Raw genomic sequence first — 72,089 nt, forward strand, 5'->3', positions numbered from 1 at the left:
GAGATGCTGCTAAAAACCCTATAATGTACAGGAAAGCCCCCAACAACTCATCATCTAGCATACAGCATCCACAGTGCTGAGGCTGAGAAACCCCAAAGTAAAGTATCAGTCCTAGCGGGCAGGGTCCTAAGTTGATCTTGGTTGCTGCTCTATCCTCAGACCCAGAATAAATGGCTGACAAGAAATCACTAAATTTATCTGTTTTTAAGAGCCTAGAACGCAGCCTGGCACATAGCTGGTAGGCAACAAACATTTATGAAGGTAACTGAATTAACGGTGGTGCCCTCAAAGAGGGCCAAATGGATGTAACAACAGGACATAATAAATTGAAGTGATTTTAGTGCTCCATAATTCCACTTCTGGCGGATTTAATTTTCTCCCAGTGACTTTAAGTAAAACCAGTTCTGCCAAAACAAGTCTCTTAGTTAAGTGGGGTTTCTCAGAGAACATTTTTTTCTTTAGATAACATGGAACCTTTTAATATATGGAACTCTGTGAGTGAAATATGTAAGGAATAAGACATTTTTCTTTTTAAAATGAAAGCTTTTAAATGTCCCATTCAAATATCAAGTATTTACGGGATTAGCAGACATCCCTAAATTAGATGGTATCACTAGTTAATTGCTAATATGCTCAGTGGCTGGAAAATATTTTGATAAAGTTTGAGTTAAGATTCATTTACAGATTTCAAAAAAGAACTGAATTACAGCACATCTAAGACAAACACTCATTATATAAAAAGAAAGTAGTATTTGAGTCCACTTCATTGAAAGATTTTTATGACCACAAGTACAACTGTGCCCTATTGTTTTAAAAATAATCTAAGTGTAACACCTGCCAAAGTATTTTCAATTCTTCCTCCTATACCTCAAACAGCTACTGAACACTGCCCAGAAGGCATATGTTCATAAGTAATATTGCTTGATTTACAAAATTCTTTCCAAAGGAAAAATTCAAAAGATGGTTATGTGGATATTCAAACAATACTAAGAACAATATCTGACTTCTTTCTCTCATCATTTCTGTAATTAATGAGCCTGCCCAAATGTTAAATTATGAAACCACGCTATGCAAAATGCACCCATTCCATTTAAAAAGAAGTTAAACCCATATTTATTTACTAGCACTGTTAAACATTACACAAAACACATTCAAGTGGTAAGTAATTATAATGCAAGCCCTTGCATGGCAATCCAAATTTATTGAACTACTGATGCTAAGTTATACAAAATTGCACCACTTTAATTAAGGCTTTTAGTTTACATTTGGCCACCTCAAAAGTAGTTGTAACATTAGGTTGGTCAATTTAAATACTGTGGCTCCCTGTTGGATAGACACACAATCTTTACACCCAAACGTTAATGCATACAAAGCAACAAGGCATTGTTAAATAAAACAGCAATAGTTACTGCAACTTAGGCCTTGTGACCAATTACACATGATTAAAATTACTTCCCACATTCACATCCACAGTACTCGTCCACCATTTAACATCTCAACCAAAACGTTACACATGTGAAACAATCACTAACAGGCAAAAATACTAAACCTGTATATTTGGTATTGCAAATACACTTATGCATGAGCAAGCAGGGGATTCACAGTGAGAATCTACAGCTGCAGAAGCCTGAAAATGATTTACAAAAATTGTTAAATCATTAAAAAATTGTTTGAAAATATACACTTCTTGTTGTAGACCCCCACTGTACACACAACTATAAACATTGTTCCCTATGTAAACAAAAAAGGAAACATATAATAAAAGATTTGAAGTCTGGACATTTCCTTCCCAACAGATATTAAAGGCAACGTCTTTAATCTAAGACATACTGAAAGGACTATCATATTTTAAAGACAAGATCACTGTCTCCACAGGTTTTTAAAAATTAAAAAAACTATATAGCTGTGTTAATCAAAGCGCTTATTTGTACAATACAATGATAATGACCTTGAATTTCTTAAAAAAAATTACAATAAGCTACAAGTATCAAAGAAGCGAAGTTATCTGGAGTAGTCTATATAGGAGCTCTTTGGACTTTCTTTTATTATGCTAAAATAGTGGTGCTTTTAGGATTTACATTATTGTACTCTCCAATACAAAGTATAGGGCGTGTTAAAGTATACAGTACACCATTTTCATACATGTACAACATTGGTGGATGAAAAATGTCTCTTAGCAGTAATACTGGATTGTAGCCTCTGGTTTTACCAGCTGCATACTCTAGGACTATTATATAAGTAAAAATCTCTCTTGTGATACTGGAAAGTGATTAGAATGTGCAAACTGATGTAGTAGCTTTCATCCGCCTCTTAAAGGGTACCACCACAGAAAGTCCATTTAAGATGTTGGTAGGTTTAACAAAGTTGGAATGCTGGCACTGTTGAATTGGGCAACAGTTCTTCAGACCTGTCAAAATGAGAAAATTAAATTAATTGAAAACATGGGGTGTAAACAGCACACTAAAGATCCAAAGGACATATTAAGACAACAGTGCTGAAGTGTCAGAAATAAATATAATACAGGTTCTTATCCTCGTCATTACATTATGACCAGGTACCACGATTCATGGCAAAGCATGGGTAGACATTTTCATCTTTTTTGGAATGACTTCATCTATTCTGCTGCCTTCTTGAAAGTCAGTCAAATGTAAGTTGAGTGTACCTTAATGCAAATTTCTTTGTATTACCTTCCAAAGATTAAAAGCAAGGAAAAAAAAAAAAACACCACATTAAAATTTTACATTAGGTCACCTTTACTAGAATTAGGATTATAAAACAGACATCAATATTAACAAAATGGCTGATCTGTAAGTGTTTACAACCCTAGAATTACATGAGGAATACAGAATGCACATCTAACCAGACTTTCTAGTATTAGAAAATCAGGACTTTTCTTCCCTACTCTTCCAATAAAAGTGGCTAAAAAGCTGGTGCAGAGAAGTGAACAAGATAGAATTTATTTCACGAAGGCTCTCTACAGTTGACAGCTATATACTTTTTAATTCTACATAAACAGATTCTACCAACTCTAAGATGGATGTCAGAAAAGGCTGTTATTACACTAAAATCATACCAAATTAAACTTAAAAAAATTTGAGTGATGTAAAGAAGGTAAAATCAGAACCCACGGGTCTGTCATTTATTTATTTAACTTTGGATGATTTTCTGCACACATGCCTGGGCTAAAAAGATGTTTCTTTTTTTTTTTTTTAACTGGTTTTCTGGGAATCAGATTTGTTGCAAGCTTCAGAAACGTTGTTAATATAGATGCAGCTGATGAAATAATTTCCACAAATGCTTTGAACTTTAAGCCCTCGTTTGGAGTCTGAATGAGTTTTCTAAGTTTCCTAAATCTTAGCAGGTTGAATGTAGCAAATTGGAAAGGACAGATGGGAGTGTGTGAGCTCAGGCACATGCGTGCTGCTAAGAATGGGCACGTGGTTGGAAATGAGAGGATATAGAAAGTGAGAGGTTGTATCTCTAAACAGAAAGCCTTAAACGGAGAGTAGGAACAAAAACTCTAGAGAGATACAGAATCAGAGTTCTATGGTAGTATAGGGCCATTTAACACAGGAAGCAGCAGAGCTACAAACATTCAAAGTTCCTAAGGATAAGAGTACAGTAAGATATGGTTTAACAATACCTGGCAAACAGCAGCTAATAGGTAAGGGTTTACCGTGTGCCAGGCACTGAACTAACTGCTTTGCAAGTATTAACTCATTTAATATGACTGTTTTCAAAAACTATGTTACAGTGTTGTATGCTCAGTTTTCCTTTGCTGTCTCATCTCAGGGTTGTATTTGTGGTTCTCTCTTCCTGGGAACTCTTCATCCCCTACACAATTTCTACTTATCCATCAGATTTCGACTTACATGTATCTCACTCTGACAGACTTTCCCTGAATCCACAGTTCACATCTGACTGGCCTGGTGCCCCAGTTAAATGCTCCAATAGCACCCATAATAGTGACTAATTATGGACTTGGGAGCCAGACCACAGTTCAAATTCTGTGCGATGTACTCAAATCACTAGATTCAATTCTGACTAGGCTATTCACTAATTGCAGGGCTTGAACAAGTAACAATCTTTCTGTGCCTCAGTTCACTCATCTGTAATATGGGAATTATAATAATTCTGCCTCACAGGATTGTTGTGAGGGTGCAATTAACATATATAGGCAGTACTTAAGAGTGCCTGGCACATAATATATAAGGGGTTTTTTATTATCAGTACCATGCTGGACTTATTCTGCAATAGCATTTATCATATTTTGCAATTGTTTGTCTAATTCTCCAACTAGACCTTAGTTAGCTTAAGGCAACAAAGAAGAAAGCAGAGAAGACTGGTTTTCATCACCACTGTATTGTCAACACAAACCAGTGACCCACTGAGGCATGAGTATATACTGGATAAACTCATCTAGAATTCTCACTTATGTGGAATACCTTACTTCTGATGATGATATATAAATGAAATAATTATTTTAATTACTAGGATATCATATTAACTCATATCTTAAAAAGGAAGTAACCATTTCTCTTTTAGAAAAGAAAATCCTATGTTTACTTTCTTAACCCTTAATAAAGTTGAGGTTAAAAATTAGAGGAAACAAACAAACAAAACAGAGGAAAAGATAAATCAACATACCTGGCTCAGAGCTACAATGCATTTAGTATATTAAAGCAGCTGACATGACGACTTTTTGCGGGCCTTCCCAGGCACTGGAGTTTTTCTGTTAATTTGCCGCACTAGGTCATAAAAGATCTGCAAACACATTAAATTAAAAAAAAAATTTACAAGGGAAAAAAGCCCCCAAAGAACTAAAAGTGAAAGAGTAAAATGAAAAAACTGAACTTTCCATGAACTTTTCCCCAGAAAGCAAATATTCTGTTCAGTTAAGGAATGAGAGTAAAGCCAGGTATTCTTATAATCGCCAAGTTCTTTTCTGTTTATTTTTTGGGAGGGCTAAAAATCGTTCTCCTTAAAATAAATATGGAGTTGAAGGAGCTGCAGGGATCTTAGTTCAGACAGAACATTTACTACCATCCAAAGAGAACAATTATGTACTCTTCTTCAACTCTATGTATCCTTAGTCTACAACATTATTTTAAGTCCCTTCAAGGCAACAACCGTTCATGCCTTTTTGAATTTGTCTTTGCCTTTTACATAACATCCTTCGTATATCTGAAGACTTAATCTGTCTTCCCCACCCCTATTATTTTCTGTCCAGTTTTCCTTCATTTTATGGTAAATTCCACTGTACCAGTATTTAATAAAGAGGCTCAAAGAGCATTATTGCTTATTAACATGCATTTACTTAACACAAGACTTCTGCCTATATGATCAACAAAGCACCCTGAGTACAAATTAACCTGGGGTTGTGTTAATATAGACTCATTATTTTCCATTAATTTTGAATGCTAAATTCCAAATCATGAGTTCTATTTCACCATACCTCATTAACATTTATTTTTGATTTTGCAGAGGATTCTAAGAATGCACAGTTGTTCCATTGTCTTGCTAAATTTTGACCTTGTTCCTTTCCTACAACTCTTTCATCTTCCAAGTCACACTTATTACCAACCAGAATCATTGGAACCTAAAAAGGGTAAAAACAAGTAAACAAATATGCAATATAAATTCAAATCAAAATTCAAATTAAAATATTTCTCAGGATTACTTTTTATACTATGCCAGAAAAAATGCTAAGTTAATAACGTGTAATAAAATTTACAGTTAAATATGAAAGCCTTGACAATGTTAATTTAAGAACTTCTCACATGAAGTTTTTTTAGAAAACAAGCTATGATCTACTTATAAAAGAGGGTGAAAAACCCTTAAAATTATAACACAATGGACTTTTATTTTATTTCGGCCATACCGCATAGCATGCGGGATCTTAGTTCCCCAACCAGGGATTGAACCTGTGCCCCCTGCAGTGGAAGCTCAGAGTCTTAACTGATGGACCGCCAGGGAAGTCCCTCACAGTGGACTTTTAACTAATTATAGTAAGCAAAACACAAAACCTTTTTAAAAGGAAGTGCAAAAGGGTATACCATAAAAAGCCAATATATTCCAAAATTTTAAAATGTTTCTCCAAGGGACATAAATCAATTTAAAATTTTCTGGTTTTCTAACATGTATTTATTAAATACTCATTCCCAATTTCATAACACAAAAAGGAGAAATCTGGAAAGCCCCCAAAGCAGAACTTTTAGCTTCTCATACAGTGTATATTAAAAAGCCAAAAAGTAAAATCATCTTAATTTACTAAAAATCTAGACCTTATTAATCACGTGTTTGGATACATGTGATGTTTGTAATTTTAGAAGGACACTACAGGGAAAAATAATACTTATGCTGCAAAACTCCTATTAATCATTTAGAGATTTTGTCTTTCTAAAGAAGTTTTGGAAAAAATCCAAACTAGAAAATCAAGAATTTTGGCTTTTTAAGGAGCAGATATATAGTATTATATTAATAAATACCTGTTTAATGCAACTGACAGAAAACCATAGTAGTTACTAGAGACACTGGTAAACAAACAGCTTTACCGAGGTTGCTGTAAGTATGTCAGGGTCCCCCTAAGTTCTCCTGCTTTAGAAGTCCAGGAAATGGCAGCATTTCCCATAGGTGCCCTCAAGCTCTCGAAATATTTGCTATAATTAAACTATACATAGTACAGTGGTTCTTAAAAGTGAAGTGCCCAGGGGCTTCCCTGGTGGTGCAGTGGTTGAGAGTCTGCCTGCCGATGCAGGGGACGTGGGTTCGTGCCCTGGTCTGGGAGGATCCCACATGCCGCGGAGCGGCTGGGCCCATGAGCCATGGCCTCTGAGCCTGTGCTTCCGGAGACTGTGCTCTGCAATTGGAGAGGCCACAACAGTGAGAGGCCCGTGTACCGCATAAATAAATAAATAAAATTTAAAAAAAAAAAAAAAAAAAAAAAAAAAAAGTGAAGTGCCCAGACCAGCAGCATCAACACCATTTGGAAATCTGTTAGAAATACAAATTCTTAAGCCCTATCCCAGACCTACTGAATCAGAAACTCTGAGAGTGGGGCCTGGCAATCTAACCAGCTTTACAGGTGATTCTGATGCAAGATCAATTCGATGCAAGATGAATTTATATATAGTGTGATGAGGAATTAAAATAATCCATTTATAGTTTCCTAAAGGGATTAAACTCCATTATGGTATACTCTGAAGAGGCATGTAAATTTACATTAGAATCGAATATATCTGTTGCCTTTCTTTAAAAATTATTATTATCATTATACTCCTTCTGTCATAGTTGCTTGAGATCTGTTCATATGTTGTTTTGATTCTTGTTAAAAAGGCTCTTAAATCTGCCAGAAATGTGGCCAGAACATCATATGCTCTATTAGTAATATTTGCCACCAACACCTCTCCTTCTTCACCAAATGCATGATTTTAAAACAGGAAGGGTATAAAATTTATTTTACACAGGGGAGAGGAGGGTATTTCTCACTTTTTACATTATATATAGTGTTAAAGATATGTTTTTCCCCATCAAGGAAAAAGCTTTTGAAAAACAAACAAAGCCCCCCAAAATACATTAACTTTAAACTGGATTTAAATTCAAACCTTTAAGTTGGATATCACTATAATAAGGGTTTGAAACAAAAAATATTTATTTATTACGAAGCCAGCTTACATCATCAGTGTCTTTAACTCGAAGAATCTGTTCTCTCAGATCTTGTAAATCGTTAAATGTGGACTGTGCTGTGATGGAATAAACTAATGCAAAGCCTTGTCCGTTTTTCATGTACAAATCCCTCATTGCTGTAAATTGTTCCTACAGTAGAAAGAAAGAATCATTAAAAAGCAATAATGTTAAAAAAATGTTTTGACAGATAATTTGACAATTTTCGAAGTCTATAATTAGAGCTCAAAGAAGAATGCAGTAGTGTTACGTAACATCTCTTAAAATTACAGCCTGTGGCTATTTGAAAAAATCAGTATTTCAAGAAATATGTGTTTTACTTAAAAATTTTCGAAGTCTATAATTAGAGCTCAAAGAAGAATGCAGTAGTGTTACGTAACATCTCTTAAAATTACAGCCTGTGGCTATTTGAAAAAATCAGTATTTCAAGAAATATGTGTTTTACTTAAAAATAATACACCAGAGCAGATTTATGTGCAGTAAATATACTCAAGTGGAACAGAAATGTCCTGTGTCCAAATGCTACTTAAAGGCAGCTTTTTAATGTATCATAATGTGTAAGGCACCCAAATCAAATCACCACGTTACCCACAGCTAGCTCACAATGCTCTAGTTCTGTGGGGGCCACCAGCACGTTACCTGTATCTTGCCATTTTCCCACACTTTTCCTCCTTCACTAAACTGTAAGACTTTGAGTGTAAGAATACAATACACAGCACGTATCAGGTACTCAAACATTAGTTGAATGAATACCACATATCCAGAATAAATTTTCCCTTCACCTTCAGATACCAACAAATCTAGTTGGTCTGTAAATATATTGAAGGAGGAAAGATAATATTCAAAATACTTCATACAGCCACTGAGGAATAAATGTATACTCTAATATTATTTTCCACATTATTTAATAAATGGTAATACAGTTTAACTTGTTTTACAAGTACTAGTGGGACTATGAAAACTTTCATACAAAATTTCTACTTATTTCTTCAATAAATGACCCACTGCAATGGCAAAGCACACACACAAGAAAAGAATTCAAGAGGATAAGGAAAACAGCTTTAAGATTTAATGCAAGCAGTACTTTTAAATAAGCTTAACTAATGTTTGTCTACAGAATACTAGCATCTAAAGGTCAATACTGCACAAGCTGTGCATATACTTTGGTACTCTGTTTTACATACCGTTCCTGCAGTATCCAAGATTTCAAGCATACACTGTTGTGCATCTACTTCAACTTGCTTGGGGAAAAATTAAAATAGATGTTCATTTTTTTAAACGTATACAAGACTACTTTAATATACCCAACAGCTAATATGATATTTAAAACAGAGACACAGATTATAGCAACTTCACAACTAATTTCAAGCAATACTCACTTTAACAAAACAGGAGAAAAAAAATAGCTAGAAAACAGGTCTACTGACCCCCAAACTGCATTAGGTGCAAAAACCATGTGTTCTGAATTTAACACGAGGATATCTATTGATACAAGATACACAAGATCCAACCTCAATATGAATCACTCAGCACTTAAATCTGGAGAGGAAATGATTTCAAAATAGCTCAAAAAATTATTTTAAAACCAGTAATAGTTCCAATAATACCAGAAGTAACTATCTCAATTCTCCCATACTTTAGATATACCTTCATTTCTCTAGATAACCACATCCCCTTCACCATATTGGAACAACAAAATTTCTGGGAGCAAGGAAGCAGAGGAGAGCTATGAAATAAATTATATATCCCTGCTACCCTTTTTACCTAACATTTCCTAGGGAACCAAGTTATATACATGGAAAGAAGAGTAATAGTGCCTCACTGCTGGGGTGCAGAAAGGGGTTTCCAGTTTGTTTTGGTAGACTGTGGACACAGAGGGAGGAACAGAAACACAATGTCTGCATAGCAGCAGGGGCCAGGCTGGTCACTATATCAAGGTGGGGGGTAACTCTCTCCCTGCTAAATAAAAAAATCTCTGCGCATTTATAGTTTTATTGTCACATGTTGTACAAGTGAACATATGGACAGAAATAAACCTTTCTACTATTATGAGCAGTGGAACTTTCTCAAGGAGTTGTAAGTAGGAAGGTTAACAAGACTTTTGTACTTATATCTTTATATTAAAAAGAAGGGAGCCTGAGAGTATTCAGTCTTTGGGGGGCAGGAAGGGGAGAGAAACATGGAGCTACCACTTGAAATGCACGGCCCAGCTCTAAGGTTAGTGTGTCAAATTACAATTTTGTGGTCAATATAAACTAAAAATTCTTTGAGAGAGAGAGAGAAGACAGAGAACAAGAGTGACTGTTTAAAATTCTCAAGCTGGGGGGGCTTCCCTGGTGGCGCCGTGGTTGAGAGTCCGCCTGCCGATGCAGGGGACGCGGGTTCATGCTCCGGTCCGGGAGGATCCCGCATGCCGCGGAGTGGCTGGGCCCGTAAGCCATGGCCGCTGAGCCTGCGCGTCCGGAGCTTGTGCTCCGCAATGGGAGAGGCCACAACAGTGAGAGGCCCGCGAACCGCAAAAAAAAAAAAATTCTCAAGCTGGTAAACACACAATGCCAGGAAATAATCAGGTGTGATCTTTCCCCACTAATTTTATAAATTAACTCTGCTTCTTCGTTCTACTTTGTAAACAACATTTAATAATTATTAAGCTAAAAACAAGAATTTATATTTATAGTAAAGTCAAAAGCAAAAGGTCTTCTAAAGTTAACATACCTTTCTATAAGAATCTTCTATCGTAGGATCATATTTTTCAACAAAAATTCCTTGAACAAACTGTACAGTCTGAAAAAAATTAACATACCATTATACCCCCCCAAAAGAACACATTCAATTCTGCACATTTTAAAGTATTGACTTCATATAGCTAGTTATACCATTGATTAAAAAAACATAACCGCAACTATATTTGAACATACACATGTGGTGGGAAAATTACTTCAGAAAGCTTTTTTAAAAAAATTAATAATCACCAAGCTCCTTACTGGTTAAGTCTAAATTTAGAGATCATATATTGAAAAATCATTAAATGGCTCCTGGTTCAGTCCTAAGGGCTTAAATTTGAATTTTAGTTAGAAAGTGGCTAATTATCTTGTGTACACACATATGTGCACACTCACACCTCCCCATTACTTTGGATATATTTACAAATGAAAAAGCAGTTCATGCTCCATTGTACACACTTCTCAGTTTGATCCAAGCATGTCAAATTCTGTGCTAGGTGTTTAAGTGGCAAAGTAAGATGGTCAATCTATCTTACTGTGGGGCTTTGCTAAACTCTGAACTGTGCATCAAGTTATTTCCCCTAAGTTTCTCTCCTTCCCCACCCACCACTGTCAAGTTGTGTCTTCTTTCTTGCTTTACTATTTCTTGATACAGAAAACATGGTGGGACAGTCAAAGGTAATCTTTGAAAAAGTTTTTTATATAAGGTGTATTTAATTTTTGTAACAAAATTTGTATTGTAAGCCAACTCACAATGAGATGGACCAAAATTTATTCCTGTCTGGCTCTGAAATGCAGACACCCATTTATATGCACTGAAAGTCAGTCAGTTAAAGAACCGACTCACTTTGGCATAATACTTCTTTGTGTTAAATCTCTTTATGTGTTCTTTCCCTTCTGTGCTTAGTCCAAACTGTATTCTAGTCTGGAACCCATGTTCCAGAGAGAATATGATCTACCCAGATACAACTAAAAGTTGACTAAATCACAAGAAAAATATTATATTACTTCTAAAATCATTACGAGATTTCACCTTAACAAATAGATAAAGACAAATAAGCAAAACCTAAAACTCAACAGAAGAAGAACACGTCTTGGAGTAAATAGCTTGGGTACAGTGAGAATGTCTTACCAGAGCAGATTTTCCAACTCCTCCAGAGCCAAGAACGACTAGCTTATACTCACGCATGGTGCAAACTTGTAAAATCTAGTACCTTATTAAAGAAAAAAAAACAAAAAGAATTCTTAAGTACTATCTTTGTATTCATGTCCTTCTTATATAAACAAGACATTCAAGCATTTATTTAAAATGACTACTATACCATATTAATATGGAGCATTTCATAAACAGACTTACTAAAGGATGCTACTGGTGGTGCCCTTTACAAAACATCAGAGGAGGAAAGAAACTGCAGAATTATAGACGTGACTTTTAGCCCTATCCTAAATTCGATTACAATAAAATATTTACTCCATCAAGAAAAAAAGGGAGGAAGGCTGAAAAACAACATTAAAGGGCATTCTGTTAGCTGTAAGATGGCAGTGATAGACATGTTATCCCCCTTTACTGAACCATCTGCAACCCTGAATCACAAGTAGTTGAGTGCCTACTAAGTACAAGGATATACCCAATGAACAACAAAAAAATTCCTGACCTCAACTGAGCTAACATTCTGGTAAAGATGAACACGATAGGGGAGGGGTCTGCAGACAAATCCAACTCACTACCTGTTTTTGTACATAAAGTTTTACTGAAATACAGCCACACCCATTCATTTGTGTATTGTCAATGGCTGCTATCTTGTAATGGCAGAGCTAAGTCATTATAACAGAGGCTGTCTGGTTCACAAAGCCTAAAATATTTACTATGTGGCATTTATAGAAAAAACTTGCTGGTCTGAGATACATAAACGGTAAGTGAGTTAGCAGAGAAAGCAGACCAAATATATATTCCTGAAGTGGGTGTGGGGTGTGGGGTCGGGGGACAGATGGGGTGGCACAAGGAAACTGAAATGGTCAGGAATCAGAAGATCTCAAGAACACGAAAGCCCAGACTGAAAAAGTCTACTGAGTGTTCAGTATGCCGAAATGGTGGAAATCAAAACAAAACAAAACTGAAAAGAAACAATCCATACCAAGGCTCATCATTAGAAAATTTCAGTACACTAAGGAGAAAGAAAGAAAGATCCCGAAAGTTTCAGGGTGGGGAACAACATGAGAACACAAAGCTCCCACATTCCTAGAGAAAAATAATTGGCCAGTGGCCATGGTGCAAAAGTAGCCACCAGAATAGGTTTTAAACCTTCTTAATCAAGAAATGACAGTTCTTTAGTCATAGTAACACAATACCAGGACTGGTTTAAACACATTTAACCAACCAATAACCATTTGCTTCAGTGAATATGCTTCTGCAAACCAGCCTATTATTGATAGCCCCTTATTTCTGAAAGTCAGTCAGTTAAGAATGGACTCACTTTGGCATAATATTTCTTTGTGTTAAATCTCTTTATACGTTCTTTCCTTCCAGTCCATACTCTTAGAAGATAGCATTTGTTTTACCTATCTCTATATGCCATCTCTTTATTTCTTCTCAGGACGGCATGACTAATTCCAAGGACTTCTTTTCAAAAACTTCTCCTTCACTCCAACCTTTAAATACATGGATTATTTCCTGTGTTTTCTCCATTCCTTAATGGGGGGTGGGGGGGGGGGGTCAGGGAAGCAAATATAAAAACTACCAAAGAAGTCGGCTGCTGACTTTCTCACTTACTAGTTCCTACATTTCTAAACTTACTGAACCCATTATTTCCATAGACTTTTCTCCAGTTCCGGAACACTGTCTCCATAACTTTTGTGAACTGCATGGTTCTTACCAGATATGATTTTTAGGAAAAAGGATATGAAATAAAAGTGGAATCACCTTTCAGCTTTAAGAATATTCCACATGGTAGTCTGCATTTAATTTGGGACAAATAAATCTTTCTTTGTAAACATGTAACTCCAGTCAGGTTTATTTCTTTTAATGTAAAAAATCATTTAAAAATAGCATTACTGGGCTTCCCTGGTGGCACAGTGGTTGAGAGTCCGCCTGCCGATGCAGGGGACACGGGTTCGTGCCCCGGTCCGGGAAGATCCCACATGCCGCGGAGCGACTAGGCACGTGAGCCATGGCCGCTGAGCCTGCGCGTCCGAAGCCTGTGCTCCGCAACGGGAGAGGCCACAGCAGTGAGAGGCCCGCGTACCGCAAAGAAAAAAAAAGGAATACTTAGGTGATAATTCTGTTCAGTTCCATGCACACATTAGCCAACCCCATGGACCTACATTAATATTTGAGAAATATTTAAAAATAAACTTAGGATTTTCATGAAAGATGCCTTCAAATAAATTTTTGTTTCTGAACCCATCTAGAGGGAATATGGTAACTTTGGGGCCAAGAATTTCCTAAACATCCCAAAGAGCAAACCAACTAACTTTAACACAAATAAAATTAGACTCATCTCCCTGCATCTTTTATCCTTTAGGTAGCTGGGCTGTGTCACTTTTTGATGCCTTGTCATTGTTTACCATTAACTTTAAAAAAAAAAAAAAAGAAAAAAAGACTCACTTCAGTGAACACGCAGCAAAATGCCAACCAATCAGCAATGGCCTCACTTGAGTAACACTGCTTTTACTTGTTGACATTAACTCACTCCTGCCTTTGAAAGTCTGTGAATCTTTGGACTCTGAAATTCCCTAAAAACCCTATAAGACTAGCAATCTGCTCTGCTCAGGGGAGGCAGTATCAGACCAGGATAGCTTTTCCTTAAGTAATCAATAATTTCAGCTTTGTGTTTTCTGTTTATATATTGAATGGTGTCTCTCATTCTTTGGGACAGTCAACCTAAGACCCTCATTTGGCATCATTCCAAATGATGCCCTTAGACAAATAAGTGTACTGAATGGGCTGCCTGTGTCCAACTTGTTTGTTCTTTGATTTTCCTATCAGATGAGTCAATCTCAACAGTGACCGGTGCTCCAATCAGTGCTTGAGCTCACATTGCTAACTTTGTTACCCTAGGATTTGTACCAAGTAGGTTTTTGTATAAGGCAATTAGGCCTTTTGGCTTTGGCTTGGAGTGTCCTATTTGATAAATATTTTTGCCATTAGTTTATAATTCTTCAGCTACTTGCTCAAAATTTTGTCTCACATGTTTTGTTTTGTCCTGTACTGTCTTGCTTCCATTCATTGAATAAGGGAGTGCTCCGTGTGGAATGGATGGACACAGGCCTGAGAGCCTCCAATGCAATTCAAACTGGCCCCAAGCACTAAAGGTTAAAGATGAGTAACATCAGTGACCAACTCAGGCAAAGTTGAGTGATGGGCCAAACATCACCTCGGATCACTTAAACTTTCATGACAGCATTGCAAGGTCAATAACCATGGGGTTTATTATGTGGCACCTTCCTAACTTCTGCTTGATCAGGGAACCTGAGAATCTGTTTGTAAGGACACATTTGTTAAAAAAAATTTTAAGCTCTTTCTGCCATCTTTCTGTGCTGATATAATGGTGCACACGAAAGTCCTAGCTGATGCTCTCAAGAGCATCAATAATGCTGAAAGGAGAGGCAAGTGTCAGGTTCTTATTAGGCCATGCTCCCAAGTCATCATCCAGTTTCTGTGATAATGAAGCATGGTTACATTAGCGAATTTGAAATCAATGATCACAGGGCTGGGAAAACTGTTGTGAACCTCATAGGCAGGTCAAACAAGTGTGAAGTGATCAGTCCCTAGATTTGATGTGCAACTCAAAGATCTAGAAAAATGGCAGAAAAACCTGCTTCTGTCCTATCAGTTGGTTTCACTAAGCTGACAACTTCAGATGGCATCACAGACCATGAAGAAGCAAGATAAAAACACAGAAGAGAAAATCCTGGGATTCTTTTTCTAGGGATGTAATACAAACATGCAAATAAAATGCCTCAATGGGGACTTCCCTGGTGGTCCAGCAGTTAAGAATCTGCCTTCCAATGCAGCGGATGCGGGTTCCATCCCTGGTCGAGGAACTAAGATCCCACATGCCATGGGGCAGCTGAGCCTGCGCGCCGCAACTACTGAGACTGCACGCCACAACTAGAGAGAAGCCTGCACGCCGTAACGAAAGATCCCGTGTGCTGCAACTAAGACCCGACACAGCAAAGTAAGTAAATATTTGAAAATTTATATTAAAAAAAGATTTAAAACACTTCCATTACCCAGACAGTTCCCAATGTGCCTCTTCCCACTTAATTACCCCAACACCGTTTTCTTGACTCTAGTGATCTCTTTCTTATTTGCCAAGGCCATACCTCTTCTAGGAAAAACTTCTGTGTCTTTTATAAACTTCCAATCTAATCTCAACTTTTGCACTTACATTGGTAAATTACAAAAATGGTGACTTTGACAACTGCAACATAAACAACAGGACTTACGGCCAACTTTTTTTTTTTTTGCGGTACACGGGCCTCTCACTGTTGCGGCCTCTCCCGTTGCGGAGCACAGGCTCCGGACGCACAGGCCCAGCGGCCACGGCTCACAGGCCCAGCCGCTCCGCAGCATGTGGGATCCTCCCGGACTGGGGCACGAACCCGCGTCCCCTGCATCGGCAGGTGGACTCACAACCACTGCGCCACCAGGGAAGCCCACGGCCAACTTTTAAAATGTCAAAATTAATACTTTAAGAGGAATTATAAATATAGAAAAATTATGAGACAAAAATAACATTCAATAATCAACTTCTCTAATTGGTATTCTGAAGCCTCGAAATAAAATGACTAAGATTGTCTCTCTTTACTCCCCTGCTCAAACCTTTGGAAACCTACCCTCCCTGAATCATTGTCTCTTTATACTATCCACAATACCCTTCTATTCCATCTGCTCCTTACCCATACCTCTGAAATGAACTACTTTTCTTGGGGGTTTCTCAGCAAAGGAAAAATTATACTAAACAACCGCCTCTTTAAGTTGCTGAAGTGGAAGTCAGAGCTATAGAAACTGAATTTAAAGACTGGTCTAGAATTTAGTTGGGAGTTATGCTTAAAGATTTTTCTAAATCTCAGGTAGAATGACCGAAATTTGTTGCAGAATCCCAACTTACTTACTAATTACTTAATTTCATCATAGAGGAAAAAGGTTAAAAGCAGCATGATAGGGCTTCCCTGGTGGCGCAGTGGTTGAAAGTCCACCTGCCGATGCAGGGGATGCGGGTTTGTGTCCCGGTCCGGGAGGATCCCACATGCCGTGGAGCGGCTGGGCCCGTGAGCCATGGCCGCTGAGCCTGCGCGTCTGGAGCCTGTGCTCCGCAACAGGAGAGGTCACAACAGTGAGAGCCTGCGTATCGCAAAAAAAAAAAAAAAAAAAAAAAAAAAAAAGCAGCATGATAGTCAAGACCAGATTCAAACAGCCCAGCCTGTTTAAAAAAAAAAAAAAATTGGCCTCGAGAGAACAAGAACCTATTTAGGAAATACACTATTTCAGGGTTAGATTGGTCAACATTTAATATTGTAGACAAAACGAACACTACATGATAGGAAACAAAATAAATATTGACTCCAGGAAATTTTAAAGGGAGACATGTCCCTTCTTTCTGTAAATGGGCTCAGACCTGAATAGGAAACTGAAAATGGAAAATCAGAACATCTACAATAGTTGAGCATTTTCAGAGATCCTCACAGAGTAAACAAGCTAAAAAGAAAAATTAAACCAAAAGGTCTTTGTTTTCTAAGAAATGGGGGCCTATGGGTGAGGAAACTTGCACATACTGACTAAAAAAAGTAAACATTTTTGTGAACTGCATTTCTTAATGCGATGCCTGGGGTCCTACTTCCCAGTTGCTTCATTTACCCATAAATGAGTATTACTTGTTGCTAGAATGAGTCAGGTTCATCCATATTATTGCTTCTATCAGTAATTTGTGTTCCTTCTATCTCTTTATTATTGATAAAAAGCAGATCCACTGTATGGATATAGGTAACATTTTCTTTATCCATTCACCCGCTCATGGACATTTGGTTTGTTTCCAGCTTGTGGATATTATAAATAATGCTTATCAATTTGTTTTAATTTTAGTAACTCAACCAAGAATTTTTACTGCAGATCTCTAAGATCACAGGAAATTGAGAACATTTCAAATTTTGAAGTAGGAAATATGAAAGTCATCAATAGACTTTCAAATTTAAAAACATAGTGACAAACACATCTAACTTCCCAATAAGCAGCTTTCTAACAAGGAACACTGGTAAGTAACAACCACAAATGAACAGTCATTCTCTTTCATTAATTTTTTTGGCCAGTATTTCCTAATATGGACAAATGACCAAAATATTTTTATTTAAATCCTAATGCTACGGATATTATTTTCCTTAAAAAAAAAAAAAGTCTAGCAGTATGAAAGCCAAGATTTGAGCTAATACCTGTTTTTCAAATCTGTGCCTTCTACTACACCAGCTTTGAAAAGCTGTTCACATATTCTAAGCCTGGGATAAAACGTGGATTTCATTATGAATGCCAACTCTGATTGACTGGCAATGACCATTACTTCTGTTTTAAAAATTTCATGCACAATTTTAAGATGGGTAGAGTTATAACAGAATTTCAAAGGGATTTGTGATAACCGCTGTTTGAGACATTGAGAACAATTGTTCTCTTTCACTGAACTCCAAAAGGGGGACAATTTTGACAGCATAGCATAGTGGTTCACAGCACCTAAGTTTTAAATCCTCGTTCTGTATAACCTTGGCAAGTCATGAAACCTTTCAGAGCTTCCCTTTCCTTACAGGGAAAATGGAGACAGTAATGCCTACATGGTAAGGTTGTGAGATGGATACACAAGAGCATAAACTCCATAAAAACAACAATTTTTTTCTGTTTTATAATATCCCCGAACCTCAAACAGTGACTGACTGTATGTGCTCAACTAATTAAAGAATGAAATGCAGTGATTTCCCTCAAGAGTACTTACACATAGTAATAATAAAAGATAGCTTTAAAAATATAACAGCAATGGTCTGGGCTACTGCTCAATACAGTGTAGCAGAACTGATGTTCCCTCAGTTGAGAATCACTGCTCTACCCTTTTACCTACTAGCTTAATAAAACATTAAGAATGCAGGAGAAGGGCTGCTATCCAGCTTCTGTCTAATTTAGAAAGTTTCTTCTAGTTAGGCAAAGAGGTACAATGCATAGCCTAAAACTGTTTTATACATTGCATAGCCTAAAACTATTTTCCAATCATATGTGGGTTTCTATCCTTAATTTAGTCCTCCAGTCACTACAACCAGTTTGGAACATGTTAAAATCAACTGAACTATATTATAATTCTTTAGCTATACTTACTATTTAAGCATCATCTAAGAGGCACTTTTATTTATTTATTTTAAACATCCTTATTGGAGTATAATTACTTTACAATGGTGTGTTAGTTTCTGCTTTATAACAAAGTGAATCAGTTATACATATACATATGTTCCCATATCTCTTCCCTCTTGCGTCTCCCTCCCTCCCACCCTCCCTATCCCACCCCTCTAGGTGGTCACAAAGCACTGAGCTCATCTCCCTGTGCTATGTGGTTGCTTCCCACTAGCTATCTGTTTTACGTTTGGTAGTGTATATATGTCCATGCCACTCTCTCACTTTGTCACAGCTTACCCTTCCCCCTCCCCATATCCTCAAGTCCATTCTCTAGTAGGTCTGTGTCTTTATTGCCATCTTACCCCTAGGTTCTTCATGACCTTTGTTTTTTCTTTTCCTTAGATTCCATATATATGTGTTAGCATATGGTATTTGTTTTTCTCTTTCTGACTTACTCCACTCTGTATGACAGACAACCACCTCACTACAAATAACTCAAATTCGTTTCTTTTTATGGCTGAGTAATATTCCATTGTATATATGTGCCACATCTTCTTTATCCATTCATCCGATGATGGACATTTAGATTGCTTCCATCTCCTGGCTATTGTAAACAGAGCTGCAATGAACATTTTGGTACATGACTCATTTTGAATTACGGTTTTCTAAGACGCACTTTTAGAATACATTTTAACATCTCTGAAACTGGAATGTACCTTATAGCAAACTCCCTTGTCAATACAAAAAGCAAATTATATATCAGTATTTTTAATCATTTTAAAATGTAGTTTAGGGAGAGAGACTGGGAAATAACTCTCCTGTAAGTCTTTAAAAAACATTACTATGGGGCTTCCCTGGTGGCACAGTGGTTGAGAGTCCGCCTGCCGATGCAGGGGACATGGGTTCATGACTCAGTCCGGGAAGATCCCACATGCTGCTGAGCGGCTGGGCCTGTGAGCCATGGCCGCTGAGCCTGCGCGTCTGGAGCCTGTGCTCCACAATGGGAGAGGCCACAGCAGTGAGAGGCCCGCATACCGCAAAAATTATATAAATAAATAAAAAATAAAAATTACTATGCAAAAATCCTTTACTATTGGTTTTTTCTCTGACCCTTAATATCAATTACACAAGTCAATATTTATTGCACTTCAAGTTATGCAGACTGTAATTCTGACGACCTGGGAAGAATGTCAGTATTACTACTTTAGGAGTAGTGAGAAAATCTTGAGTTTGTAATGTAAAATGAATTTTAGTTCTCTTGAACTTTATGTATATATATGGTGATGGATTGTCTTTCTTCTTTTGCTTATGTTTTTTCTGACAGTTTTATTACTAATAAACAGTAAATTTTTAAAATACACAACTGGAAGGTGAAAGAGGAGTTGTGGAGTTGTCTTGTAATTACTCCATTTTAATTGTAACTTAAAAGTATTAGTGCGCTTCCCTGGTGGTGCAGTGGTTGAGGGTCCGCCTGCCGATGCAGGGGACACGGGTTCGTGCCCCAGTCCAGGAAGATCCCACATGCCGCGGAGTGGCTGGGCCCATGAGCCATGGCCGCTGAGCCTGCGCGTCCGGAGCCTGTGCTCCGCCAACAGGAGGCCACAGCAGTGAGAGGCCCGCATACAGCAAAAAAAAAAAAAAAAAAAAAAAATATATATATAGGTAACTACTAGCAGTTAAAAAAAGGGGGGGGGATTGGATGAAGGCAGTCAAAAGGTATAAACTTCCAGTTATAAGTGCATAAAAGGGATGTAATGTATAACATGATAAATATAATTAACACTGCTTATATTACACAAAAGTTCCTAATAGAGTAATAAATCTTAGGAGTTCTCATTACAAGGAAAATATTATTTTCTATTTCTTTAATTTTGTATCTATACGAGATGATGGATGTTCATTAACTTATTGTGGTAATCATTTCATGATGTATCTAAGTTCATTATGCTGCACACCTTAAGCTTATACAGCGCTTGTATGTCAACTTTATCTCAATAAAACCAGGAAAAAAAAGTGGCCATCAGAAAATCAAAAATGCCAAGTTTAGCCTGTCACTCAACTCACAATGAATTATAATTATAAAATATTCATGTTGGCAAAAAAAGGAATTTTTCAGATAAATAACGTGCTGATTGTGATGTATGTTTAAAGAAAAGACAAGCTTAAAAGAACCAATTAAAATTCTTTCAATTCTATTTTTAAACCTTAATAACTAGTATGCCTCTTCTCAAATAGGGCTAAGAGTTAACTACTAAACATTACAAAATTAAACTTATTATTTTAAGTGCTTTATAGAAAAAGAAATACTCTATACAATGTAAATACTGACATTTTAAACATTTTCCTCTCATATAAGCTGTATTTGTCTTTTTTATTAATTATCATGCTAAAAAATCTAGAAAGAAAAGATAAATAGGGTAGCAAAGTATTTAAGTTCTAAGTACTTGGATTGTATTCTGAGAAGCCTGCTGATCTGTTGTGCCTTCTTATACGTAAGTAGGAAATAAGGATTAAGACACACACAAAGATACAAAGTATCTTAGAAATTATTAGAAGTATACTAGAAATTACTGACAGATGGTAACTAGACATCATGGTGATCATAACTTTCATAATGTATATAAACATTGAATCACTTGAAACTAATATAACATTGTGAGTTATACTTCAGTAAAAAAAATTTACAGAGTTCTGACTATTATGTATTATTGCAGTGGACTGCCATTTAAAGAGATGGGAAGAACAATTAAAACTATTTTATAATCAACAGAAAAACTGACACTGAAAGAGACTTTAACAACCTTCAAGTTAAGGGCAACACCATCAAAAAGTGTTAGATGAAGATGTCAGCAATGGCGGATATCTCAGCTAAACATTTTGCCAAGAATTATGGTGCTATTGGTCAACTAAAACATTCTAGTTTGATTTCCATTGTAGGTGATGGGATTTGATTTTGTTGGCTTATATATGCTCTCTTTTATGGCATTTCTTGTACATAATGGCATTTATCCAAAAAATCTGAATGCAGTTTGGAAGTTATCTGTAATGAATTATAAATTAACAATAACCTGTTTATATATTAATCTGAAATTCCAGAATTATTTGAATCAAGCTTTAATCTATGAATTCACCAATTATATTAACTCATTAGTTAATGAGGGAATCTCAGATGCCCATTTTTTGGGGGGTGGCTAAACAGGCAAGAACATAGAATACGCGCAAAATGAATTTATCTATAATGCCATTTCTCATTTATACTTCTTCATCAGCGAGAAAGTGCATATATACAAGTAGACATTTATCCAGTTATAAATATGAAGCATGATTCACACAGCTTCTCCAACAATCTAACATTCCAGATGAAGAAAATCAATTAAATTTGTAAAGAACTATCAAAACACGGAAAATTCCACTATGGTTATAAACTGGAAGTATTTTCTACACTAATTTTTCAAATGTATAAATATTTCTGCTACTTATCTATGAATAAAAAATTTGGGGGGTAATTTTCGGTATTATATGTCATTTGCATTTAAAGATTCCTAATTTTAGTTACTTATATAGATCCCCTAAAATTTGTAGGACTACAACCAACACCTGGATCAATAAAAGTAAGTGATACATTAGAGACTTATCTTTGCTTTCATTGGTTCTTTTTATCAGTTTAAGCAAGTGTTTAATTCTAGTCTCAGAGAAAATCATAGCAAAGACATGTAATGACAAGAAAATAAAACCCCTATGGTTTCTTCTCAAGTCAAGTTTCAGTGTCGGCTTTGTAATTGCTTGAAATGCAAGTTGAGGAAAGAAGACACAATCATATTCTACACAAAGTTCAGTAAATTTATTTAAGATAATATTTCATCAATCAGAAATGATTGGCATTTTTACAAAAATACAAAATAATGGATGCTGTAACGATTGTGAGCAGAAAATTCTGAAGACATTTATGAGTCAAAGAAAATAAAAATCAGTAAAGTTTTAGTCTAAATGTATTCACTATATAAAAGTACATATCAAGAAGCAAACAACTGATTCAATTATCTACCATTCTGTATTGCATATTTTTCCTTAACAAGACCTAGGGCACACCCAAGTTCAGATATTACTGTCCCCAATTAAGAACTATAAGAGTAAATCTAAATATCATCGGGGGAATTTTAAAAAGCATTACAAAATGATAAACAGATGTACTAAAAAAACCTCTTGGCTATTTACTTCATGTTGACATTTACTGAAGACCTACAGTGAACCAAGAATTGTGCTAGAACCTGATGATTAAAAAAGAAAACCTAAGACATGACACCTTCTAATCAAGATTACTGTATTATAGCATTCAATATTCAACATTCATATGTGAGTGCCTTCTGTATGTTAGGCTCTGTTCCAGGCAAAGGGAATAAAGCAGTGAATAAAAGACACTGCCCCAATAATTTACTGCCCCGGGGTGGGGGGGGGAACAAATAAAATCAATATAAAATATGTCAATCTGACAAGCACTATGGAGAAAAACATATAAAACAAGTTAAGGGAGATAGTGTGGGAATGGAGAGATTATAGCTCAGTACCCAGTCATTTCAACAAATTGATATTAAATCCTATTTTTAACAAAACACTCTACCATTAGGCTTTGTTCTGTTCAGTATCTTTAATATTTTTGGTGGGATAATGTTCCAACTAATTTGTGGCTGAAGTTAAATGTGGATTGGGGAGAGCCATAGAGATCTGTCTAGGATCCACGAGAGCTCATGGCTTCTATGCCCCTTCTTCCTTTGCTAATAGGGGTATAAATGGGATTTCTGGAGGAATCTAAACATTAGCTGGTCTTAGGAGGTACCGTTATTCAACATGTACAAAATGCCCCTCGGTGATTTCCTTTGCCAGCTCTGGACAGGAGGATATTCATGATTCCCCCCATTGTGTAGAAAGAATAACACATAGATCAGGATAGAAGAGAATGCTCCTGACTCGTGAATACTCAGGATGCAGTCCTTAGGAGGGTAGTGTCCAGGAAACATCTTTGAAGTATTCCTTGCACTATCTCAGCCCACACTGATCGTTCCTCTTTCTGACAGGCTGCACCAAATACTTTAGGATTTAATCATACACTATCTTGTCTTCTGAGAAAAAAAGCTGTAGAAAGCAACATTATCTTGTGATTTAAGAGGCTTGGCTCTATTTTAGAAGTTAAATAATTTGAGATAAATAAATTTATTCTCAATTTCCAGGTTCCTTTGTCTGTAAAATGAGGAAATAAGGGAAAGTGAAGTATTGAGCAGAGATGCCTTACTCAGCCAGGTAGGCATGTAAATGCCTCAAGCAGCAGCAAGGTGTTAATATTAGGGAATGGTGTGGATGGCAGCCAAATAGAGCGAATGCTTATACAGCTGAAATCTTTCCAATTCTAAAAACTGTGAATATTGTGAAAACCAACAAATCTATTTGAGTTACGGAGATTTGGACACCAGTTTTTTACTTCTGGACTGGATGAACTCTAAGGTCCCTTTCAATTCCAAAATGTACTGTTATATCAAGTTTTGAAGAATTATACACAGATATAATTTTTGAAGTATCCTAATGTTATATTCCCTCTTCTTAATTAATATAAAAAACGATACACAGTTGACCCTCGAACAACATGGGTTTGAACCATGTGGGATCCACTTATACATGAATTTTTAAAAATAAATACGTACTACACAATTGGAGGTTGGTTGACTCCTTGGATGCTCAGGGCTGACTGTAAAGTTATACTTGAATTTTCGACTGCACGTGTATTGGTCCACCTAACCCTCGTGTTGTTCAAGGGTCAATTGTAAAATTCTATGTTTGTAATAAAATTTAATGATAATGTAAATATTCTTTTCCTAACTTCATAATGGAGGTTTAATATTATATAGACATTTTAGAATTATCATCTTTCAAATATAATATAGATAAAACTAAATAAAAGACTGGAAACAATAAGGACAATCTCCCTATTCATAGGCTGTCCTATGGGAAAATCTGTCAACAACTACTGGGCATTCAACCAAGGCAAGATGCAAACGCCTTCTACATTTTCTTCTTCCTTCTGGCATGCTAGTCCAAGATGCTTTGTGCAGTTAAGGCTTCTTTCAAAGTAATTTAAGATTAGGGCATGGGCATGAGAGTCTCCCTCAGGAAATATACTTCTCTTCAACTATCACCCCAAATGAAGAGATTGGTTGTAGAGGGGATTATACATATTGATTATGGGGATTAAGATTGGGAAGTAAAATATAAAAAGAAGTAAAAAGTGGTTGTAAAGGAGAAGTCTATATATAAAATATGCAAAAAATGTGGAGTGGGGAACAAATGTCACCAGGCTGACCCATAAAACATTGAATAATAGATTCTAATTAAAGACTTCTTTAATCCTATCCAGGATAAAATATAATACACCATCAAACCAAAGGAATTAAGGAAACTTTGGTTATATTAATCCAGTAACAAAATTTGTATCCACAAGGTTACCTTGAAAATGCTTGAAATCAAGATTATCTTGAAAAGCAAATACACTGATTCTTTGTTTTTAAATGATGGACCTATGTTTCAATAACACAAAGCAATCCTATATTTTAAGCAAAACAAATAATCAACTGATATTTTTAGAGACATTCCTTAACCAAGTGTGGCTAATTCATTATCAATAAATAAAGAAGCCATTTAGCTAAGTTTGAGGACCAAACTTAGTTTTTCCTTATACCATAAAAGTAAAAATTATACTACCTTTGCAGCCCAGGGTGGTAAAACATGGATTCTAGTAATAAGAAGGCCTAGAACTGGCCACCTATGCAATTTACAAGTGACCTGTCACTTATTTCTAGGCTTGTGTTTTTATGTGTAAAATATGGACAATGATAATATCAATTTCACAGAGTTGATGGGTAGATTAAATAAGAATATATATTATCTATAAAAGCCTCAAGTGTTAGTCATTACCATTATCAATTAGATGCAGAGTAGCCATTATTTATTTATTTTGGTGTTCCCTATTTGGTCTAGAAATGTTTGTTGAATAAAAGAATGACTAAAGACTAATAATTCATTTCCAACAAAGGAAAGAAATACTTAGATTTTTAAAAGACCACTAACAAGTTACATTTTTAGGTAAATTGCCATTTAAGTTCATCAGTTATTGACAGATGTCATGAATTCCAATGGAATTCCTGACATTAAAAAAAAAATGAGGGGGACTTCTCTGGTGGCAAAGTGGTTAAGAATCCGCTTGCTAATGCAGGGGACACGGGTTCAAGCCCTGGTCCAGGAAGATTCTCACATGCCACGGAGCAACTAAGCCCGTGCGCCACCACTGCTGAGCCTGCGCTCCAGAGCCTGTGAGACACAACTACTGAGCCAGCGAGCCACCACTACCAAAGCCCGCGCACCTAAAGCCGGTGCTCCACAACAAGTGAAGCCACCGCAATGAGAAGCCCGCGCTCTGCAACAAAGAGTAGCCCCCGCTAGCCACAACTAGAGGAAGCCTGAGTGCAGCAACGAAGACCCAATGCAGCCAAAAATAATAAAATAAATAAATAAATAAAAATAATAAAGAAGAGAAGACTTAAAAAAAAAAAAATGAGGGGACTTCCCTGGAGTTCCAGTGGTTAAGACTCCGCACTTCCACTGCAGGGGGCATGGGTGTGATCCCTGGTTGGGGAACAAATATCCAGCATGCCACGCAGCGTGGCCAAAAAAATAAATAAAGAAAAAAAAGAAAAGGCAAAGGGGGGGGAGGGGAGGAGAATAAAGAACGTTTGAGATGCTTTGGGCATATATCTTAAAAAAATGTTTTTTTTAATATTAGTTTCTTATATTTGCCCTGTAGGAATTGTAATTTCAGTAGAAAAGAAAATGCTCTGGGCTTCCCTGGTGGTGCAGTGGTTGGGAGTCTGCCTGCCAGTGCGGGGGGGACACGGGTTTGAGCCCTGGTCCGGGAGGATCCCACATGCGGCGGAGCAGCTGATCCCGTCCGCCACAACTACTGAGCCTGCGCTCTGGAGCTTGTGTGCCGCAGCTGCTGAAGTCCGGTGCCTAGAGCCCGTGCTCCGCAACAGGAGAGGCCACGGTGATGAGAGGCCTGCGCACCGCAGTGTAAGAGTGGCTCCCGCTCACCGCAGCTAGGGAGAGCCTGCACACAGCAACGAAGACCCAAAGCAGCCAGGAATTAAAAAAAAAAAAAAAAAAAAAAAGCTCTACAGCACGAATAGTATTAAAACCAACAACTTTTGGGTTCCAGAGACACCTACGCTCAACCCCATAATCTGACTTATTTATTATTATTTTTAATCTGACTTATTCTTTAAATCAGTCTCATTAATAAATGTAAAAAATAGGTTATAATAAGAAACAATACTTAAAAAGTGATCAGCGACATTTCATAGTTCCTTTCCATTAAAATTCTCCAAATAGCTACAGTCAAATTAAAATTCTTCCAAAACATTGATAACTAGCAATTTTCCTACCCTCAAGTTGTTCAGCTACAACCTCCCTTTCATCCCCCCCAGTTTGAAATTCTGTGGTCTTAAATTATAAAGGGCTAAGTAAAAACACTTAACTACTGGTTCCTGAAGTCAAGTGACACTACTCCCACTAAGCACTTTCTGGGGAGATGATACTTGATTTCCCCTTTCCGCCTCCAACTCCTGAAGTAGTATTTTAGCAGCTAAAGAGGATTACTGTGCTCTCTTCTCACTCCTAAATAAAATTAACTAATTCAAACATTAAAAGAAACTGGACTAATCTTTTGGACACAATGACAGTGTTCAAAACTTCTGAGCAGATTAAAAAATTATTTTTTGGAGGAAAAATTAAGAGGTCCAAACATTACCTCACACCCTCTTTTAAAAATGTTTCCAATCTTACTAACTTAAATTCTGCCAAGAAAGGTCTTCTCTGTGAACTAGATTTCTAAATCTAGTCGAGCATAGAATTTGTAGACTGTCAAACTGTTTTACAGCATTTTCTCTATTCTGACCATATTTATAACACCTCACAGAGGAATAAAATTCTTCCTTTGCCCTTTTCATGGACTAATGTTGCCAGTAAATGAAGCTTATTCTAACATATACTATGACATGCAATTTAAAGTCATGTTTCCAGTTTTATTATTGGACTTTTCACTGTAGTTACCTTTCAAAGTTCAGTACTTGATCACATCTCTGAGAGAATATATTAACTACAGTATAAAAATTTATCACTAATCTAACAACTGCAGAAAAACCATATAAAGAAACCTTAATAGATTTCTCAGTCAATAATACATGAGCAACATAGTTAAGTGACAAAAAAAACAGAGATCCCCAAAATGTTTCAAAATCAGGCAAGAAGAAATAATGGGGGCTCAAGATCACCATATTAGTTTCTATCAGATCCCTCCAAACAGGTTGGATTTGGAGGGATCTGACAGATTCCTCTCCCCTGCTCCCCAGCTCCTTGGACACGTCCTAAAAATTAACCTGTCAGTTTTTTTCCTCTTGTCAGATCTAGCTGTAAATTCTATAGGCATACATAACTCAAAATCTGCTGTGTCTTCTGAACTGAATTTAGGTAACCCAAGTATGGACATTAACTTTATTATTTGCTATATATCTTAGAATCTGATACACACACACACATACTCACTCACATGGAGGCCTTAGTTAACTGTATTTTAAATTGAAAAAACAAACAAACAAATGGTAAAATAGGAAAATATAACAACAGTTAAGAGCACAGGGCTTCTCTGGTGGTGCAGTGGTTAAGAGTCCGCCTGCCAACGCAGGGGACACGGGTTCGAGCCCTGGTCTGGGAAGATCCCACATGCTGTGGAGCAACTAAGCCCGTGTGCCACAACTACTGAGCCCTCATGCCACAACTACTGAAGCCCGTACGTCTAGAGCCCATGCTCTGCAACGAGAAGCCACCACATGAGAAGCCTGCGCAGTGCAACGAAGAGTAGCCCCCGCTCGCTACAACTAGAGAAAGCCAGCACGCAGCAACAAAGATCCAACACAGCCAAAAATAAATAAATAAATTAAAAAAAAAAAAAAAAAGAGCATAGACTTTAGATCTGATTTCCTGGATTAGAATGCCAGTTCTAACACATATTAGCTACGTGACCTTGGTCATGATATTTTAACCTCTCTGTGCCTCATTTCCTCATCTGAAAATGGGAAAAAACAGTACTTCTTAAAATTAAAAAAATTTCAAATAAAATAAATTATTCCATGCAAAATGCTTAACACAAAATAAGCAGTCAGTAAATGGTACTTGAAAATTTTTTTATCCTATCTAGCTGTCTACAGTGCTTAAAACTTGAAGCACCTAAAAGACTTCAAAAGCATACTATAGTATACTACAGAAAATTGTATACCCTAAGGAGTTGTCATTTGTCTCTTCTCCACCCCATTACCAAATCTGATCCATTCTACCCTGATGTTTCTGAAATCAATTCCATTCTCTCCACTCCATTACCTCATAAGAACTCTCATTTCTCATGTGGAAAAAAGGGGGATACAGGATGCAAATATGAAGGGAAAACGTTAATTATACACTTGAATGTCCATGAACAGATTAGAGATGTTAGCTTTAACTGTGAAGACAAAGAGGTAGGGCATTCCAGAAATTTGAGAAAAAACAAATATGACAGCTATATTTCGGTGGCTTTTACATCCCAGAAGATGCTTTGTAAGTATGGAACTTTAAAATGTTTATAGTGTTTGTACTGTGTTAGCTCGCAATCAAGTCAATTTTACAGAACAAAATGCTGTGGGTGCAGAGAAGAGAACTGTCTGACTGTAAGGATATATCAGGCAAGGTTTCACTAAGTGGATATTTAAGCCAGACCAGTGGATATTTTAAGGGAATAGGGAGGTTCACTGAGAGATAAGGGCATTCCAGGAAAAAGGACTAGCATGAGAGAATTCATTACATCACGAGTGCATGGAGAAGGGGGTTAGGTACAAGAGGAAGGGGAGCCTTGACCTGCATTCTATAAGAAACAGAAACAAAGTTTGCAAGTTGGGAAATGATATGAACATATCTGTGTTTTAGAAAGAATACAGAAGCAGAGTATTAGTTTCCTGAACTCTGGGAATTCAGTAGGAGTTTAATGCAGGTAAGAGATGGTGACCTAAGTCAGGGTAGTGGCAGAAGGAATAAAGAGAAAGGATATTTGAGAAATTTCTAAGTCAGACTCAAGAGAACATGAGGACAGACAACACTGGGTGAGGAAAGGAAGATGAGATGCAGCATGATCAAACAGATGGATAGTGACACCATTAAAACAGACAGGGAGCCTAAGAGGAACACACTTGGTTTAGTAGGTATCTTTTATCTTTTGGAATAGGTCTCAAAGACAATGGAGGAAAAACTGACAACAGTATGGACATGGCAGTAGCATCTTTTATTCTCAAAGCGATTAGAAAGAAGATGCTCAATGCCTGTGTTCAAAAGGCTTCAGGTACAGAACAGACACCGATTTGTTTAGGAAGATTATAAATATACCATGTGTAATTTGTTTCACTCAATATTTCTGGTGTATTAATTTGAAATATACAATTTATTTAGATGATTACAAATCTCAATTTAAGGTTTTATAATTTTAGTTGTAAGCCTTTATCAAATGAACTTTGATGGAGTCTTTTGCCAGTTTATGAGAAAAAGGAATATGAACAGAAAAAATTAGCACTGTACAAAACCAAAAATCTTTCTAGGCTTAATGAGCTTCTCAGTGTAAAATACTCAGTGACTAGCTTGTATTGTATGTACAATAAACCATAACGTATAAAAATCACTTGCCTAGACTGTGTCTTTGGACTTGGTCCTTTCCCTCTTTATCTTAAGCCTTCTGTAAACAGGGCAGAAGTAAGCACCTTACATCCTATTTCTGATTTCTCTAGGAATAAATAGATACTACGGCTATGGTGACACCATGGCTAGTGTTTACTCAACATTCTTTTAAGGTCTAGTCTAAAAATAAAACGTATCTATTAAAAATCAACAAAAACTACTACAAGCAAAGAAATGCAGATTTCCTCCTTCTCTTGTGAAAAGGACACCATTCTTTTTCGACTTTAATCTAAATGTTCCCATTTTCTTGTCTTCTCAAGTCTTTTCATCACCCAAATCCGACCGTTACATTTCTATACAGGAATATAATGTTGGATACACTTGCTTTAAAGGCTCAAGTAATTTTTCTACAACAATGTCCATGATATAAGCTGGCAAGTCTCACAAGGTGGCAAAAAGAACCATAAAAAGCTAAAATAACAAAAGGACTCTATTCACATTCTTAAAACAAAAAAAATAATGAAAGGATAACAACCAAGCACACCATCCCAGAAGAGCCTATTTTAGCCAATAGATTAATCAAATTAAGGACATCTTTTTGGTATAAGTATCAATATTTTTAATGGCTCCTTTCCATCAATACTACTAGGCACAGTGCATGTCTCAGAATAGTTTATGTCCCACAATGGCTCAACTGCTGACAAAATTTGTAAGGATTTTTAGTAGCCACTTTAAGTTATATACCTGCTATTAGAGAGATCTCAGCCATGGTGTTCTCTGATTTACATAACATGAACACATACAAAAGCTAACTGCAGCACAGGAATGACTAGGCACACACTACCCTAGATGTTTCCTTACAAACACCGTCTCTGTTAATCTGTGATCAAACCTTAAACCGCTTTAAGAGGAAAATTTCAAGCTGCCTAGGACTTTGCTATATCTAATAAAGTACATTTAAATAAAGCATTAATCATCCGACAGATGATACAATTTTTCGTTAAGAAATTTAGTAGCACCACCTTCTGATAAGGACACCATGATGTCATACACAAATATATTCCTAAATAATTAATCAAATGCACTTCTGTATTTTCATTTGAATATTAAAGAACATCTATCCAAAATAAATAATATTCAGAAACTTAAGAAATAAAAGCCCAAGTGTCCCAACACCCCTCTCCCACTAAGCCAACTGTCTAGTTACCAGGCATTTATTAAACTGTGCTAACACAGTGATAAGCAAAAAAGGTAGCCACATCAAAGTGAAATCAGGGTGACCAACAGTCCTGATTTTAGCACTCAGTCTTATGTCCCAAGAAATCCTCAGTCCTGAGAAAAACAAGGTGGCTGGTCGTCTTTTGTGGAATACATATTGATAGGAATTTGCTTCCTCTCATGTTTCATAATTTTAAAGATGTGGAGCTGTGAAGGCTTAGAAAACATCTTGCAGGGACTTCCCTGGTGGCGCAGCAGTTAAGACTCCATGCTCCCAGTGCGGGGGGACCCAGGGTTCGATCCCTGGCCACGGAACTAGATCTCACATGCATGCCGCAACTAAGAGCTCGCATGCCACACCTAAGGGACCCGCCTGCCACACCTAAGGGACCCGCCTGCCACAACGAAGGAGCCGGTGAGCCTCAACTAAGGAGCCTGCCTGCCACAACTAAGACCCAGCACAACCAAATAAATAAATAAAAACATCTTCCCGGCAATCAATAAAAAAAAAAAATCTTGCAAATGTACAACAAGCTTATTTTTTTTCCACAATGTGATCATACTCTTCTCTGAAATAAAACATGGACATTAAAAACCAAACTGTGTACATCACTTAGTGTAAGAGCAAAGTTTGAGTGTGTATGGTAACAAACAATATTTGTATGGCCTTTACAACTTACAATGTATTTTGACACGATTTTTCTCATTTGGATAAAAATTCAAGGAATCTGTCATGAAGGAACACTGTCCCTTAATTAGAAAAGTATAGCTTTCATAGAATTAGTATCTGAATATGCATTAAGTGCAAGTGATCACAAGGGTTACAAAGATGAACAAAACATACTTGCTCTCAAGAAGCTTACAATTTTGTAAGAAAGGTGAGACAAAAATCATGGAAAATATCAAGAGAAAAACAAAAATACTATGGAAATTCAGAAAAAGGTCGGCAGCAAAATGTAGGAATATGATTAGACTACAGTAGAAAGCACGGTCTGAGTGGACCTCAAGGTACAAAGGGACAGGAAAAAAAAATAGCGAGCGTCTACAGTTAAGATAATGAAGATCTCTGCGTATTAGTCAAGAGATTTGACTCATTTTGTAATCAACAGTACTGGATATTTTGAAGAAAAACATACCAATATTGAAAAAAACTAAAGCTACTTTTTAAATAAAAGGAGTTCTAACAGAAATCTGGACAATACATCTAGAAAAGTTAAGCATTTTATTAAATATGATTAATATGTGGCCTACTTTTAAAATGCATGGATTGATTTGCAAGAAAAACCTGTAACAAAATGAAAACCAAAATTAAGAGGTCAGAAACAATATGCTGCATAGAGGAAAGAAGCTGCAAGAGACTGGCAGAAGATAGTTAAGACAACTGGTAATTTCAGTTTTATCGCACAACGCCGTACGAACACTAAATACCTACTATGTTCAGGCAGTACAGATACTAGATCCACACATCTTAAGCCTCCCCCTTTAATAACAGGATGTTCACTTTGATACCACAGCATCTGATATCTAAAGCATACTGAGATTACTTTTAGTTAACACCACTACCACAGAACATGGCACTTAGGGTATTTGCCTAAGATCTCACTTGTACTGACAAATGAGGCAGATGTATGGGCCAGGCCGTATTTTTCCTCAAAAAGCCCCTTTGGATATGCCTAAAGCATAAAAAATACTCAGTTAAGGCTTAAATATTTCATGGCCAGAGATCTATGTATAATGTTAATTGTTGCATAACCAACACTTAACACAGTGCCTGGAATACAGAAGGCAATTATTTGTTGAATGAATCAAAACCAGTTTCTTGCCCTAGAGCAGGGGTTGGCTAATTCCAGCCCACAGGCTAAACTTCACCACGTCTGTTTTTCGTAAATAATGTTTTGTTGGAACACAGCCATACAACTGCATACTGTCTATGGTTACTCCTACTAACACAGCAGAGTTGAGTGGTTGTGACAGAGAATACGTGGTCCACAAAGCCTAAGATATTTATTAACCGGCCCTTTACAGAAAGTGTGCTGATATGCCCTGGAAGAGATAAGGATAGATCGTGTCCATTAATTCACTGGTGGCAAATGGGTTTTAGCTCAAACAGCAACTCAAAATATTAATGGCTACCTGGAGTGCAGTGTTAATAATGATTCTGGACTCAAAGGGAAAGAGTACAGTTCTCAATTATCAATGTCTACAATGGTTTAGGGAAAGGAGAAACAGGAATGTAACTAAAAAACATCTGAAAATTTCTGCTGTAGAATATTTCACATAGCTAACATGTTGTCTGATAGTTTTAGTTAGCTGCAAAATAATATGCAAAAACCTCTACAACAACAACAAAAACCTTGAAAGGAATCACTGAGGATGGTCCACCTGAATGCTTAAGACTGTCTACCAAAAACAATTTTGGTTCTGGCATAGTTGATGTTGCTCTATTTTATAACATTCAACAGGCGCTTTATACACTTAGTCAACAGATTCAGCTGTCAAGGCCATTTGTGAGGATGATAAAAAACAGTGTTATTAGGGGAACCTAATGTAAGACCCCAACATATCCCAAAACTCCATCAAGCTTTACAGATAAATCTGAAAAGGGCATCTTGGGTAAAGCACTAAATTTTTACATTTGGAGCTAAATCTGATCTATTAAATCTGCTCACTTTGATTCTGGAAGTAGTTAACATAATAAACAGCTTAAGATTAAAGCATTCATGCCACTAGGGCTCTGCAAAGTTTCCTTTCAGATGTTTCAGAAAAATCCTTTGTGTCTCGGTCCTATGTCAAGTACTTGCACCCTAGCTACCAAGGGAGGCTGAAAAACCTACCATTTTCATTTTCTATAAAGCAAGGTTATACATCAAGACTCATTTAGGTCTGTATCTATTCAGATACTGATGAGTCTCTCTAAAGATAATTGTAAACACACACATCTGTATGTCCATATAATAAGACATTTTTCATCAGATATTATGTTTCTGTTAGATGTAGCCTGGCCCATATGGGCCACACCCTGGCATGATAGGAAGTTAAGGAGCCATGCATAGGGTATTTGAGGTGGTGGCAAAACAAAATCACTGATGGGAATGGTGGGAGGGGATGTCTCAAGGTCAGATCAAATTTAAATCTGAAGACCCAGAAGCCTGGGAGAAATTAAAGTGACATTAGAGCAGTGGTTTCTGTGATTATTGTAGGGAGTGGGAGTGTGTGTGTGTGTGTGTGTAAGTTTTAAAAAGCACCTCTGGAAGACTCCTAACACCTTCCTTCCTCCTTAAGACCCTAAGACCTATATCCTAGCAAAGAAAGATCAGGGTCTATCAGAGCTCATATTATTAGTCTTCTTTGATTCCAAGTAAGTGTCCCCTAATTTAGCACAGAAAAGGAAGGACTCTGTGTTCCTCAGGTCTCCAGAAATCAGTATTTTAAATAATCCTCAGTCATTTAAATAATCCACTCTTAGCTTCCACATGTCACAGAAAAAAAAGACAACACCACTGCAAAGGGTTAAGAAGGTTAACCAGATGTTTTACTATGTTCCTAGGGAAGCCACATTTTCTCCAAGTCTCCTGAATTTGTGATTCCAGAATGTAACACTTACACCGAAGGTGCTCAATAATGTTTGCTGAATAGGTTGCAGAATGAGATGACTACATCAACCACAGAGATATCCCCATTAGTTAGGGAAAATATGTGCTTTCATGCATTTTAAGAAATCAGAAGTGAGGCTCTTTACTACCAGCAGACAGACCAGAATTCAAGTTAAGGGTAAGGACTCCAGAACAAACCACACCCACTTTTATGACTGGAAGAATGCTACAAATATTTCTTTTAACATAGATACTCAGATTTTATAATACACCACCCTCCACAAGGATGGGGGAACATTTTTAAAACAATTTTACAGTCTATTTCAACACTAGGTTGAATTCAAAAATAAACAGAATTAGTTTTTCATGAGAGAAGGAATAAATGACTACAAAAATTTTTTTATCTCATTTTACTGTTACCTTCCTAAGATTAAGACAAAGCTTAATGTGACTGCCCCCAAATGCATTTGAAGCCATAATAAGAATGCCATAATTTCAGATTGTGGGTTTATAATCTGCATTACATTCTAAATGAAATTTCAAGACCAGGACTAGGTAATGGAAAATCCCCTAGTAAATGTGCCACAAGTTCAGAGGAGAAAAATTAACCAACTAACAAAAAACAGTGGAAGCAAAGGTACTTCTCATAGTTTTCTCTAACAATTTTAACATCTTAATCTAAGCAGCAGTTTATGCTAGCTAATGCCCACACTGGCTTGTGCAGCTAGTTGTCTTATAAAGTTGTTTTAGACTAATGTAACAGTTCTTCCTTTTATACTCTAGCCTCTTCAGTTTATTCAAAGAGGCATTAGTACCCAGTATAATAAAGACCACTTAGAAAAATAAAAGGCACGCCACACTTTGTAAGCCATAAATAATGCTTACATTTGGCTTTTCCATACATTATTCCACTTACCTGCATAATTATTAGGTCAGTAAGCACTTTTATTTTTTATAAAGTAGTTTTGAAACATGCCTATCTTGGCAATTCTATAAGATACAAGTCAATATATAAAAATAGCACACACGTCTTCCTTCTTGGACATTAATATACACCAAATGAATGCATAAAGACAATGAGGACTGAATCTGGGTGTTAATTAGGTTGCAAGAATAAGGAGAGCAGTGGGGAAAACACAGAAAGCTAGCAGGCACTTCTTATAATCAATCCTGAGTTTCAAAGTAGCATCTTCAGATATTTACTTCTTTCCTTGTCAATACCAAGTGATTCCATCAAGGATGTTAAAACATTACATTAGTCCTACAGTATTCCTATTCTAACCTTCTCTTGCGCTCTTACCTCACAATTATATGTATTATGTAATTCTTACAAATCTATCAATTGGGACACAAACTGCAGGGTTTAAGACTTTAAAAACTGATAAAGAAGAAATCGCATCTAAAATATGAGCTCTCAAGCATTACACTTTTTTTTAACATTTACTATTTTCCAGGCACCTATATACACTGATGAATCTCCACTACTTCCAAACATTTAACCGGACTCTAAGGAATTAGGTGGTTCTCCCATACCTGTAAAGACTCATCACCCTCAGTAGTGCCTTCCACCCTGAGTCTGTGTCAAAAATTCCTTGGCAGAAACTGTTTCTAAGCTAATTGCCTCAAACTAACATTTTCAGACCCTGATGTCCTCCCCAAAGACACAAAGTAATAAAGAGTAAAGCCTTTCCAACTATTTCAGACCCACTTCTCACAGAAATTCTGAAATCAGAAAATCTCTGAAATCTGCAAGTTTAATTTAGCGGCAAAACCTGACCCAACATAAATTTTTTACACAGCAAAACTTCACCCAAGCACTGATGTGCGGCTATTTAGTTTTTACTTATCCCATTAAGTGTAACTATTCATATTTCACTTTAGAAATATTAAGTGCTTGATTACTCTTACTAACATGCAAAATAAATCTTTCCAAAAAGTTCTGAATTCCAAAATATCTGGCTATATAGGTAAGGTATTACAGCCCTATAATCCATTTCACAAATATCTACCAGAGCAAAATACTCTCTTAAACATACCCTGCACTTCTCAATTTCTAAATTGTTGTCTACCCTGATTCACTGTTAGTCTAAAACTTACGTACCCTTTTAACATCGTGTACAGATCCCACCTCATTTTTTTTTTAATTAATTAATTTATTTAGGGCTGTGTTGGGTCTTCGTTTCTGTGTGAGGGCTTTCTCTAGTTGTGGCAAGCGGGGGCCACTCTTCATCGCAGTGCGCGGGCCTCTCACTATTGGGGCCTCTCTTGCTGCGGAGCACAGGCTCCAGACGCAAAGGCTCAGTAGTTGTGGCTCACAGGCCCAGTTGCTCCGTGGCATGTGGGATCCTCCCAGACCAGGGCTCGAACCCGTGTCCCCTGCATTAGCAGGCAGACTCTCAACGACTGCGCCACCAGGGAAGCCCCCACCTCATTTTTAATGTCTTCTTGGACTACGAAAGCCTAAAGGTTTTCACTTCTTCCTTTGATTCTATAAGCACTCATCTATATCACTCATTTGGGTGTTATTATTATTTTGAACTATTTACATTTCATGATGATTAAACTTTCATGTCTTTGCTAAGAACCTTTTGTGCATAACTACTCAATTTAATCATAACATACAGCAACTGAGATCAACCAGCTCCAATTATAGGCAGTCAGATGAACGACTCCTCAAGAGACAGATGCCCTAAGTAATGAGGGATTATAGTTGGAAATAAATGTAACACTTAAAAAAATTAGTGTAAGAAGTAGCCTATGATGGGAATTGATAAGGACAAACCACCGAACTCTTCATATATTCTTTCAATTAAAATAAAACAAATTTGAGCACTTACTATGTGTGCCAATTACCATTTGAGACTGTGTTGGAAATTTACATGGTGTTTCTTCTCTCTTGAAACATTTGAGGGGAAGAGAGGATAGATGAAAAAATAAATATAATTATTTGGTAAGAACTGTGAAGGTAATAAAGAGGGGTAGTCCTTTATATAAGATGATCAGGAAAAACTTCTCTGCAGATGAGACATCTGAACTGAGATGTAAGATTCAGACTAAGGCAGAACTGCAGACAGCTGAAGAAAGAGCATGACAGACAGAAAGCAGTTGTAAGCACCAAAAACTCAAAAGGTAGTAAAGGGTTGGTGGGGTCAAGATCAGAAAGAAGTCCAGTATGGCTGGAGCTTAGTGAGCAATGGAAAGAAGATAAAGTTGTGAAGTAAGCAAGAACTGGACCTGGTTTTTATTTTAAGCCACTGGGGTAGGAAATTGGGACTGGAGGGTATTACATGATCTGGTTTACATTTTTAAAGGATGACTTTGTCTTCTGGGTGAAGACTGAGGAATGGCAACAAGTTAGAAAGTTCCTGTAGGAGTCCAGGCAAAGATGACTGCGGCTTTAACAAGGGTGATATCACAGCAACACAGGATTTTAGAGCTCAAAAATACCTTAACAACTGTTAATCAAACTTTGTCTACATAAAGATAAGTTCTAAGAGAGGAGTTAACTTGTTCTAGGCTTCATGGCCTGTGCCAGAGGGAACTGAAGCCTAGATCACGCAGGTCAAAGTTACCACTACTAAACCAAGCTACTTAGACAGGGTAGAATCAAACTACTCAAAACTAGCACATCAGGACTTCCCTAGCGGTCCAGTGGTTAAGAATTTGCCTCTAATGCAGGGGGTGCAGATTCGATCCCTGGTGGGGGAGCTAAGATCCCACATGCCTCGGGGCCAAAAAACCAAAACATAAAACAGAAGCAATATTGTAACAAATTCAATAAAGACTTTAAAAGTGGTCCACATCAAAAAATAAATAAAGCATATTCTAAAAAAAAAAAAAAACAAACAAAAAAGCAAAACTAGCACATCATTTCTCAGATTTAGCCCTCAGGCTCAATGGAATCAGTTAAAACTTATGAGAAAAAGTGAAATAAGTAAGTGTCCAAACCAAGCACCTGAAAGTTCAGAGAAAAGTGCATAAGGGCCTGTTGGGAGTAAAAAGAGCAAGAGTACTCTCAACTCACACTGCATAATTATGAAACTTCTACTCTAATACCATAATCTCTGACTGATAGAAAATATCAATTTATCCTCTACATAGGACCCACTGGTGGACAAGACGTATCAATCACTAAAGCACCGTAAGTGCTTATCAAAGTGGAGTTTATCATTTTTGCTCAACCAGAACTCTAAAGTGAATAGCAGTAACAGCAGCCCTGCTCATCAGAAAGAGAACCTCTTAATCACCATCTTCACTCTTTTCTGTTCTACTTCCTGCCCTTCCACCTCTTCACTATTATCACCATCATCACTTTCATGGAAACAACAGAAAACTTTTATAAATGCTCTTCCGTCCTTAAAAGCTTGCAAATCCTGTATTCTCTTTGTTCAATGAAGATCAAGTAAGGTGACAGGGCTCTTGGAGGAAAAAAAGCTTAAGTATAAAAAACCTAAAATACAGGGAATTTCAAACATTTTTCAGCTAGCAACTTAAACTATATAAGCAATAGTGAGTGGCAACTTTGTGACTAATTTGGATGTCCAGGACATAAAATATGATCTCAGTATGTTCCCTAATTCAGAACAGCTGAGCAGTTAATTATTTAATATAGGGAGAACTAAAGCTTCCTATTAAATGAACACCCCCTACTGTGGGATTAGCTCATGGGGGCAGGAATTCTATAGGGCTTATTCCCTGAAGCTATCCTGAAGCTAGTTTTTTACACTTATTTCTTCCCTAAACCACTCCGAATCTTTCTCTTTCTCTGATGCCAACCCTGTTCTTACAAACAGTGGTGTTCAGACTCAATACTCTCTTTATTCACACCCGTTCTATTATTCCTAGGGAAATAACTGGCACTAAATTTCCAAGAAACTGGGTGCAAACTACAAACTACAACTACGAACTACAACTTATGTATCTTACTTCTTTCATAACCTGAAACTTGTTACTTGAACCAAATGCAGGTTGTCCTAAAAATCCTTTAAAATTTGGAATGGTCCTAAGACATGACTTTTATGAAAAGAGTTGTTTAACAAGGATTGCTACAATTATTCTTAAATAAACATGAAAAAGAAAAAACTTTCTCCCAGAAGGTAAAAACTTTCTCATTTGTTTTGGAAAAGTATCTAGACAACATCAAATTCTCAGGTCAAGGACACAGGGTTAAACTAGAAGTGGGAAAAAGTACATAGCTTTACTACATGAAAGCTACTACATATCCTAAAATTGTGAAAGTCAACTATTAAAAATCTGTTTAGGGTTATGTCAAAACTTGAACATATAAGCAACCTATCTATGGTTGAGTAATCAGATGTACAAAACAAGTATTAAAACCAAAAATTGACTTAAAAAATAACAATTACCTAATCTCCTACTGCAATCCAAAGTTGAATGGGGGCAACTCCCTGGTGGTCCAGTAGTTAGAACTTGGTGCTTTCACTGCCAGGGCCTGGGTTCAATCCCTGGTTGGGGAACTAAGATCCCACAAGCCGCGCAGCACAGCAAGTTAAATGGACTGCTCAATGGAAAAAACTGCAAAGAAATTAAACTAAAAATGATTATGTATTAATGAGATTCTAAGATAAAGCACATGAAAACACTGCCTCACATTTATCTATGGTTCCTATTCTTCTCTACTCCTCCAACAAAATTATGTTCAATATATTGCAAAGCATGGAAAAATGAGTAATACACACAAAAAAGTAAATAATAACCAGACAGACATTTGGGAATATTTTAATGGCCTTTCAGATAAATGTGGATATTCTCCTTTGATACTATACCAAAACTCAATTGGCTGAAATATATTGGAATGGGTAACCTTATCAATAAACTCTACATTCACATTAAGACCCACTGGTCTTGGGGGCTCCCCTGGTGGTGAAGTGGTTAAGAATCCACCTGCCAGTGCAGGGGACACAAGTTCGAGTCCTGGTCCGGGAAGATCCCACATGCCGCGGAGCCACTAAGCCCATGTGCCACAACTACTGAAGCCCGCGCGCCTACTAGAGCCTCTGCTCTGCAACAAGAGAGAAGCCACCACAATGGGAAGCTCACACACCGCAACGAAGAGTAGCCCCCACTCGCCACAACTAAAGAAAGCCCGTGCGCAGCAACGGAGACCCAACGCAGCCAAAAATAAATAAATTAAAAAAAAAAAAAAAGACCCATTGGTCTAGCTAGAACTTTGTTTCTTATCCTTGTGTGATCTTATAATATCATGCACTGGTGACTTGGAAAATATTGGCTTACAGAGTCATGTGGATCTTCAAATATTGACATATTTCATTATACATTATTTTAAAAACCATGTCCATTAACATCACCAATATCATCGGAAAAATCTTCCAAAATTCTAATTTTCCCTTGAAAACTAGAACTTTATCATTGCCTGTAAATACTGTCAATCTTTTCCTTTTAAAGATCCAGGTTCGCTTCTTGAGAAAGTGTCAGTCTAATACCCAAGTCTGAAAAACTTCAGTTTGTCAAGCATTCTTTCAAGTAAAAATGGTGATCATGAAAAAAGTGGCTAATTCAGCTTGCAACTCAAAAATCACACAAATGCTTTCCCTAGAGGCAACCATATTTCAGTATGACAGCAGAAAAAGCGTTTTAAGCATACTTCCTATTTTGTCACAGTACATTAAAATGATATGTACAAAGTTGAGATCTGATAATTTTTTTTTTACTTCTTCATCAAGTGCATTTAGACTTTTTTTTTTTTTAAACTGTGAGTGCATGGCACTGAAGGATATGTACCATGACTGCTAATACAGGGAGGTACTCTCACCTGATTTGTTCTCAGATGTCAAAAGTTTTACCCACCTTTGCTTTTGTACATTGGTATAGATGTCAACACAGAGAAAAGGCAAAGGACATCGCAGTATTATTGTAAACAGTTCTGTACTTGTAGACTCCTTCAAAATGTCTAGGCAATCCCCAGGATTCCTTGAACCATACTTTAAAAACCACTGAGCTACACAATTTATTTGGTCACAATCACAATTATTCTTCCTTACTTCTCATTTATACCTTAACAGGGATCTTAAAAATTAAGCAATCTAATCAACTTCAATTGGCACTAGCGATGCTACAGGTGAACAGAAGCTTTATACGTCATCTTTCCCACTGAGGAAGCAAAGAGGTTTGGAAAGCTTACAAACTTTGCCTAAAAACTCACTGCACTGGTATGATTACAAGCAATACTTATTTTCTTCATTATACTTTTCTGTATTCAAAACACTTTAGTGCAAAATCTCAAGTTCAACAATTTCAAGAGCAGAATAACAGATGCACATGTTTATATACCTCATTACTATCCCTTGTTATTATCTGTACAGTACAGAATTCAAGGTTCCTGAGGGATTCCCAAGTTTTGCTATAGTTACTGAGGAGCTTAATGATAACTTATAAATCTTAGAAGCAGCAGCTATAACTATGTTAGCATAATGTAGTCTCACTGCAATCTAACAACACGTAGGTAATAGTTGGATGCGATATGCACACCACTTTGACACCTACAAACTATTAATTAAACAAAAAGAGCTTATATTTATAGTCTTCATTCCCAGTAACTAAGAACTTTTAGAAACTCCCCCCCCCCTTTTTATGGAATACAGTGACTTGAAAAATATATTCTAATAAGGATAAATTATAGAAAACTCAGATAATTAGAATTTTACATAACATTTTCCATTTCCTTTCTAGAAGCTTTTGCCAAAAACTGTTATTAAATGGACAAACAGATTTTCTTTCATCTTTGTGCCCTTCCCACAAGGCAAAGAGGAGGAAAGCAACAGGTAAAGGTGATCCACCAATGGGGCAATTAGTTCACTGTATATTTTCAAAATAAAGTTACTTAACAAAATGCTAAGTTTTAAATAGAGGAGAGAAAACTATTTAATTAAAAGTACATATTTACTGAAATAAATATTCAAGGCAACTACCGAAAAACTCAGCAAGAAGCTCCGTGATGTAGCAAAAGTGATGATTCCAAGAAGTCAATAACTGAAAATGTTCAAAATTACGTATAACTGCTTTTAATGGATGCTCTCTTCCTTTAACATCTTTAGTCTGCCTGTACAACAGTTAAAAACATTCTATCACTGGAAAAGATTACCTAGCAAGTTATCTCATGGGATCAGAATCCAGTTTAAATTTAAAAGGTCTCACTGAAATAAATACATACATACATACGCACGCACATACAACTACAAAATTACAAAACAGCATAACTACAAGAGTTAAGTGTTAGGAACCAGCCCAATATAAAATTCAAAATCAGAATGTTAGATAATTATTCTGTATAGTTAGACTAAGATTATTAATTTAAAAGTGAACACATTTCTAGTACCTGAGCACCTCATATATAATTTTAAGTGTGGTAATACTCCAGAATATTGTTCTGTATAGTAAAAACTAAATGGAAATTCTGCAATCTATGTTGTAATTTTTTTTTTTGGCCGCCGCGCGGCTTGTGGGATCTTAGTTCTCTGACCAGGGATTGAACCCTCGGCCCTCTGCGGTGAAAGTGTGGAGTCCTAACCACTGGACCACCAGGGAATTCCCCAAATATTCATTTCTTTCTTTTATAAGTTTTAAGGTTCCTTGGAAACTGTTTACAAATTTTGATCCACTACTGATGCAAAGAAAAATTCTTCGTAAATCGCTACTGAAATAATAATCAGTTGCTGTTGTAGCCGTAATTTGACTAACATTGGGAATAAACACACCAGTGTTAGGAAGTATGGAGAAGTGGTATTTTTGTTAGTGGTGTATTTTAAGTGATTTTAATTTTTTAATGGCAGCACAAAAGTTCCTGATAGCCTTTCTTCTCTAAAATACAAATTCTATGACTAAAGGGATTGGTCTTAGAATCCAGTGATCAACTAGGTTCAAACAAAGTACAAGAGATTATACAGCAAGCCAGTCTTTACTGCAAATAGATAAAATTCATCCTATTCCTTGCACCTAATGCTTCCATTGTGTTCATAACATTTTCAAATGACTAATAAATGAAAAGACTTAAGTTCTCAAATGGTAATTAGTACCTTTAAGTAGTATTGCAAAATATCTTAACACTGAAAAACATCAGGCTTTCAGGACAAGGGTAAGCCACAGTACAGACCTCCTGCTTGCTGAAAAATCTATCCAGTGTTAACAATGAATCATTGCATCAGCCAAAATACCTGTTTCTTAACTTTTTCTAAAAGAAATCCAATTTGAAAAGGGTAACTGTAAAAACTTCAGCCTAATCTCTGACTCTAAGGGTCTCAAAAATTATAGGAGGGGGAAGAAAAATCAAGGCATAAATTTAGTCACAACCCTATATGGTCTTACAGAGTTTAAGATCAATCTTCATCAAGATTTTCTATAGACTGAACATGTGATATTATTGCCATAATAGAAAAGACAGCTTTTGAATATTCAGTTCATAAATACTAAACTATTCCTGGTGCCAGTCAAATCTAAACACTACAGATCAATACCCACCCCTTCTTTACCAATACATAACACAGAAACACGTTATTTTAAGCCTTTGGGAAAATGATGACACATGCATACCAGTAAGACCTTGATATTCAATAACAGAACTCCCTACTTACACTTTTGGAAGAAAAATAAACGACACCTTTGCAAAATCAGTCAAATCCTATTTGTATGAGATCCAGTTTCCCTATTTAATTTCACTGCCTTAATAAATATTGATCAAATACCTACAACAGAAGTCAAAGAAAATTGAACATGGACAGCTTCTCATTCAAATCTTAGACTTTATATTTAAAACAACATGTATAATTAGTTACTATGTTATCAATCTCTGCATAGGTCTTCTATCAATCTTGAATTATATTGGAAGATACACCTGTAAGATCCTACTGTACATGGATCGAAGTTTTTTATGATGAATCCCCTATTACACCTCGCTAGACCCTCCTTACATGGTGGCTCCTTACCATGGGGGCTCACTTTCCCTTTACACAGCTAAGAGAAAATACTGAAATTCCACAGTAAAGGACTGTTTTGAGGATAAAATCGAAATCAATTTGTAAACTTAAAATGGTTCCAAAACCAATGTGGAAATGTTTCTTTTTGAAGGAAGACAAAGTTCTCTTCAAATATCATCTCTTTAAATGTTTATTACAGTTAATCCCTAAATCTAAGTGCTAAACACTTACTATGTGCACAGGCAAGGTTCTAGTAACTAAGATACAGTAGAGAATAAAATGGACCAAGTCCCTACCCTCATGGTGTTTACATTTAACAAACTGGTATTGTCTCTGTGCAAAGAACACATCCTGCCCATGGAGTCTATAATTTAGTGGGATAAGAAAAAACATATAATGATAACAGGAGGTAGGAAGTGACGCTTGTCATAGAAAGGAAGAGAGATGACTTTCATAGGGTGGGGGAGGGTGGGAAGGGGCAGAAAGAGCAATCATTTTCATGAACCCATACCAAAGTTTAAAATTAAGCCAGTTTATTATTGGGTTCTTCAGTTGTATTCCCATACTTGGCACATTAAAACCAAACTGGATACACGTGTTTCAAAGACTTACTTTCCAGCTTCTTCAGATAAGGGCGCTTCACAATTTATTATGAATGACAAAAAGAAAATGCAAGTGAAACTACTTTCCCGTAGTGCAGAGATCAAAAGCATGGATGGGCTCAAATAAGACTATCATTCAGGGCTCTGTGTCCTTAAAGTTAATTCACCATTCTGATATCAACTTCCTCTCTTAAAACCTGGTAATGAAACTACCCAAATGATTCTACACTGTTTGACTAACGTACTCACCTTTTTTGGGGTATGATGGGACGACCATTCTCTGTAAAATGTAATTCACTATAAAAATGTCATATATTTTCCTCCAGGTTCTCTATTATGGTACGTTACTGTCCTACAAGTCAGCAGGACCACTGACTAGTTATCTTATCTTTTCCAGGCCTCAGTTTCCTCCTCCGTAAAATCAGAGGGTGGGACTGGATGATCTAAATAGCCCTTTCCGGCCCTTAAAAAGTCCCATGACTCCATTATGACTCAAACACAATTCAAGGGTCAGCTTTTAGGAGTGATACCAGCCTTAAGTTAAATGAACGTCTACCCTTTTTATGTTACTTCTTGCTAAGCTAAGGTTTTGTTGAACAAGTCCAAATAGCATTCTAATTACAAAAAAGAGGGTTAAAAAATGAATTTACGAATTGGAAGCTTTAAGTTTTATAAGCATGATAAATTATATTTTAGATATTTATATATTAGATGCTGTGCTACTAGCAAAACAAAAATCCAATCAGGCTGAATTAATTTTAAAATATTAAAATCACAATCTTCATTTAGCGTCAACTTTCTACCCCGTTAAAAATGTGATTTCCCGTTACTGTAACACAGAACTGCTTATGTTCACACAAGAGCTGCAGGGCAAAAATGTTGTTCTGAACTAATAAAAGGGGGTGGGGGATCAGGAGAAGGGGAAGAAAATCGTCTGCTTAAACTCAGCAAGGATGATCTTTTCTCCAAAAGCCATCAGGTTTTTTTCTTTTTTCCACAAGAAATATTCGGATGGCCCGATTCACTGGGGGTAGTTTTAAATAAGATTCACGGCGCTGACAGTCAATGTTAGGATTACACACATCGAGATGGCGAAAAAGAGAAGACAAACTTCCTGGATTTTCTCTCCCTGTGTAAGAGAAAGAGATTTCCTCTTGCTGACGAAGGGAAAGGCCCCTTTAACAGTTTTTCTCTACGCGGTGGCCGCTGCCAGACTAGGTGGGGCTCCCTCCGCTGCCTTCCTCCTGCCACTTCCCGCAACAAATGGAGCAAACCAGCCCCGTTTCAGGCAAACTTTTTCCCTGTCAGGCTCGAGCCCGCAGGACGCCGGGGAGTGGTTTCCCCCGAACGCTCCTCGCCCCAGCTCGGGACTGGGGGAAGCTGGGTCTCCTCAAAGGATAACTTTCTGGTTTCCGTTCTAACTTCCACTTACACCCGGGAGGAAAAGAGGCGGCCGGCGAGGGGGCTCCGGGTCAGGGGAGACGAGTCTTACGGGGAGCCGGCGGGGGACCGCGGGCAGCGGGAGAGGCTGCGGCGGCCGCGGGCAGGAGGGAGCAGGCGGGTGGGGGTGGGGGGGGTCCTCGGGCTCTCACTTCCTCCGCCATATTTCAGACATTTGACCCCTTCCGCAAAGCGCGCTGTTCCCCCGCGGCGGCGGCGGCGGCTCATGCCCGCCGGCCTGGGAGGCAGCGCACTCGCCGGCCGGGCCCGAGCCCTCGCACCACCTGCCGCGCTCTGAGGCCGCCGTCGCCGCCGCCCCGGCCCCCTGACCGCCGCGCGCGCGCCCCGCCCGGCCCGCGCCGCACCCCACCCGCTCCCCTCTGCCGGCGCCCGGCCCCCGCCCCGCGCGGCCACCGCCGCCGCTCCCCTCAGCGGCCACGCACGCACTCTGCGAACCTCTCACGCTGTCACCGGGTCCCCGCAGCCAGCGTCACTTCGCGCTCCCTCCGGGTCGCTGCTACCGGCGCCACGGCGGTCCTGCCGCTACCGCCGCCGCCGCCGCTCCGGCTGGCTCACACGCCTGACTCTGGGCGAGGTTTGGCGGTGTCGCCTTGACGTCAAGCGTTCAGCCTCGCTCTCGCTTCCGCCCGCGGGCGGGGCGCGCGGGTGCGCGGCCGGGAAGGGGCGGGGCCTAGGGGAGGGGCGAGGGGAGCCGGGGGGCGGGGCCTTCCGCGTCCCCGCAGCGCAAACCGGGAGCGCGCGGCGCTCTTCGTGGCGTTTTAACCGCGGTGTTTTTCTTTCCCTCTTACTGCCTCTTCGGCCTTCCCTTGGCTTCCCAAATCCTAGCGGGTTACAACGGTGCGAAGAGCTTAAAAACCGTACGAATTCAAAAGGTGCCTTTCATGCAAACTGTAATTCAGTCACCAACGCCACCAAACATTTGGTGCTCCCGTACTCCTTTGTGCTGGGGAAAGTGGCTGGAGAAGTAACAGCGCTCAATTTCCACACCTAGAGCTCCCGTGAGGGTGCCTTGAATAGGTCACAGTCTTTTTCATTCTTGAAGTGGTTTCTCGTGAATTGTCAAGCGTCTTCACCCAGGACAACTCTTTGCAAATTATCCTGTCAAACTCAGTTAACTAATCCAAGATTCCAAACAACTTAGTACCTAAATCAACTATTTATATGAGTAAAATAAATCGCACATTTAAATGCGTGACTCGAGTACTTTAAAGGGTTACCCATAGGTGGTCTATGATATAACTACTGGGCAGCAGAAAGGACTTTCTGTTCCAAATGCCTTGTTTCAAAAAGGGTGGGAACTTAACAGTGGAATTTACCATTATTAGAGAAAAGACTAAAATACGACTACCCTTTATACAAGATATTAGCTTTTTTATGAAAACTGGGTTTTGATGGGCAAAAATATTCAAAGATGGGCAAATATGCAGGGAAAGTAGGGGTTGGGGGGTCATTAAAGGCTAATTTTTGCTTAGTTCAGAGTTTAACTGGGCCCTGCGTTATAAGGCATTTTTTTTTTTTTTTTTTTTTGCGGTACGCGGGCCTCTCACTGCTGTGGCCTCTCCCGTTGCGGAGCACAGGCTCCGGACATGCAGGCTCAGCGGCCATGGCTCACGGGCCCAGCCGCTCCGCGGCATGTGGGATCTTCCCAGACTGGGGCACGAACCCATGTCCCCTGCATCGGCAGGCGGACTCTCAACCACTGTGCCACCAGGGAAGCCGTATAAGGCATTCTTGAAATAAATTTTTATGAACTTTTATAAATTTGGAAGATTAGCAAAAAATATGATTAATTTCACTCCTTTTAAGAATACTAGTAATTGAAAACTAAAGGAATAGATAAGAATGAACTATAATTATCCTAAGTTTTCTGTATAAGTGCTTTCTAGGTGTTTCACGATTTAGGTTAACTGAATATGTTGAATATTTTGGTAATTTCTGTTTCCTTAGAAAAACCGTTTTTTGATGGGAATTTCAAAGGCACGTGTCAGAGCAGTTTGTAGGAAATATTGTAAATTCTGAATGAATGAATTTCAAATAAATTGACTTTACTAACTTTTCAATTATTGCATGAAACTTTGAGAAGTCTGAAAGCCTGAAACTGAGTTCATGGGAGAAAATGTTACCTGGGTATACTGTTTTTTCTTTTCTCTCTCTCTCTTTTTTTAACTCTTTGACCTTTGTGCAATTGATTTTCTTTTTTCCCCAGAAAGAGTCAGTTTCAGAAGACTGGAGCTAGGATTATTTAGAATTTGAGAGAATATGTAAAATAGTTAAATTAAAAATACATTTGTTTTCTTCTGTTACACTGGAAATCGTTTCATTCGTATTAAGCTATTATCTCTATGCAGAGAATGCCAGACTGTACATCTCTTAAGCACCGAACTCACTTATGGGTTTGAGCTCCTCATTCCTATCCCCTTGAAAACTTCACCAGGATATTCCACTGGCAACTTGAACAGGTCATGTGTGCAAACTGAACTCATCACCTTTGTCACCAAACCAGTTTCTTCTCCTTTTGTTAACTGTATCGCCATCTTTTAAATGACCCAGTCTTCAATCCTGATACTCCTTTTTCTGCCTTTCCTGAAACCATCAGTCAATTGGCACATCTATTGGATAGCAATTCATTTCTACTGAGACCACACTTGTTTGGGTTTGCCCTTTTGTACTCAGGGCCAGCTTCATGGGCATGTGACAGGGCCCTGTGCTTAGAAAGTCCCCATGATCCTTTTTATGCTCTGATGGCACCATCTTGAAATTTTTAATGGTTTTTGAACAAGAGGTCTGCATTTTCATTTTGCCCTAGGTCCCTCAAATTATGTAGCGGGTCCTACTGGTACTAGGAGGTAAAGTCCATAAGATAAGGATATATATTTCTCATGTTTGGTATGGTGGTTTTCATATAATAGGCATTGTTGAATTTTCTGTTCCTAAGGTACTGTGGAATAGTGGAGAACACGAGAGTCAGAGTTCAGCTCCACTGCTTATTAGCTGCATAGTCTTGCACAAATTCCTTAATCGTGTCGAGGCATAGTTTTCTCATCTGCAACGTGGGGATATATAACCTCTGCCTTACAGAACTGTTGTAAGAGAAAGTAGAGGAAATAGCCATGTCTTAGCCCCTGAGACTAGAAGAAGCTCAAAATTAGTTTTTCCCTCTTTAGGGGAAGTGAATTAATAGTGTGCTCACCCATAACTCTTGCTGTATTTAACCTGATATGGTATTTCTGATTTTCCATGTATTTGCCTCTTTAGAAGTTTTACTTCAAATACCATTTATATCTCATTAGTTTCATTTAAAAAGTCCACATAAGTAAAGGTCTTATTGCAACTGCAAAATTAGATTTAAAAAAACCTTCACATTTACAATTTTCCTAATTAATGGTTAATGATTATTTGCATTAACAAGAGTCATGCTGTTTAACTTCCAATTAAGCATGGTTATCAGTAGCATTGAGAGTCATTAACCCTAAATATTATTATGTTATTTCATTCACAAATGAACAATATTGAAATTTGATCCTTCAAGGCACATTGTTACTGGTTTTTCCCTCTGTCGTGTAAGTGTGTGTATGTGTGTGTGTGTGTATGTGTGTGTGTGTGTGTGTATAGTATATGATTATATAAATGTAGTTCTATTTCTTTGCAACACCTTGCATAGCTGGGGTTGGAGGTTGAGAAGGATAAGAGGGCTGCTTGTTGATACAAAAGAGGAAAAACAATGACTTAAATCCCAAGTTAGTTTTGTTCTGTTTCCTTGGTCCAAGATTGTTTCAAACGCTATGCAGTTATTTTAGAAATTCTAGCGCTTAATCACGTGAGAGACCAGGTAAGAGCATATTAGATCATTGCTATTATAGGAGAACAACTCAGGACTCATACTCTCCTAGGGTAGTTTGTGTTTCTCTAAGATTTCTGTTTTGGGGAAACCATGTACTTATATATAAGAAAAATGAGGCAGTTTGGCATGTTTTCTACTCTGTGTAATAGCTATAATAACTGCTTATTTGTCTTAAGACATATTTCAAATTCTGTCTGTACTCTCTTTCAGCAGTTGTAGGCTTGACCGCCAAACCTGCCTACACCACATTAACTCTAACAGTTCTGTAATTTTGTCACTGATAATGTCTATGGTGTAAGGAATAGATTATACTTAAAATTTCCCCCTTTCTTAAGCTGTAGCTGAGAAAAACCATACAAATGAAAATGACATTCCCAGAGCCGTCATGTAAATGAATGTTGAAGTAGAAAACCACTGGAGGAACCAGCTTCATGAAATTCCCCGTCATGAATTTTCAAAAGAAATTTAAATTAAGAAAATCTTCAAAAACCGCATATAAATACTTTCAGAATCTGGGCTGTCTCCAAATCAAACAGCTAATAAAATCATACCAAAGATGCTCAAGAGTTAGGCATCCCCTTAGAACTTATCATTATGATAGTCCTGGCTTCTACTCCCAGTCACTCCCAAGTCTTGTATATGAATCACATACCCCAGTAATGATGACCAAATTTCAGGAGGTTGGTTTGAATGATCCATTATACAGATGAGAAGCCTAAAGCTTAGGAAGGCTAAGTGACCAAGGCTATATATAAATATGTGGGCAGAGTTGAAATTTATATCTTAGTTTGCCTGCCTTCCTTTGGCACCATGCTGTGCTATTATTCCTCTGTTAATGCTGTTCTTTCAGCCAGAAAATCTTTCCTGTCTCTTTTGTATTTATCTAAATCTTAGTCATTGTTCTACATCTAGTGGTTTCTTGCTTCTCTGAATCTCCCTAATAATTATTGTTTGTACCACTCATTTGGTACTTATCAGACATTGCCTTACTTAAATTGCTTTTGTCTTCTCTCTATCCTGAGATCCTTGAGAACCAAAAGCATATCTTACACTTCTTTGTATTTACCATACTGCCCGGCATCACATATTATAAATAAAATGTAGTGTGGGGAGTCTTGCTAATCTTGGCGTGATTCTCCAAGCTGATCATAGTGGATTTGTGACCTCTGGCCGTTATTTAACCTTTCAGAGTTTCTTATTAGTAATCTTTAAAAATGTACATAAAAGTATCTAAAGTGTAGGGTTTTAATTTTTTTAAAAATAAGGGACCAGGGGCTTCCCTGGTGGCGCAGTGGTTGAGAGTCCGCCTGCCGATGCAGGGAACACGGGTTCGTGCCCCGGTCCGGGAAGATCCCACATGCCGCGGAGCGGCTGGGCCTGTGAGCCATGGCCACTGAGCCTGTGCGTCCGGAGCCTGTGCTCCGCAACGGGAGAGGCCACAACAGTGAGAGGCCCGCGTACTGCAAAAAAATAATAATAATAATAAGGGACCAGGTATAAAAACGGAAGTAATACAGGGTAACAGTTAAGTGGATTGGCTCTGGAGTCAGATTGCAAATTCAAATGGAGGCTCCATTCATCTTAGGGAATTTACTTCTGGTGCCTGTTTTCTCATTTGTAAAATGAATACAGTAGAACCTACATTATGGTATTATTGTGAGGATTAAAAGAGTTAACAATACAAATAGAATAGTGTCCACCACAAAGTAAGCACTCTGTAAATGTTAGGTACGTCATCATGAAAAGATTCTCTATAAATATTGGTTCCTACTACATCCTCTGGCACAATAAAACTTTTTACAAACATGGTAAGAGTTCAACAGATGCTTGTTAAACTTTCCTTTTGCTTTGCTTATGACAGTCCTCAGTGAAGGATTGGTTGTGTTCTAAAGTATCTTTATGTCAGTAGTTTGTAACGCAAAAGTACGTATGCAATGGAAACAATGCTATAAAGTTTATGGTGTGGGTACATTAAAATATTATCTGATTATTAAGAAAGCTGAAAAAGAAAACCTGTTTTAATCCATTGACACTAAAAACACAGTTCCAAAAGTACTATTTCAACTGCTACTAATCAGCATTTATAACACTGTTCCCTTAGTTTTCATGGCACATTATTCTTGGGGTTTTGTTCTTTTCTCTCTAGCTTTTTCATCTCCCCCTCTTTACGCTATCCCTTCTTCCTCCTGACTTTTAAGGGTCGGAGTCCCCAGAGCTTGATTCTGGGTCCTTTTCTTCTTGGATACTTTCTTCTAGGCATTTCTAGTCTTTCCCATGGCTTTATATGCCATTTAAATGCCAGTGGCTCTTAGATCTATATCTGCAGTTCAGACTTCTTTGCCAAGCTCCAGTTGCATAGGGCCAATTGCCTCCTGGAAAGCTTTCCTTGGTTGACCTCTCCAAATATGCTCTTCCTCCAGGAATCCTCCATTCAATAAATGGTACCAGCTCCCCAAAACAGAGAACTATCACTTCCCTCTGCCTTTTCCACATATCAAATTCTTCACCAAATCCTGTTGATTCTACAGTTGACCCTTGAACAATATGGGGGGTTAGGGCCACTGACCCTCCACCCATTTGAAAATCTGAGTATAATTTGTAGTTGGACCTCCTTATGAAGGGGGTCCTCCAGATCCCCAGTTCCTCATCAGCAGATTCACCCAACCTCAGATAGTGTAGAACTGTAGTATTTACTATTGGAAAAATATCCTCATAATAAGTGGCTCCATGCAGCTCAAACCCATGTTGTTCGAGGGTCAACTGTACTTCCCAAATCACTAAAATATGACCACTTTTCTCCATATTCATTGTCTGATTGGTTTATATACTTTTGCCCTTCTTCCCATCCATTGTCTAAAAGTGGTCTTAATTTTTTAAAAAGCTTTTTATAATGGAAAATTTCAGTTACACATAGAGGAGCCCCTATGTACACAACTCTCAGTTTCAACATTAGCCTAATTTTTGCTACTCTTGTTTCATTTGTCCCCTCCCTTTTTTTTTCTAGTTGGAATAGTTTAAGGAAAATCCTGTAACTAATTTAGTATGCATTTCCCACAGATATGAACATTTAAAAAATATAACCACAATGCTGTTATCATACCTAACAAAATTTTATAAGTTTTAACAAAATATAATACCAGTCCAAATTTAAAATTTCCTGATTATATCAAAGATGGCTCCTTAGTGCTGGTTTGTTCAGTTTGCCATCCAAAAAAGTCCAGACATGATATTTAATTGTTATGCCTCTTAAATCTCTTTCAATCTCTAATAGCCCCTCCTCCATTTGCTGAGTGGATGACCATTTGTATCCTACTTTTGTGCTATGCCTTTCCTTATCTTTCACCTTCTCTATAAATGATATCACTTTTGGTGGATATCTGTGGCAAAAATCCTATAGCCTTGATATTACACATCTTTATCTACAAATGCTATATTGAGAAAGTAAGGACCTCCCTTTCACATATTTACATTATGTGAAGAAAATATGGAAGATGGATTGAAAACTATTTATTCATATCAAAATCCAGATAAGAAGTGCATATACTACATACTAAGAACTTATCTCACTCGATCCTTTAAAATATCCTTTGAGTTTTTCATCCCCGTCTTCAGGTTAAGAAACAGATTGAGAGAGGCTAAGTAAAAAATATGGGGCTACGGTGTCAGTCTGAGACAGGGCCAGGCCAGACTTGAAGCCCTGGACTCTTTCTCCCAGGGACTCATTGTCTCTTCAACCAGTCATGCTGCTGTAGTAATAAAGTAATGAAGTAATGAAGGATGGTTTAAATAGGGGAAAAACTACCAAAAGACAATTCTGGTAGATGCTTACCAAGATAAAAATTAAAAAAAAAAAGAGTCCTACCCGAGTCTATATAAGGGGGAGTAGATTATTTTGTTGTAAGGTGAATATATTTGAGAAAATAATTACTCAGTGGGATTCTGATAAAAATTGGTAAAAGTCTGATGAAAGTTGAATAGTGGCAGAAGCAGCCTTCTAAGGGCATTTATCTCTGAGTGCCCTCCTGCTCTATCTGATTCTGTCCATTTCTTTTTTCTTTTTAAATTACATGCTTTTGTCTTTTTAAGACGGACTTTAACATCACTAATGTGCTTATACATTTCTTTCCTGCTTCGCTGTAGGCCTCAGAACCACAGCTTCTTTTCACTAGGATCCCTTTCCTCTCCTAACTGTCTCTATCTAAATTCTTCAGTGGCTTGTTATGTCCTTAATGCCTAAAAAGCTTGTCAAAAGACCACGTTAGCCAAGGGAGAGAAATTATTTTTAAGATATATTGGCCTGAAAAGTTCTGTTTCACCAGTCTGCCTGCATGTGCCTACATCTACCCCAGCTGTGAGTTAGCCCAGCCTCCTCCTGCTCTTCTTCATGCTACTAGCTTAAGATAACACAAGAGTCTCCCTAGCTAATTACATGTTTATAACTGATTCATAAATGGAGACATCCACAAACAACAAACAAAAAGCAAAGAGTAACTGACCAATAGCAAAGAGAAGGAAAGTATTTTAAATGTTTTGGTTAATGGATATATTCCCCCCAAAACTGAAATGTCAGGGAGAGTAGATTACTTTGTTCAGAGCAGCATTGCTCACAGTAGGCAAAAGGTAGAAGCAACCCAAGTGTCCACTGATGCATAAATGGAGAAACAAAATGTGGTGTATACAAACAATGGAATATTATTCAGCCTTTAAAAGGAAGGAAATTCTGATCAGTATTACAACATAGGTGAATCTTGAAGACATTATTATGCTAAGTGAAATAAACCAGCCACTACAAGACAAATTTGCATGATTCCACTTATATGAGGTCCCTAGAGTAGTCAAATTCATAGAGACAGAAAGTAGAATGGTGGTTGTCAGGGACTGGTGGGAATGGGGAGTTAGTGTATAATGGGTACAGAGTTTCAGTTTTGGAAGATGAAAATATTCTGGAGATGGATGGTGGTGATGGTTGCAGAATAACATAAATGTACTTAATGCCACAAAACTGTACACGTAAAGATGGTTAAATTGGTAGATTTTAGGTTTACCTATATTTTACCAAAACTTAAAAAATTGGTTAAGAACCTGGGCTCTGGGTGAGAAAGCCTGAGTTCAAATTCTGACTCCATCACTTATTAGCTGTGAGAATCCACACTATTTCTACATCCTGAGTTTGAGTTGCTTCACCTAAAAAATTGGAATAAGAAGAGTACATATCTAAATGTATGACAGGGAGAGCAACAATTCCTAACCAAACTTGTCTCCTCCCCAAAAAACAAACAGAAGCCTTGTGAGGATTAAATAAAACAGTCTATCTAATATCCTTTGTACATTGCCTTGCACATAGTCAGCACTCAATCAATGTTAGCCACTATAATTTTATGATCATTTATTTACATTTAACTCACTTTTAAAGATTAGATGGGTAGATTTTCTTATGTGTTTTAGAAATTTACTCCAGATTTAGATCTCTTAATTATGTGATTCCAGGAGGGTGATTTCAGTATCTAGATCAGCTACAAGGATAGCTGATCCAGAGATACTGATGAATAGCATGAAGTTCTAATGAGTTTGCCAAGTTTAGTGGAAAAAAACAAAGGTATTGGAGTAACGATAAAAGTATCCCTTTATGTTTGGGAAATGAAATTTTCAGCCACTTTCTCTCAGCTCTCCGAAAATAAGTAGCAAGGAAAATAATATCGATTTTTGAGTATCCTGAAACTTGAGATAGTTTTTCAGTTGTCTGGTAACATTTGTTGTGTAATCCAAGAGATACTCTCCAAGTTGCAACCACAGGAAAATTTCCCCCAGCCTAGATCATGGCTCCCTAGGAAGTTGGCCACTGAGTATACATCTGCTAACTTGAATAATTACAGAACCATAATTGTGAAATGTCTCAATTTTACACTCAGCATTATGATCCCTTTGTGAATAATTTTGTGCGCGTGTGTGTGTGTGAAGGAGAAACAGTGGAAAAAGCCGTGGAGTTACTGCTTTTGGAAAAGGTAAACCTGAATAATACAGAGGAGACAGCGTGCCAGGCTTTTTGTAAACGAATCCTCAACCCTTCAACATTGCCGCTATCATCACTGCATTTTAAAGACGAGGAAACAGGCTCAGAAGTTACCTGTGTGAGCAGTGAACTGGAATTTGAAAGTATGTTGATTTGACTCCAGGCTGTGTTCTTTCTCTCAAACCACACTCCCCAAACCAGAACTTCTTGCCACTTGTTATTGTCACTGGCGCTAGTGTCACTTTTGGAGCTGCTCAGGTTCTGAAATCACCTTCTGGAGACTGCTGCTGTCCCTGGACGATTGTAATGGTGGCTCTTTGCTCACCAACCCACCCTCTGCTAAGAGGGAGAAGCTGCTCCTCAGAGGAGGTGAAACAGAGGGCACAATAAAGCCCCTACTGCCCAGAAATATTCCTTCTCCTCTTTTCTGACCTGCAGTGGCCACTATTAAAGCCACTCAGTTTGGAAAACAAAAGTGCCATTATCTTCAGAAAGCCCTGTTTCAGTATACACATGCTACCTGGGAGTCAGAAGCAGGCAGAGATTCTTCCAGCTCTATCTCTCTGTCTCTCATTAGCACAGTTTAGTTTATCAGATAAACTCGTTGTCTCCTGGAAAGCCTATCTCAGGGAAGACATACCTGACAAGCAAGTGTCACCAGTGCTCCATGAGGCCAGCAGGTCTGGGTAGGGGTCCTGAAACCCACATAGCGATGGGGCCCTGGGAGTGGGCCTCAGTCACGGCTGCCTGGGGTGGTGATGATCTGTTGGCTGCAAGTAGGAGATACCAACCTGAGCTACCTTAAGCAGAAAGGGAATGGATTAGAAGAATTAGGGAGGTGTCTCAGAGAACCGTGGAATTATGGGACAGCCAGGTCTCAGGAAGGGAGGAGCCAGGGAAAGGCCTGGGGCTGCAGTGGCAGCTGGTAGAAGTCCTAGCCTAGAGCACTCAGTGACTTGACTTGGCTCCTGATTCCAGTATATCTTAAGCCTCAAGTGAGAGTGAGAATATGATACGTTCAGCTGAGCTGATTGTTCACAGTTGGCTTGGCCAGCAATGGTTGCATGGGGGAAGGGGCAGAGATCGGTGCAGTGAGAAGTTCACACAACAGAAAGGGGAACCCTCCCTGTGGGGTGATGAGGCAGTTTCCAGATAGGAGGGGCTGGGCTGACACTGTATTAGACACCTACCACATATTCCTTAGATCTTATATGGGGAGTCATTCTGGAGGGGGAATTGCTTAGAAGAAGTGCAGCGTGGTGGTTAAGATTGCTGGCTTTGGAGCTGGATTGCCTGAGCTTGAATGCCAGCATGGCCACTTCCTGGGCAACTTGCTTAAGTATTCTGTGTGTCTGTTTGCTTCTCTCTAGAGTGGTGATAATAATAGTACTTACTACATGAGAGCATTAGGATTAAATGAGTTAATAACAGCAAAGAGCTTAAAACAGTGCCTGGCACACAGTTAGCCCTGGATAAAATCACTATTATTATCTGACTTTTGAGGCATCATAATATTCATTGAAATTGTCAAACAGGTTCACCTTACTTTAAAAATATCCAGTGGAGCTCTTTTAACATGTAATTTTATGAAAGAAAGAGGAACGCAATGAGATAAACACTTTGTTATGAAATACCTATTTGGCTAAACTCAGGCATAAATACAGATGCAACAAATATCAAATATCAAGAAAAGAAGTAGGACAAAGAAAATAAAAACACTAAAAGAAAAAATATGGTTGCAACATCAAAAGCACAGTCCACAAAGAAAAGAATTGATAAATTGGGCTTCATCAAAATTAAAAACTTTTGCTATTTAAAAGGTGCCATTAGGACTTCCCTGGTGGCACAGTGGTTAAGAATCCGCCTGCCAATGCAGGGGACACGGGTTTGAGCCCTGCTCCGGGAAGATCCCACATGCCATGGAGCAACTAAGCCTGCGTGCCACAACTACTGAGCCTGTGCTCTAGAGCCCATGAGCCACAACTACTGAGCCCGCATGCCGCAACTACTGAAGCCCACGTGCCTACAGCCCGTGCTCCACAAGAGAAGCCACCGCAATGAGAAGCCTGTGCACCGCAACAAAGAGTAGCCCCCGCTCGCCACAACTAGAGAAAGCCCGCACGCAGCAACAAAGACCCAACACAGCCAAAAATAAATGAAGAAAAAAAAGAACATAAATACATTTAAAAAAGGTGCCGTTAAAAGAATGAATAGACAAGCCAAATATTTTGAGAAAATATTTGTAAATCATATATCTGATGAAGAACTTGTATCCAGAAGAAAAGAACACTTACAATTCAATAATAATAATAAGACAAATAATAAGACAAACCAACTAACTGAAAAATGGGCAGAAGATTTGAAAGACATTTCACCAAGAAGCTATCTGAACGGCTAATAAACACACAAAAAGATCCTTGACATTCTTGTTTTGGGAAATGCTGATTAAAAATCACAGTGAGATACCACTATAAACTCTTTGAAATGACTGTGATCCAAAAGATTGACTTTATCAAGTGTAGGAGGTGTGGGGAAACTGGAATGCATACCTACTACTGGTGAGAATATAAAACAATGCGTTCATTTTGGCAAATACTTTGGCAATGTCTTAAAACAGTAAAACATAAATTTAGCATATGACCCATCCATTCCTTTCCTGGGTATATACCCAAGAGAAATAAATAACATATGTTCACACAAAGACTTGCCTAAAAATGTTCATAAAATTATTATTCATAATAGCTAAAAAATGGACAGAATCCAAATGTCCATTGACTGGTTAAATTGAATGTGGTATTATATAATACTATTCAGCAATAAAAAGAAATCATTAATATATGCACAACATAGGTGAATCTCACAAACATCATGCAAAGTGAAGGAAGAAAGACACAAAAGGTTATATCTTGCATATTCCTATTTATATGAAATTTCTGGAAATGGTAAATCTACAGAGACAGAAAAACAGAACAGTAATTGCCTGGGCTGGGCATGGGAGTGGGGATTAACTACAAATGGGAATGACAGAAATTTTGAAGGTGATAGAAATGTCCTAAAACTAGATTGCAGTGACAGTTGTACAACTGCATGAATTTACCAAAATCACTGAAATATATACTTGTTAACAGGTGAATTTTATGACATGTAAGTTAGATCTCAATAAAGCTGCTTCTGTCCTATATTCAGTCATTTTGACTGTTACCAGTGAAAACTACAACTAAAAATAATTAAGAAAGAAATCTCAATTATTAGATTAAGAAATCTAAGAAATCTTAGACTGAGAAATCTCTTAGTCCAACACTATTTGCTGAAGCTCGTTTGTTTTGGTTTCATAATGTTTTATGCCCAGTCCCACCCCATTTCCCCATTGATCCACCCTAGTGTAGTGACTTTCTGTTATCAGGGCTGGTAAATCATGTATAGACAATGGAGTCTAAGAGTACTCTGCATCGAAACTTTAGGGAGGGTATCTTATAAAAACTGTATTTATATAGCTCTAGCTATTCCCATTCCTATTTGCTATTGAACAGATTCAAGCATTACTGGAGTGTAAGAAACCATTCTCCAAGGAAAATTCTGATTTCTACAGCTGCCTGCGAATACCCAGGAATTTTTTTCCTCTGTCTTCAATGTGTCATACTGCCCTAACCATGACAGGAAGAAAACAACTTTTAGGTTGAGTGGGACATCAAAAATGCTTCTCCTATAACTAAAAAAAAAAAAATCATTTGCTTGATAGTTATTTCCTGTGTCAAACTATCAAATGTTTCCCGTGACTGCAGCCATCTGGGGGTTTGTTGTTTGTTTCATGCCAACATGTTAACATAAAGTGCCTGAAGGGAACGACATTCATTCATTTATCTGTTCATCCATCCATCCATCCGTCTATCTATTCATCCATCGACACATTCGACAATGATTTCTTGAGTACTAGCTATATATCATACACCATGCTATTAAGGATGCAAAAATGAGTAAGAAAGACATGGTCTCCACCCTCACAGAGCTTAAAGTCTATTTTGGATGACAGCCAAAAGCCAGCACTGAAGACACATTTTTCCACTTTCCAGGTTTTCTTGGGCTGGCCTCAGCTCCTCCAGTGGCGGCACTGGTGGCATGTCAGGTGACCTGGTGACTATGTGGGGCCTCTGGTAGTGGAAGCAAGGAGCTCCCTGCTCCTGGCAGCGGTTTTGATTCATCGGCAGTGGTTACTTTGGCAGGCTTCGGAAGGACAGACTTTGAAGCAGCCTCCTCTTTAATGGCAAGTGGGAAAGTTTTAGGGGGTGGCTACAAGAGGTCTTAGGTGGCATCTGTGGCCTCCAGCACCTCTGCAAATTATATAGAAGTCAAATGCAAGTTAGGAGGTTTTTTTAAAGTGAAAATATGCCTTCTGTACTTGCTTGGAAGCATATCAGATCTGAAGGTAGAGATGAGAATTCATTTGTTTCTCAAATATTTCATATTTTTGTGAATACATAGTAAATCAAGGTTGCTCTACAACTCTTGCAGTATTTTCAGTTCAGTGGTGTGAGGTAGCTACGCAATGTCATTAAATAATGTTGTTTTTAGAAAGGAAAATTAAAACTAATGTGCTCAGTTGGGCCTCTACAGAGAAAGACAGTAAGTAATCAGCCAATTTATAACTAGGACCGAAAGATAGAGTTCCAACCTTTACTTTTGAAGGAAACAATACGAAAAAATACAAAAATGGGACAGTGCTTTAGATAATATGTTAGTTAAAACCTCGTAAGAACACAGAATTTGCTGGATAGCATTTCTGGCCTAAACTGACTCTGCCTATGGTGGAGTTGAGGCTTCTTGAGCTAAATGATTTGCAGAATGCTGTAGTGTCTGATCTACTTAAATATATCAGTCACGTGGAACTGCTATGGTAGTTCCTTTTCTCCTGCCCCTATGGAGATTCCCACTATTGAAAGTACTTCCTGTGAGGTCAGGGATGACAAACACATGGCAGACATGCCCATGCCCAGAGCACCAACTTACTATTACAGGCCTCTCTACCACTGAGCCCAGGTATGGCCTCAGCATCCCAGGTCCCACTACCAACCAGTTGGAATTAACACATGAGATGAAGCCTACTTATCACCCTTGGACTAGAGAATGAAAACAGTGGTGTTAACTTTAAAAGGTTATAGTGGAATGGAAACATACTTCCTGACAAGGAAGAGGTTGCCTTGACCAGGAGTAAGAGTTTCCTTTCTATGAGGTTAAGACTTGGTTCTGAAGAATCAGGAAGACAAAGAATGATAGTGAACAGGTCTGGCAGCCTGAGGGGCAGGTGTGGCCAGGGATGCAGCACAGTGAAGAGTGGGAGATGAGAGAAAAGCCAAAAGTGGCTTCTTTCACAATTCCCTGGGGTCATGACGCTCTAGCTCTGTCTTTCCTTAGCGCTATCCTGAGGAGTTCGGTGGAGAATGACTCAGAATGAGGGCTCTGAACAGTGAGTCAACTGCCACTTCCTGCATTACCTGGACTTTTGGGGAAGCTTTCCACCAAATACCTGTTAGAGAGCCTAGCCGCATCCGCCTTGTGACAACTAACAGCATGGTGCTTTGAAGCAAATCTGAATAAATAGTCGAACATCCACGTGCCAATCATTCCAGTAAAAACAGAAATAAAGCTTTTAGTGACTTCAGAGACAGTGAGGTTTGTGGCCTTACAACGAATGGCTTGAAGTCTCGTGAGTGTAGCCAGCCAAATCTGGGAACTTCCACTTAAAGTTCTCTGATAAAGTAACTTAATGATGGGGATAATTTTATTGGCCCATTTAATAGAATGATAAAGACCATAAAGCAATCTCACAAATTGGCACTTTCTTTTTTACTAAATGTGTGGTCTTGGGCAAGTCTTTCTATTTCTCCATTTTCTTACCTATAAAGATGATTCCTTTCATAAAAAGAAAAGTGACAGCAAAATGTATTGAATATATACGGTTTGCAAGACACTGAGGTTGATCCTGGGGAGTCATCAAAGATGGAATAAGCATAGATAGTGGTCTCAAGGAATTTAAGACTTAACAAAGAAGAATAAAGACAAGCAGAGCAGTAACAATACAAGGCAGACCAGGAGATGGGTTTCAAGAGAAATGCAAAAATAGAAGTGGTAGACGATAGATCACTGACCGCTTACCAGTCATTGAATTTATTTGGGTTGGAAAGGTGTTCAGTAAGAGCTGGTAGAGGTGATTTTTCATTTTTAGTTTTGTTTTTGCTAGGGGAGAAATAAAAGGCTGATTCCACGTATTTTATTCTCTTATGCATTATTCATGGAAGAAAAAAACAGTGAGGTGGTAAACAGTTTGAAATTAATACATATGAGGCTGTGGTGTATGTTTCAAAATTATAAAGAGCTCAGCCACAATACATTAACGCTGGGAAACGTCAAACTTCCACCGACATAAGCCAGAGGTTGGGAACTAGTAATGGTGTCGAACACAGGTCTGATGTCTTCAGATCAAACCATCTGCTCATTAGAGGCAGGCCGCCGATGTGAAAAGAAACTTTAACCTTTTGTCACTTTAAGAGACATTTACTCTTCTTTTGACTCCAAGCCGAAAGAAGCACTGAAGAAATTTAGGCAAGCTAAAAATAAACTGGGGATTTCCCTGGTGGCACACTGGTTAAGAATCCGCCTGCCAATGCAGGCGACACGGTGTTCAAGCCCTGGTCCGGGAAGATCCCACATGCCACGGAGCAACTAAGCCTGTGCGCCACAACTACTGAGCCTGCGCTCTAGAGCCCGCGAGCCACAACTACTGAGCCCGTGCACCGCAGTTACTGAAGGCCGCGTACCTAGAGCCCATGCTCTGCAACAAGAGAAGCCACTGCAATGAGAAGCCGGCGCACCGCAACCAAGAGTAGCCCCCGCTCGCCGCAACTAGAGAAAGCCTGCGCAAAGCAACCAAGACCCAATGCAGCCAAATAAATAAATAAATGAATAAATAAACTGGTCTTCTATAGTCCTCTTCCTTTCAACAGTAGGATTCTACTGTTGACTTAGCAAACTTATTTAAATGAAAACAAAATTGTGATCAGTTTCCTTACGTCTTCCTTCTTCTCTCTTCTGTTGAATCCCACTGTAATTTGCTAGAATTTTATTTTGTTGATTAACACACCTCCCATCCAATGGCTTTCATATTTCTACAGTTTTGCACACATTTTTTCCCCTAGAACATGAAGAGTAACCCTAAGAGAAGAGACCCGGTAGCAAGAATTCTCTATCTACATCTCTTCTTATTCACCTTAAACATGGAGCAGATTACCATATTTGAAATACACATGTTTAGCCTCAACTCAGCTGAAATACATTGAAAACGAAGTCAAACAGAAATGGAAGAAATCATGTCACCGATATTTCATTCAAACTGCTTTTCTAAATTAAGAGTTTCAAATGCACTATGATAGCCTAATTGTGGTTGTATCATCATTTCTAATGTATTTAAAAAGTTTAAATAATTTACTGTAAACCACATAATAACTTAAATAGGGCTGAAACAGAGCCCAGAACTGGTGATTTCTAATGAGAAGGGGCACCTCTGCCCTACTACATAAGATGTCACATCACCTGGCTTGTCCAATTGTCCACATTTACAAGCCTGCAGACTCCCTTCCCAATTCCTACTAAGTAATGCATTTTATTGCCAATGAAACCCTTATTTCCTGTTCTCATTTGTAGGACTAGACTGGTTCTTTTGTCATTAGAGCCACAGAATATATATCTGAATTTTAATATATATGATAAATATACGAACAGTATGCTTTTGTCTCAGTAATGTATTTCATTTATTTTTGAAGTATTTGATGGACATCTTTATTTATCTTTTAAATTTATTTTTGAAATATTCTCCTATTCATTTGGAGGTTTACAGCTATATCCTTTTGCATTAGTTTGAAGCTGTCTTCCTCCCTTTCTTTTCCTTGCTTCTTTCCTTCCTTTCTTTTGTTCTCTCCTTCTTTCTTTCCCTTCCTTCCTCCCTTCGTGCCTTCCTTCCTTCTTTTCTTTGTGGGATTTCTATTATTTTATAAAAATTAAGTAACAAAAACTTAGAAATCTAATAAGGGTCTCAGATGCCTAAGTATTTTTCCTTAAAATGTGACTAACCTTGCTTAATATTGCATTCAAGAGTCAAGTTCAGACTAAATTATTTGGTGTCAAAGACAAAAACAACAGCAAAAGTCTACTTACCAAATGTCAGGAGGACAAAGCAGTGGGTGAGATGCCTTTTCTCTCTCTCTCTCTCTTTCTCTCTCTCTCTCACACACACACACACACACACACATACACATAGCTCACTTGATAAATGGTTGGCAATTTTTGTGGTGAATACTCTGGGGCGTGCTATTTAAAACAGACCTTATTCAAAGCTTTTTTACTTGAAGTAGGTCATTCTATACTTTTCAACATTCAGATACAATATTCTCTACAAAATCTAGGACTTTTGAGGCGAGAAATTAAATTCACTTCATCAAATAATGTGTTGACAGTTTCTTATTATAAATATTTAAAAATATTTACAGAGCTGAAAGAAATATATCTTTATCAAGTTTCTGTTTTATGTCAGGCATCTTACATTGAGTCCAGCACCTGAAGATAGACTTTATAGATTGAAAACTGAGCCCTGTCACCCTCCACCTGCATGAACTGGGCAAATTACTTAATCTTACTGTATCTTGGTTTTGCCATCTGTAAACTGGGGATAATGACAGGGCTCAGTTCATATGTAGTTGTGAGCATTAATTAGATAATACCATACAATATTTAGCACAGTACCTGGTCCTTAATCAGCATTCATTCTTACTGTTGTAGTTAGCTACGTTCACTTAGAGTAGCTCCCGCAGTCCTTACTATCCTGTGAGACAGGCATTATTGCATCTATTTAACAGATGAATAAACACATAACCAGTGAAGTTTAGTAACTGACCCCAAGTCCCAGAGCTTTGCACCAGCAGAGCTGGTATTTACACTTCATCTATCTAGTTCTAAAGCCTATGCACCTCACTGTACTGAGTTCTGCCTCTGCATATAGATTGTAAATCATTATAGTACATTTTCTATATGATTTTTGACTTTTAGGATAAATTAATAAACTTGAATTTATCAGGTATTCCAACAACCAACTAATTCCAGCAACAGGAATATTTGTGGCCATTCTAAACTTTTATGAGAAAGAAATAGACGATAAAAAAATCAGTTGATAGGGAAATTTAGCTGAAGAAGATGGAGGAGAAAAGAAAGGAAGAGGAAGAGGAGGAAACGGAAACACACACACACACACACACACACACACACACACACCAAGCATGAATTCCAAAGTGCATTTCAAATTTGGGACAGATTCAAACCAATCTCTTGCCCCATTTACATTATGCAAAATTATTTTGAAGGCATCACAATGTGGCTTGAAGAACACAGACTTTGGAACCATATAGAATCCAGTTATTTGAAATCCAGCTCTGCTGACTTTGGGAGCTTCAGCCTCTGTTTTCTTATCTCTAAAATCAGGGCAATAGTATATGCTTCATAGGTTTGTTAAGAAGATTAAATGAGACCAGGTTTGTGAAATGCCTGGGATGGTGCCTAGGAAAGATATGATGCCCAGTGAATGTCAGGCTATCATAGCATACATAGCTTTTATAATAATTTTTTGAGATTGTATAAAGTTCTCAAAAGTCTCCTTAATAATGCTAAAGGATGTTCAATATTAGCATGATCGCAACACTGTGGAATTTTAGAGATGGATGGTAAATTAGAGAGTTTTATAGTTCAATTACTTCCTTTTATGTTTGAGGAAATTGAGACCCAAAGAGACTAAGGGAACTGCCCCAAATCACATAGCTAATTATAACCAGAGTTGGGACTAGAACCTGGCCTCTTAATTAATGGTTCCCCTAATATTTTTAAAGTTTTGAGTGAATGATCATACCACTTGAGCAATAGATTATGAAATATGATTATCTGTGAGCAGAGTTTAGGATTTCAAAGAACAATTTTAATAAATTTAGACATATATTTAATGATAGCCATAATTATTACTGTGCTGCATGATAACACGGCATAAATGGTAAGTAGTTCATATTAAAGGGTTGTAATTATTTTGTACAACCAAGCCCAGAGAGGGGAAAATAAAATGAAGAAGAACAGGAAACTGCTCGGAGTGCCTCTTTGCAGGCCTGTGAATCTGGGGCCTTGGTAGCTGTGGTTTTCTGACAAAAGGTAGCGGGGCTGAGAGGTGGTTTTGGAGGAAGGGACAGGAAGTTCTCTTGAACTCTTCTTCTCTTGGGAGCAGGGACAGGCACTCACCTCCTTCTGTATTGATGGAGGAATCAGCCAGTATTCTCCTCTTCTTTCTCCATCAGCTTCTTGCTGGGATCTGGAAGTTTCAGCTACCAGAACCCAGTCCTTAGTCAGCAATGCCAGAGTCAACACCTAGCGTGGAGTGATGGACTAGCTTTGCTTTTAGCAAAACTATCACCTGTTTTCTAGTATCACTCTGTCTGGACTCTCAACACTTCGTAGTCATTGCCCTGATACACTGAGGTATCTTATTGGAGACAAAAATGCCTCCTCACATGATTGTTATGAGAAACAGAGGTACTTTATGAAAGATACCTGGATGGAGCAGAAACTTAGTTAATGGTGACTGAGATCATTATTTAAATGGGCACAGTTCTTTTGGTCAGTATGAGATAGATAGCCCAGAGTTCCTGAGGTGGGCATGGAAACTAGGACACTTCCCATGACCTTCTTATAGTTGATCGGTGATTTATGGATTGTGTCTAGGGTAATCTCTGTCCCCAGCAAATGTAGCTAACTTCAAGATCTTATTTCTAAGGCATTCTGGATAATGGGATTTTATGGAAAAAATTTTTCACCGCTAACAAATTAATAAATCATTGGACTGTTGAGCCTTTTCTTAATGAACCCAGCTTGAGCACAGAAATAGCTGGTATTTTCAGAGCTGGCCTAGTGGTTGTAGGGACCAAAGGCAGTGTGACTGTCTCACGTATGTTTAGTTCCTTGCCAGTAGGATATCATTGAGAGAGACATATTATTAGTATTGCATGGTCCTATTGCCTGAACCCAAAGACAATGGCACTGGGTCTGTGGCCATGGCTGTATGTAGCCATGGAATTGTTGATTTGGAATTGATCTCTAAAATATGCCCAAAGAAAGACGGTGGGTCCCAGCCCTCATCTTCTTTGAGGAAAGGCAGGAAAGGAGTTCCTCAGAGCAACAGCATATTAAGGAGGGGCTCCTCACCCTGGTGGGTGTTCCAGGATAACATCATATATACTGATATGAATATTGATATCCAAAACAATACAGATGCCCTTACTAATACCAATATTCTATTAATGCTGATGCCAAACACCAATTCCAATATTATTAAACACCAATACTAATGCTCCTACTATTTCTGATACAAACTATCATTTCCTGAGCATTAATATATGCCAGACACTATGCCAAGAACTTTGGAGGTAATATCACATTTAATCCCCACAAGACTTTTTTTTTTTTGCGGTACACGGGCCTCTCACTGTTGTGGCCTCTCCCATTATGGAGCACAGGCTCCGGACACGCAGGCTCAGTGGCCATGGCTCACGGGCCCAGCCACTCCACGGCATGTGGGATCTTCCCAGACCAGAGCACGAACCCGTGTCCCCTGCATCGGCAGGCGGACTCTCAACCACTGCGCCACCAGGGAAGCCCGTCACAAGACTTTTTTGATGATAAAATATATAGTGCTTGGAATATGCCAGACGTGGTTCTAGGCGTTTTACAGTTATTTACTTACTTAATTCTCCTAACGACTCTAAGAGACAGGTACAATTGTTATCAGGAAACTGAGGATCAGAATGGCTAAGAAACTTGCCCAAGCTCACACAGTTAAGTTAAACATGTGGCAGAGGAAAGATTTACATTAGGTTTCTCTGACTCTAAATCTGTCAGATTTAGTATTGTGTAGTGCATTTCTGTGTTTAGAATTGGCAGGACACATTTATATATTTTCTGTATGATTTCTGTATCTATTAATGAAATTTCTGATAAATTATCTCAACAGAATACATCTTTTTGTTAAAAGATCATTTTATCCTCAAGTTTTGCTCCACTTAAAAATATCTTTTAAAAAAGAAATATTTTCTCTTGGTCTTTCTTAATTTCACTGAACTTAGTGAAATTTAGGCTTCCAAAATTATGCTAAGGCTGGGTTACTGTCCATTTTTATAAATAACACTGAGGCTGTCTTTTCAGATCTCCTGTACTTATTTTCATTTTAATTTTTTTGCGGTATGCAGGCCTCTCACTGTTGTGGCCCCTCCTGTTGCGGAGCACAGGCTCCGGACGTGCAGGCCCAGTGGCCATGGCTCAAGGGCCTAGCCGCTCTGTGGCATGTGGGATCCTCCCGGACTGGGGCACGAACCCGTGTCCCCTGCATCGGCAGGTGGACGCTCAACCACTGCGCCACCAGGGAAGCCCCAGATCTCCTGTATTTTTGAAAAAATTTCAAACATATTCTTTGTGATGAGAACTTGATCATCTCTTACTTGGGTATGTCTCCTTAATAGTAGACAAAGACACCAGAAATATTTTCTTCAACTGTTCTTGTCAAGCACCACTTTATTGTGGAAATTTCTTTCACTAAATTGGAGTTTGGGGAGTAGAGCTTAATGTTTATGGGGAATTTTTGAAAGAATTTGATTTTTATTATTTTTCTTAGTTTCATATTTGACTTTAATGTTCAGAAGGATGCACCAAATAAGGCCTTTGAGACTGAGGTCTCTTATCTGCAGATAAACCAAAACATAATCTGTCCAGGAAAATATATAGCCATTTTCCTGGGTCTCAATGAGCCACTAAAGAGATCCTCAAGGGGCTGGCTGGTAGTTCACTTTTCCTTTAATCCATGCACTGGCCTATAACTGCAATCTGATGTCATTTGTCATTTGCAGTGGAATTAACATTTTACAACACAGGCCTCTCTGGATGACAGTGACTGGAATCAGACATCCATACATTACGGCTTTCACAAGGTTCTTGAACTGTGAAAGGTAATAAAATCCGGGACCAATCCTGTCAGGCATTAATCGTCTCACAATTGAGAACTCCTATGTGGTCTCTGATGGAATGCAGAAATCACGAGGATTCTTTCATGATCTAAAGTAGGGTTCTTAACCTGGGAGTCATAGACTCCCAAGGCAACTGTGTTAGTATTAAGTGGTCCATGGACCTGACTGGAAAAAAATCCATATATTTATTTTCACTCATCTCTAGCTGAAACTTAGAATTTCCTTTCCTTGTGAAGGTAGGCTACAAACCACAATAGTATTACCTATTGATAATACCTGTGATTCTGTCTTCAATAGAAATCATAGGTATTTTCCCTTTATATTACAGTTGTTACCAATGTCACAAAATATCATTTATCCTCCTCTCTACTTTAAGTCATCGTAATTATTTGACATTATTGTACATCTTAAAATTTAGTGCTTTAATAAAGAAGCACATATATTACAATATCAAATTCAAAAAATATGTTGATAACTGTACTTCGATATTATTGGCTTGCAATCCTATTACTTTAATTTCATAGATTTGAAAACATTTTTCTAAAAGGGCTCTACCAGATAAAAGGGAGCCCTCGTACATGTAGGAATGCAAACTGGTGCTACCGCTAGGGAAAACAGAATGGAGGTTCCTTAAAAAATTAAAAATAGAACTACCATATAATCCAGCAATTCTACTCCTGGGTACATATCTAGAAAAGTCAAAAACTCTAATTAGAAAAGATACATACACCCCAATGTTCATAGCATCACTATTTACAATAGCCAAAACATGGAAGCAACCTAAGTGCCCATCAACAGACGATTGGCTTAAGATGTTGTGTATATATACAATGGAAGATTACTCAGCCGTAAAAAATAATGAAATATTGCTATTTGCAGCAACATGGATGGACCTAGAGAATATTACGCTTAGTGAAATAAGTCAGAGAAAGACAAATACTATATGATATCACTTATATGTGGAATCTAAAAAATAGTACAAATGAATCTATATACAAAACAGAAACAGACTCCCAGACATAGAAACAAACACGGTCATTGAAGAGGAGAGGGAGGGTGGGGAGGGACAAATTAGGAGTATGGGATTAACAGATACAAACTAGTATATATAAAATAGAAAAGCAGCAAAGATTTACTGTATAGCACAGGGAATTATACCTGAGGGCACTCTGGTCAAATGTAGCCTCTAAGCCAAACTCTCTGTGTGGTGTCCAGAACATCTTATGAAAGAGGAAGACAGCCTCATTAACCTTTCCAGCTTTCAGCAAGGATGTTTGACCTTCAGTCTAAGAGATCTGAGTCAGAACTCTTGAACATAAAGAAGACCAGCCAGCCCATGGCCAGGGATGTGAGCAGGTCCCAGGGGTCAATAGCCAAGGTGCTTCTATCTACAATATACCAGGCATGAATCCAGGTGGATTGTGGATTTCTGTATAAGTCCTCCTACACCAAGACTGAGGGGAATACATAACATGTATAATATGCTGACTCAATTTAAGTCCTTATTCTTAAAGATGCATACAGCTTTTACTCTTCCAAATTTCATATGGATCTAACAACATATCCAGAGGTTGACTCTGAACTTGGGACAGCTATTATCTTGAGACAATCACCCCCTTCTCTGATTACTCATTGGTGACAGCATTTATTTTAAAAAAACATAACCTTAAAATAGAAATGATTTAGGAAAAGTATGTGTATCAGTTAGGATTAAGATCTGCTGCATATAATTGGAAACCCCAAATCACAGTAGCTTAAACAA

General features: G+C 38.0%; 1 protein-coding gene and 1 pseudogene across 5 annotated transcripts; one reads left to right on the top strand and one right to left on the bottom strand.

Annotated features, from left to right (window-relative positions):
- Positions 1 to 1,084: 1,084 nt before the first annotated feature.
- Positions 1,085 to 48,005, bottom strand: RAP1B (RAP1B, member of RAS oncogene family). Of its 5 annotated transcripts, none has more exons than XM_032644656.1 (8): positions 47,821 to 48,005; positions 11,539 to 11,620; positions 10,399 to 10,467; positions 8,868 to 8,924; positions 7,675 to 7,815; positions 5,456 to 5,599; positions 4,648 to 4,764; positions 1,085 to 2,687 (listed from the first exon to the last, which is right to left on the bottom strand). In XM_032644656.1, exons 2-7 carry the CDS (start codon positions 11,593 to 11,595, stop codon positions 4,678 to 4,680), a joined length of 555 nt encoding a protein of 184 aa, XP_032500547.1. In that variant the 5' UTR covers positions 11,596 to 11,620; positions 47,821 to 48,005; the 3' UTR covers positions 1,085 to 2,687; positions 4,648 to 4,677. The 5 variants fall into 5 exon arrangements, with proteins under 5 accessions (XP_032500547.1, XP_032500545.1, XP_032500544.1 ...); XM_032644654.1 differs by having other exon boundaries at positions 1,085 to 2,407; positions 11,539 to 15,563; positions 47,821 to 47,992; XM_032644653.1 differs by having other exon boundaries at positions 1,085 to 2,407; positions 47,821 to 47,974.
- Positions 14,951 to 15,334, top strand: LOC116760189 (annotated as a pseudogene).
- Positions 48,006 to 72,089: the final 24,084 nt, after the last annotated feature.

Source organism: Phocoena sinus, chromosome 10 (genome assembly GCF_008692025.1).
Source record: "Phocoena sinus isolate mPhoSin1 chromosome 10, mPhoSin1.pri, whole genome shotgun sequence".
Classification (NCBI taxonomy): Eukaryota; Metazoa; Chordata; class Mammalia; order Artiodactyla; family Phocoenidae; genus Phocoena; species Phocoena sinus.

Coding starts and splice junctions, on each gene's coding strand:
- RAP1B (XM_032644656.1), bottom strand. CDS start 11,595: ATGCGTGAGTATAAGCTAGTCGTTCTTGGCTCTGGAGGAGTTGGAAAA. Junction 10,468..11,538: donor GAGTTGGAAAATCTGCTCTG/GTAAGACATTCT, acceptor AATTTTTTTCAG/ACTGTACAGTTTGTTCAAGG. Junction 5,600..7,674: donor GAGTTAAAGACACTGATGAT/GTAAGCTGGCTT, acceptor TACCCTTTTTAG/GTTCCAATGATTCTGGTTGG.